General features: G+C 43.8%; 5 non-coding genes across 5 annotated transcripts; 1 reads left to right on the plus strand and 4 right to left on the minus strand.

Annotated features, from left to right (window-relative positions):
- Window positions 1-27,393: 27,393 nt before the first annotated feature.
- On the minus strand, window positions 27,394-27,465 carry trnae-cuc (transfer RNA glutamic acid (anticodon CUC)). Its single transcript has one exon. It is a non-coding gene; the product is annotated as a tRNA-Glu (tRNA).
- Window positions 27,466-36,687: 9,222 nt separating this feature from the next.
- Window positions 36,688-36,760, minus strand: trnal-uaa (transfer RNA leucine (anticodon UAA)). Its single transcript has one exon. It is a non-coding gene; the product is annotated as a tRNA-Leu (tRNA).
- Window positions 36,761-41,381: 4,621 nt separating this feature from the next.
- Window positions 41,382-41,464, plus strand: trnal-cag (transfer RNA leucine (anticodon CAG)). Its single transcript has one exon. It is a non-coding gene; the product is annotated as a tRNA-Leu (tRNA).
- A 2,142-nt stretch (window positions 41,465-43,606) lies between these two features.
- Window positions 43,607-43,679, minus strand: trnav-aac (transfer RNA valine (anticodon AAC)). The gene has a single exon. It is a non-coding gene; the product is annotated as a tRNA-Val (tRNA).
- Window positions 43,680-55,973: 12,294 nt separating this feature from the next.
- Window positions 55,974-56,046, minus strand: trnam-cau (transfer RNA methionine (anticodon CAU)). Its single transcript has one exon. It is a non-coding gene; the product is annotated as a tRNA-Met (tRNA).
- Window positions 56,047-72,089: the final 16,043 nt, after the last annotated feature.

Genomic DNA, 72,089 nt, shown 5'->3' on the forward strand with positions numbered 1-72,089 from the left:
TGCTGTGGCTCCTGATTCTGGTTCCACAGTGTACGGGTATGTTAGTGGGGTCTTCAGGTTAATGAACACACCCTGGGTAAAGATCAGTTACAAATCACCGTCATAAACACGACCTTCAGCCCGATCAGTACAATCCCTCCCCGCCCTGTTCTCTGATGTGGGGCTCGGTCTGAATCAGACACGGTCTCATTCAAATTGAAATGGTCTGATAAATTACTGATATTTTAACCAAAGTCATTAATTCTTTGTGTGTAAAAAAATACCAAACCCCACCCCACCCCCCAGCTCTTCCATCTGCGGTTCAGAAGGCCACGCGGTGAAACTGTGTTCTGTAGCCGGATTCAGTTCCATGTCCTCAATTCTATTTCAATACTCACCATAAAATCCTGTTTATTATCGAACCATAAAAGGACACAGATAGCAAGGGGCAAAGCTCGCTGTTAGTTTATTGGGATCAAACACCAGAGGGAAGGACACAGTGAACTCTCTGAGATGAAACGTTAAGTGTTTGGAATTATCTCCCCTTTCGATAATTGACTGTTTCATTGTCCCGATTCTAACTCTGTATAAATGTAACACATTCCGATCCCGGCTCTATTAATCTCAGTATTGGGTCTATTATAATGTTAATCTGATCCTATTGCCCTGAATTTGTACCATTCCTGTCACATGACTGGTTACAGTTTATCTTCCAATCATGTCCATTTGTTAACAACAGAACAATGATTATAATCTCCAGCAGAAAGTCTCCAGTTAATGAGTAACAGTCTCGGCCTTGATCAGGATATTCACACCCTTCAGTATCAGGCTCCAGGTTTCACTCACTGGAACTGAATCAACAAATGTGTGCGGGAAACAAGTGACTTTTCAGTTCATCGGCCTGTTAATCTTTATTGAGGGTGATGGAATTTCACCCTTTCATTTAATATTTGTTACAAAAGTTTAGCAGCGGATTCAATTTATTGTGAGGCTGAGAAACTCTGAACATTAAATTCATTTCCAAATTAGCTTTTGTATTTAATAGAAATATTAAAAGTCCATGCTACCCATTGCGTCTCCTCCATGTCTGATTCCCCTTCCTGCTTCTCTGTCCTCCCACTCCATTTACGGCTCCCCCTGCTTCGTGTGTGAAATCCCTGCCTTTTACCTGTCTACTTCCCCCCACCGATTCTGTACCTGACCGCTAATATTTGCTACACCCCCTCCACCGGTTCCATATCTGTTTCTCCCCTTGTTTCCATTCCCTCAGCTCTATGTCTGATTCAGTTCTAACTTGCCTTCCCCAGATGCACTTTCCATCCCACCTGCTCCGTGACTGAATGTCCCCCTGCACCTGCAACCGCCTCCAGTTCGACGGCCTTCCCCCACTCCTAACTCTCCCCTAACCCTATATTCCATCCCCACCTGCTGCAATCCTAATTCTCCCCTTGACCTTCCTTTCCTCCTGTTCGGTGCCTGACCTTCCTCACATCATTTCGCCCTCCTGCTCTGCATTTGATTCTCCCCCTCCTTTCCATTCCACCTGCCCCATGCCTGATTACCTTTCCTGCTTCCTTGCCCATCCAGCTGATTTCCCACCCACCACAAAGGATGCATCAAAGCTATTCTAAATACTCCAGCGTCACACTAAGTACAGGCAGAATCCAAAATTAACTGCACAGCCCATCCCGTTTTATTTTGACTCAATGCAGTTACAGACTCGGGAAATAATCCCTACAATAATGAATCAACATCACGCTAATGTTTCTCTTCAATATTCTTTTCTGTTTGGTCACACATCTCCATGTAAAAGATTCCACTTCTGGTATTTTGCCTATTTTCTAGTCTCACTGGGTTAAGGCCTCATTCTAAGGTCCAATTATGCTGTTTTTCTCGTTCGCTTCTATTTCCCCATTGAATGGACAGTTCACATCTGGATTTTTTAGTGATGCGTTATGTTCCAGGGCAGCAAGTCATCGATTGTCATGAAACATAGGAACAGGAGTAAACCAATCCGACCCTGGAGCCGGCTGCACTATATTTTGACACCTTTATTTATCACAAAATCAAACGGAACCAGAATCAAATCCAAACGTTATTCTCAGTGTCGATGACGCACTCGAGCCCCTGCGGCGCCCACCGGTGGCGGAAAGCCTCAAGTGCATCCCTGCTCCAATATTGAGTGAGATGATGGCTGGTGTGTATCTCAACTCCATTCACCCGCCTGAACTCCACATCCATTGAAACACTGACCGAACTAAAATCTACCGATCTCAGTATTGAAAGCTCTAATTGTTCGACCTTCCGAAGACTCCGGCGGAAGAGAATTCCAGATTTCTACGACCCTTTGTGTGAAAAAGTGATTCCTGATTTCCCTTCTAAATGGTCTAACTTTAATTTAAGGTTATGTCCCCTCGTTCTTGGTTCCACATCAGAGGAAATAGTTTCTCTGCAACTACGCTATCGAACCCTTTTAACATTTTAAACATCCCGATCAGATCATTTCTCAATCTTCCAGTCTCAAGGGAATAGAGGACAATTTGATGCAACCTATCAATCTGAGGACATATCATTTATCCCCACTGTCTCCCATCTCCCTAACCTCTCAATCTGAGAATATACCATTTTCCCCACTGACTCCCAACTCCCTAACCTGTCAATCTGAGTACATACCATTTATCCCCACGGTCTCCCATCTCCCTAACCTCTCAATCTGAGGATATACCATTTATCCCCACAGTCTCCCATCTCCCTAACCTATCAATCTGAGGACATACCATTTTCCCCTCTGATTCCCAACTCCCCAACCTGTCAATCTGAGTACATACCATTTTCCCCACTGATTCCCAACTCCCCAACCTGTCAATCTGAGGACATACCATTTTCCCCACTGATTCCCAACTCCCCAACCTGTCAATCTGAGTACATACCATTTTCCCCACTGATTCCCAACTCCCCAACCTGTCAATCTGAGGACATACCATTTTCCCCACTGATTCCCAACTCCCTAACCTGTCAATCTGAGAACATACCATTTATTCCCACTGTCTCCCAACTCCCTTACCTCTCAATCTGAGAATATACCATTTATCCCCACTGTCTCCCAACTCCCTAACCTGTCAATCTGAGAACATACCATTTATTCCCACTGTCTCCTAACTCCCTAACCTCTCAATCTGAGTACATACCATTTATCCCCACTGTCTCCCAACTCCCTAACCTCTCAATCTGAGGACATACCATTTATCCCCACTGTCTCCCAACTCCATAACCTCTCAATCTGAGAACATACCATTTATCCCCACTGTCTCCCAACTCCCTAACCTGTCAATCTGAGAACATACCATTTATTCCCACTGTATCCCAACTCCCTAACCTCTCAATCTGAGTACATACCATTTATCCCCACTGTCTCCCAACTCCCTAACCTCTCAATCTGAGTACATACCATTTATCCCCACCGTCTCCCAACTCCCTAACCTCTCAATCTGAGAACATACCATTTATCCCCACTGTCTCCCAACTCCCTAAACTGTCAACCTGGGTACATACCATTTCTTCACACTGTTTCCCAACTCCCTAACCTGTCAATCTGATTACAGACCATTTAACCCCACTGACTCCCAACACCCTAACAATTTCTAACACAAGTCGAAAGACTGCGTCCAATTCCAAGCCCTCTCGTTTTTGCCAATTATCTTTTGTGTGGAACCTTATCGAATGCCTCCTGGAAGTCCACATAGATAAAATCTATAGACACTCTTTTTCTACCTTATTAGTGATATCCCCAAAAAATTCAACTGAATCAGTCAGACATGAGATCGCTTTAACAGAGCCATGCGATCGCTCTCTGATCAGCTCATATTTGCTCAAGTGCTCAGTCACACTCTCATTAATCACCAATTCTGGTAACATCCCCGCAAACCGACGTTAAACTGACAGGCCTACAGTTACGTGGTTTCTCTATCTCACCCTAAATAATGCAATGACAACAGCAATTTTGCGGCACAGTCTAGCGGCACAATTCCCGAATCAAGAGAGCTTTGTAAGATTATGACTGACACTTCTGCAATTTCAACACCTCCTTTTTTTAATACCCTGGGCTGGATACCATTCGCCTTTATATTACTTGCAAGTCTTGTTTCCAGATTCCCTTTTTGCATCTCTTAATATTTTCTTCGTGTCCCTTTGTTGTTTCCTATATTTCTCCCAGTCCTCTGGATTGCCGCTTTACTTGGCATGTGTGCAAGTCACTTCCTTCTACCCCTCCCCTTCCCCCCGCCCTTTCCCTGACTCAGTACTTGCTTAAAAACCGTTAAATCTTTAGTTCTTCCAGTTATGATGAAAGCTACTTCAACCTGAAGCATTAAATCTTCCCTTCTACCCACAGATGCTGCCTGACCTGCTGAGTATTTCCAGCATTTTTCAGATTTGCAGCATTCGCATTATTTCATCAATAATCTGTTCAGATCCGCTCAGTTCGGATGGTGCCTCAAATCACCGGACCCTGACTTGTTCACAGATACAAGAGTTGAATACGAGAGAAGAAATGACAATAACTCGCCTGGACAGCAAGGCAGTGTTTGTCTGGGTTTGTCACGAAGGAGCCCCAGCATCCTGAGGTCAATGCGGGTCAAAGGGTAAACATTGGATTTCGGTGATGGTTCGGGGCTGTGATTTACATTCAAAAGTCTCAACCTCTAACCGTGTCGTAAACGAAAATTATCTTTGAAAATTATTTACAACAGCATGATTTTAGTGCGTGAGTTTACATTTGGAAATTTTATTCTGTTATTTGCGCTTCTTCCAGTAAGTTAACTTTTGTAAAAAAAAAATCGTTTCTTACCTGATCCAATATGGATACAACTTTTCAATCTCATTGAACTAATACACAAATAAACTGCGATGGGTCAGTTCTGCTGCATTAAAACACTGTAATTGTGCTCAGTATATTCGGGGTCCTTACCTTGTGCTGCGGCTCCTGATTCTGTTTCCACAGTTTCGGGCTATGATAGGGTTGTGGGGTCTGCAGGTTAAAGAACACACCCTGGGTAAAGATCAGTTCCATACCACAGTCATAAACACGACCTTCAGCCTGATCAGTGCAATCCCTCCCCGCCCTGTTCTCCGGTGTGGGTCTCGGTCTGAATCACAAACAGTCTCATTCGGATTGAATAGTTCTGATAAATTACTGATCTTTTAGCCAAAGTCATTAATTCTTTGTGTGGTAACAATGATTAAATTGTCCCCCAGCTCTTCCATCTGTGGTTCAGGAGACCCCACAGAGAAACTGTGTTCTGTCGCCGGATTCAATTCTGTGTCCTAAATTCGATTTTATTGCTCATCATCAAACTTATTTATTATCGGAAAATAAAAGTGCAGAGACAGCAAGGGCAAAGCTCGCTGTTAGTTTATTGGCGTTAAAAACCAAAGGGAAGGACACAGTGAAGTCTCTGAGTTGAAACGTTAAGTGTTTGGAATTATCTTGCCTTTCGATTAGTAGCTGTTTCTTTATCCCTAGCCTAATTCTGTGCAAATGAATTGCATTCGGATCCCGGCTTTATTAATCTCAGTATCAGGCCCTTTATAATGCCAATCTGATCCTTATTGCTCTGAATTTGTACAATTGCCCTCACAGGTTATTTTCCTATTAATAACAGAGCAATGATTACACAGGCAGAAAGGAAATGGGTGACCGCCAGACAGAGGAAAAGGACTAGGCATGGAGAGCAGGAGTCCCGTGGGGCCATCTCCCTCTCGAACAGATATTCTGCTTTGGATACTTTTGGGGGAGATGGCTTACCAGGGGAAAGCAGCAAGAGCCAAGTTCGTGGCACCAGGGGTGTCTCTGCTGCACAGGAGGGGAGGAAAGAAGTGGCAGGGCGATATTGATAGAGCATTCAGTTGTAAGGGGAACAGATAAGCGTGTCTGTGGCGGCAAACGCGACGCCAGGATGGTATGTTGCCTCCCTGGTTCTAGGGTCAAGGATGTCACGAAGCGGGGCTGCAGGGCATTCTGGAGGGGGAGGTTGAACAGCCAGTAGTCGTGGTCCATATCGGTACCAACGACATAGGTAAAAAGGGATGAGGTCCTGCAAGGTGAATTTAAGGAGTTCGGAGATAAATTAAAAAGCAGGACCTCAAAGGTATTGATCTCAGGATTACTACCAGTGCCACGTGAAAGTGAGTATAGCAACAGGAAAATAGACCGAATGAATGCGGGATGGTGTAGAAGGGAGGGTTTTAGATTCCTGGGACATTGGGACCGGTTCTGGGGGAGGTGGGCCCTGTACAAGCGGGAGAGGTTACACCCGAGCAGGACCGGGACCAATGTCCTCGCGGATGGTTTTGCTCGTGCTATTGGAGAAGGTTTAAACTGGAGTGGCAGGGGGATGGGAACCTGAAGGGGAGTCAGAAAGGAGTAAAGTTGAGAGCAGCAAGAGAGGGGAAGACCCAGGGGAAATTTACAATACAAATAGTACAAACAGTTGTTCAAGAACAAGTGAAAGGGAAAAGCAGAGAGCAGCAGAAAGAAAGTGTGCTTTAGGCATCACAGATAAAGTGAAAACTCGAAGGCGCAAAACGATTAACCCAGCATCAAAGCTGAAGGTCAGGCTAGGGTGTGTGGCCCAACTAAGAGTTCTAAATACAAATTCACGGAGTATAAGGAATAAATTAAATGAACTACAGGTTCAGATTCAAATTGGAGGGTATGACATGATAGCTATTACTGAGACATGGCTGCAGATTGGTCAGGATTGGGAACTAAATATACTGGATTATAAGGTATACAGGAGAGATATGGAAAATGGAAGAGGGCGAGGAGTAGCCTCAGTGATAAGAGATGCAATCACTTTAATGATAAAGGAGGATATAACGAGAGGTAAGCAGCCAACAGAGACCTTATGGGTTGAATTGAGAAATAAGAAAGGATCTAAGACCATAGTGGGAGTTTTGTATAGGACCCCTGGAAGCAGCTCTGAAGTGCTAGATTGGATAAATGCAGAGATTAGACAAGCGTGTAAGAAAGGCATAGTGGTCTTAATGGGGGTCTTTAACCTTCACATAGATTGGGAAAAGCAGACTAGCAACTGTCAGAAAGATAGTGAATTTCTTGAGTGTGTCCGGGATAGTTTTCTACAGCAGTAAGTCCCAGAGGCAACAAGGGGGCAAGCCATACTCGATTAGTAATGAGTAATGAACCAGAATTAGTTTTTTTTAATTTTTATTCGTTCACAGGATGTGGGCGTCGCTGGCAAGGCCGGCATTTATTGCCCATCCCTAACTGCTTAACTGTGCGTGGACATCTATCCAATAGCGATCATAACATGACCGAGTTCAAGGTAGTGTTTGAAAGGGATAATAGCCAAGATTCTGGACTTGGGTAAGGCCGACTTCGATGGGATGAGACAGAGACTGTCCACAGTAAACTGGGCAAATCTGTTGATGGGTAAAACGAGCGATGATCAGTGCGAAATGTTTTAAGGAACATTTAACGTGATACAGAATCGGTTTATACCCCTGAGGGGCAACAACTCTACTTGCCAAAAAAACCCAGCAATGGACAACTAAGGAGGTAACGGACAGTATAAGACATAAGGATTTTTATAGTTACATTAGGAAAAAGAGGGAGTTCTGCAGCAGTGTTGGCCCCTTAAAAACTGAAAGTGGGGATATTGTCATTGACAATGGGGAAATGGCAGACGTGTTGAAAAATTACCTTGCGTCAGTATTTACAGTAGAAAAAGAGGATAGCATGCCGGAAATCCCAAGAAAACTAATATTGAATCGGGGACAGGGACTAAATAAAATCAACATAAGTAAAGCAACAGTAATAAAGAAAATAATAGCACTAAAGTGTGAGAAATCCCCAGGACCAGATGGTTTCCATCGCAGGGTTTTAAAGGAAGTAGGTGAGCACATTGCAGATGACCTAACTATAAACTTTCAAAGTTCTCTAGATTCAGGAACTGTCCCACTAGATTGGAAAATTGCACATGTCCCTCTACTTTTTAAGAAAGGAGAGAGAGGGAAACCAGGGAATTATAGACCAGTCAGCCCAACATCTGTTGTGGGGAAAATGCTGGAGTCTATAATTAAGGATAGGGTGACTGAACACCTCGAGAATTTTCAGTTAATCAGAGAGAGCCAGCATGAATTTCTGAAAGGTAGGTCGTGCCTGACAAACCTGATTGATTTTTTTGAAAAGGTGACTAAAGTATTGGACAGGGGAATGTCAATGGATGTTATTTATTGGACTTCCAGAAGATATTTGATAAAGTCCCACACAATAGACTGTTAGCTAAGATCATAGAATCATAGAATCATAGAAGTTACAACATGGAAACAGGCCCTTCTGCCCAACATGTCCATGTCGCCCAGTTTATACCACTAAGCTAGTCCCAATTGCCTGCACTTGGCCCATATCCCTCTATACCCATCTTACCCATGTAACTGTCCAAATGCTTTTTAAAAGACAAAATTGTACCCGCCTCTACTACTGCCTCTGGCAGCTCGTTCCAGATATTCACCACCCTTTGAGTGAAAAAATTGCCCCTCTGGACCCTTTTGTATCTCTCCCCTCTCACCTTAAATCTATGCCCCCTCGTTATAGACTCCCCTACCTTTGGGAAAAGATTTTGACTATCTACCTTATCTATGCCCCTCATTATTTTATAGACTTCGATAAGATCACCCCTTAACCTCCTGCTCTCCAGGGAAAAAAGTCCCAGTCTGTCTAACCTCTCCCTGTAAGTCAAACCATCAAGTCCCGGTAGCATCCTAGTAAATCTTTTCTGCACTCTTTCTACTTTAATAATATCCTTTCTATAATAGGGTGACCAGAACTGTACACAGTACTCCAAGTGTGGCCTCACCAATGCCCTGTACAACTTCAACAAGACATCCCAACTCCTGCATTCAATGTTCTGACCAATGAAACCAAGCATGCTGAATGCCTTCTTCACTACCCTATCCACCTGTGACTCCACTTTCAAGGAGCTATGAATCTGTACTCCCAGATCTCTTTGTTCTATAACTCTCCCCAACGCCCTACCATTAACGGAATAGGTCCTGGCCCGATTCGATCCACCAAAATGCATCACCTCACATTTATCTAAATTAAACTCCATCTGCCATTCATCGGCCCACTGGCCCAATTTATCAAGATCCCGTTGCAATCCTAGATAACCTTCTTCACTGTCCACAATGCCACCAATCTTGGTGTCATCTGCAAACTTACTAACCATGCCTCCTAAATTCTCATCCAAATCATTAATATAAATAACAAATAACAGCGGACCCAGCACCGATCCCTGAGGCACACCGCTGGACACAGGCATCCAGTTTGAAAAACAACCCTCCACAACCACCCTCTGTCTTCTGTCGTCAAGCCAATTTTGTATCCAATTGGCTACCTCACCTTGGATCCCATGAGATTTAAGATGGAATCGAGGGAAAAGTACAGACTTGTTAGGAAGTTTGCTGAGCGAAAGGCGACAGAGAGTAGGGATAATGGGTAGGTACTCATATTGGCGGGGTTTGACTAGTGGAGTCCCGCAGGTATCTGTCTTGAGGCCTCAATTATTCACAATATTTATTAACGACTTAGATGAAGGCATAGAAAGTCTCATATCTAAGTTTGCCGATGACACAAAGATTGGTGGCATTGTAAGCAGTGTAGATGAAAACATAAAATTACAAAGCGATATTGATAGATTCGGTGAATGGGCAAAACTGTGGCAAATGGAATTCAATGTAGACAAATGTGAGGTCATCAACTTTGGATCAAAAAAGGATCGAACAGGATACTTACTAAATGGTAAAAAGTTAAAAACAGTGGATGCCCAAAGGGACTTCGGGTTACAGGTACATCGATCATTGAAGTGTCATGAACAGGTGCAGAAAATAATCAATAAGGCTAATGGAATGCTGGCCTTTATATCAAGAGGACTAGAGTACAAGGGGGCAGAAGTTATGCTGCAGCTATACAAAACCCTGGTTAGACCGTACCTGCAGTACTGTGAGCTGTTCTGGGCACCGCACCTTCGGAAGGACATATTGCCCTTGGAGGGAGTGCAGCATAGGTTTACTCGAATGATACCCGGACTTCAAGGGTTAAGTTACGAGGAGAGATTACACAAATTGGGGTTGTATTCTCTAGAGTTTAGAAGGTTAAGGAATCATCTGATCGAACTTTATTCGATATTAAGGGGAATAGGTAGGGTGAATAGAGAGAGACTATTTCCGCCGGTTGGGATTCTGGGAGTTGGGGGCACAGTCTAAAAATTAGAGCCAGACCTTTCAGGAGTGAGATTAGAAAACATTTCTACACACAAAGTGTGGTTGAAGTTTGGAACTCTCTTCTGCAAACGGCAATTGTTACGAGCTCAAATGCTAAATTTAAATGTGAGATAGATAGCTTTTTGTTGTCAAAGGTATTAAGGGAAATGGGCCAAAGGCACGCATTTGGAGCTAAATCACAAATCAGCCATGATCTTTAACGAATGGCGTAAAGGTACGAGAGGCTGAATTGCCTTCTCCTGTTCCTATGTTCCTAAGAACATTTGGACTCTGAAGGAATCAAGGGATATGTTGATAGGCCCGGAAAGTGGAGTGGAGGTCGAACATCAGCCATGATCTGATTGAATTGTGGAGCCGGCTCGAGGGCCCGTATGGCCTACTCCTGCTCCTTATTCTTTATGTTCTTATGACCATCCGACAGCATGGTGCTCCCTCAGCATTGACCATTCGACCGCACAGTGCTCCCTCAGTACTGACCATCGGACAGCACAGTGCTCCCTCAATACTGACCATCTAACAGCCCTGTGCACCCTTAGTATTCACCATCCGACAGCACAGTGCTCCCTCAGGACTGACCATCCGACAGAACAGTGCTCCCTCAGTACTGACCATCTAACAGCCCTGTGCACCCTCAGTATTCACCATCCGACAGCACAGTGCTCCCTCAGTACTGACCATCTAACAGCCCTGTGCACCCTCAGTATTCACCATCCGACAGCACAGTGCTCCCTCAGGACTGACCATCCGACAGAACAGTGCTCCCTCAGTACTGCACTGCAGTGTCAGCTTGAATTATGTGTTTACGTCTCTGGAGTGGCATTTGAACTCAGAACCTTCTGACTCAGAGGTGAGAGTGCTACCACTGAGCCACGGCTGGCACCTGAAATGGAGAGAGGGAGATGGAGGGGCTTACGGAGACCACACTGGACCGTGGATGTGGCTGAAGGCACGGCTGTCAAAGGAAGGACAAATGAACTGTGGATGCACAAGTTGCCAGAAGTGGAGGACCGGAATGGTGAGCGACTCACCAATCAAAAAGCCAGGGGTGTGATGGAGTCCGTCGCTTGGACTTCCCAATTTTTAACTGAAGGATATTGCGTCTCATCTAAAACAGAATGTTGGTCTGACAAACTCAAGGACATTGGAGTCATAGTATCATGGAAGGTTACTGCACAGAAGGAGGTCATTCGGCCCATCGAGCACGTGCCGGCTCTATGCAAGAACAGTCCAGCCCGTACCACTCCTCTGCCCTTTCCTCATTGTCCTTCATTTTTTTTCCTTTCGAGTGCTTATCCAGTTCCGTTTTGAAGGCCATTATTGAATCTGCCTCCACCACCATCTCTGACAGTGCATTCCAGACACTAACCACTCGCTGTGTAAAAACGTTTTTCCTCATGTCACCTTTAGTTCTTTTGCCAATCTCCTTGAATTGAAGTCCTCTGATTCTTGACCCTTCCGCCAATGGGAACAGTTTCTCTCTATCTGCTCTGTCCAGACTCTTCATGACTTTGAACAACTCTATCAAATCTCCTCTCAACCTTCACTGTTCCAAGGAGAATAACCCAGCTTCTCCAGTCTATCCACGTAACTGAAGTGCCTCATCCCGGGAATCATTCTGGTAAATCTCTTCTGCACGTTCTCGAAGGCATTCACATTTTTCCAAAAGTGCGTGTCCCAGAACTGGACACAATACTCCAATTGTGGCCGAACCAATGTTTTATGAAGGTTCATCATGACATCCTTGCTTTTGTGCTCCATGCCTCTATTTATAAAGCCCAGGATCCCGTATGATTTTTTAACTGCTTACTCAACGTACCCTGTCACCTTCAACGATTTGTGTACATATAACCCCAGAACTCTCTGTTCCTGCACGAAGGGTCAAGTGAGGCGGTGGTTTTGTCAGCGTCCATCTGAAAGCTGGTCCGTGTGTGTGTGGATTATGTAATGAAAGGGCCGCATGTAGATGAGGACGAGGAGGGAGCCAAGGATTGAACCTTTAGACACAGCAGAGATAATGGTGATTGGGTGGGAAGAGAAGCTTCTTCTGGCTATGATCAGATAGGTGAGTGGAACCAAGCGAGGGTCGGCCCACCAAAAGTGGCCAGTAACCCATTGAAGAGGAAATGATGGGTGGGTTTGCTGTAGGTGTGCAAATGGGTTGGGCAGGGCCATGGAGGGATTTAAACCGAAGGATGAGAATTTTAAATTTAAGGTATATGTATCTGGGAGCCAGTGAGGGTCAGTGAGGCCGAGCAGGACCTGGTGCTGGTTGGACACGGACAACACAGTTTTGGACGAGCTCGCGTTTATGGAAGATGGAGGTTGGTTGTCCAGCCAGGAGTGCATTGGAGGAATGGAGTCTGGAGGGGACAGAGGCATTGATGAGGGTTTCAATGGCAATGTGCTGAGCAAGGAATGGAGGCGGGTGAGGGAATAACGGGGCCTTTGTGATGGAGGTCAAATCGGGTCATGAGCTCAGCTCGGTGTTACACGGGACCAATTTTACTGGAGCCGTTAACCAATATAGAATGAACGGGTAAACATCTGCAGTAAAATAGCGGAGAGAGGAATGTCAATGGGACACGTTCAGTGTCCGTCCCCGAATATCACCCAGGCATTTCGAGGCTGCAATCTTCAACCTGCCCTTTAACTGTCCCCGTGTCAGAGACTCACAATTCATATTTTAACTGGGAAACTGCAGGAACAGAGTGAAACGGGTCTGCTTGTGTCCCTGGATTCAGTCAACACTGCGGAGAATCGGTAACATTTATAAATGAATCACCAGGAGTGAACATGGTCAATACAATTATATAAAAACTGTAAATGGAGCTGTTCATTATTATTGGATCAGTCCTGTATGAGAACAGATTTAAACTTTATTCCTAAGAGAGGTGTGATCAAGATAATCACATGGACTTTGAGATCTTTTTGTTTTATTCACCACATTATTTACATCGGAGTCAAAGCTGCTGATATAATGTGTTTGTTAAACTGACTGTAACGAATAGCAATGGTCAGGAGTATAACCGTGTCAGTGGAGACTTATCCCCTGTATAAATCAGGGCTTGTTGGAATGGATCAGCTCAGAGTGCCTGCCGGAGCTGTGGTTTCCAGGCCAACAGAAGTCGCTGCTTCTCACTGAAATGGGATCTCCAGTAATAATTCAGATACAACGCATGTATTATCCTGTTCTTGCAGCCGTTGGAGTTCCAGGTAAGCCATTATCCCAGCTGTTAATGGTTTAAATCAGTGTTAAGTTTAATGCTATACTTGGCAAATTACTTTTTTCTCCCTACATCTATCACACAGTGACCTGTTCTGTTCTATTGGTTGAATGATGGAATATGTTAAGTCTCTGCTCTTTCGGTCTTGTAGGAGCTGCATTATATCCGGAATGAAGTTTGTATATCCAACCCTGGCATTGTTACTGGATTATTCCCTGTATTAATATATTGTTGACGAATGCTATCTCCTTAACTTCTGAACGCTCGAACTTGTAGGAGTTATATTATATCTGTTGTGATCTTTGTACATACAAACCTGGCATTATTACTGGATTATTCCCTGTACTGAATGTATTGGAATCAGAAGCTGTCAGGACTAAGAGCTGGTATCAGACCACCAGGAGCTGTTAATATATCTATCGAGTGGAACGTTTCTGGAATATGTTTTCATCAATGTGTTTTCAGTGATTGATAATGAGACAGCTCACGGTCTCAGTGTTTATGAGGAGGCAGTGCAGTGTCCTCCCTCCCCAATAACATGCTTCATTTTAACTGGGATTTCAATGTATTTATTGGTGATGACTGTTATGAAATATTATTTCATTATGTGTGTATCTGACGCCGCTTCAGATATCTGGCAACTGAACTGAGTTTGCTATTGACTCTTTCACATCTCCTTCTCTGCTTCACTGTGGATGAATTCACGGACTGTCACTGGACTTCATTGTAAAATGAAAAGTTTTGATGTTATGTTGTCTCAGTTCACACTCTATCTGTTGGAATCAGGAGCCCTTCTGTGTATCTGCAGATTATAAGTGTGATTTTGTGATTTTGTTAATTGACAATCCCGCCATCCATCACTTTACTTTATAATTACAGGAGAATGAATCTCAATTATTGTGAGATCTGCCTGGGAGAGGCATTTGATTCTGTTTATTCCATGATTTGTAGATGAAGTGAACAGTGCAGGTGAACAGGTGGAGACTTGAATGATCTGTAGAAACATTAAACTATTCCACAAAGGCTTCACTATTTGACAAACTGACACTGAGAATAGGATCGGTGGAACACGGGGCTGGTGAGCAGAATGCAGGCAGAGGATGATCGGATTTAATCGGATATGAAAATGGACTTGAGAAAGGGAGCGAATGAGAGGGAAAGCGAGATGCTGTGGTGTGAATAATTCATCAGAATGAACTGCTGAAATTTCCAGTACAATTAAACATAGAAAATTTGACTTATGGTATGGTCAGTTTGGGTGAGTTTTTATTGTGGGACTCGCTCCTCATGTTTATATCCCTGTCAGGCCCTCAGTCTGTTTTGGTGAATGTTCCTTGTTTTCCAACGTAACACTAAACATAATGAAAATTTACTTCAAGAATAGAATCAGAATTTTGTTGATCGTAATGAATTATTCATATACTGTATTTTTAAAGCTAGGCTGAATTCAATAAACAACGAGATTGATTTAATTAATACAGATCAATTTAATTTTAATTGAATGCACAAAGTAAATTTATTGAACAGATTTTATACACAACACAGGTTCCCTGACACCAATAACCACAGAAATGAACAGTTGAATGTATTAGTTGTATTCTGTTAGTGGGACCTATAGATTAGATTTCCTCGAACATTCTGCTGCAGTCTCTCCCTGTGAATCCCAGCCTCTCCTCCCACTGCATTGAATCCTCTGTCTCCCCATCCGTTTCTTCAGTTTGTCCACTTTCCCAAATCTTCTGTTCCTGACTCCCCTCCAGCTCCTACAGGTCCTTTTAAGTGTCTCCCTCCCAATCTCACTCACTGGCTCGCTCTCCAGCTGACTTTCCCGTTGAGTGCCAGCCCCTGTCGGCTCTCTGAGCCCAGACCAACAAAGAGGCTCCACGTCCCCCTGTCCCCTCACCTTCCTGACCCTTTGCTCTCTTTCCCTCGCCATCTGGAGCCCAAATCTGGCTTTAACCCGCTGGATTCCCGGTGTGTAAAACCCCTTCTCCCTTCCCCACCGGCACTGAGCTCTCACTCAGCCCTTCCAGTGGATCCGGTGCTCACTTTATTCACTTTCTGTATCCATCTCCCAATTCATTATTGATCAATGTGTTTAAAAACATCTCTCTGCCCGAAAGCACTGCCCAGGTCAAACAATCACTTTCCACCCTTCGATGCAGTAACAAAGCTGGAAATTTCACCTCAGATCCTCTCAAACTGCTGCTTTGGCTCCAGGTCTGATCAGTAAATTCTCTGCTTCCTTTTCTCTCTCTTCCAGTTAACTTGGTGGCGATTGTGATCCTGTCCGAGGAAAGTGCGGTCTCTCCAAATGTATCAGTCGCTACCTGCAGGGAATGGCAGTGGCCGATCTCCTGGTCGTTATAGCGGATCCGATATTGAGAGAGATTCCTTTGATGTATCTCCCAATGTCATTCCTGAACATTACTCCCGTGTGTAGTTTTATTATATTCTGGAGTTTTGCAACTGCGAATGTTTCTGTCTGGCTCACAGTCGCTTTCACCTTTGATCGATTTGTTGTGAGAAGCTGAAAACTAAATATTGCACCCAGAGAACAGCGGCTGTGGTTCTGGGAACAGTGAGTGTGCTGGGCTGTTTGGTGAGTGTCCCCTGGTTCTTTACAAATGAACCTGGCTACACAATTGATAATTTCCCTGGTTTTGTGGGACCAAATTGATCTTCCGTGCATCCACCTCATTTTAACCCCTTGTGTCCCGTTCTGTCTGATTTTGCTGCTCAATGTTCTGACGGTCAGGCGTATTTTAATGTCCAGTCGAGTCCGCAGGGGACTCCGGGGCCGCAGCAATGGAGAGAATCAGAGTGATCCAGAGATGGAGAACCGAAAGAAATCCATCATTTTGCTCTTCAGTATTTCGGGCAGTTTTATACTGTTGTGGCTGACACAGGTTGTATTTTACATTTATGTGCGAATTGCAGACATCCGGTATTTTTACTTCTATTCTGACCCTGTTTATCTCACAGAACACACAGCAAAGATGCTGCAGCTTCTCAGTTCCTGCACAAACACGTGTATTTATGTCCTAACCCAGACTAAATTCAGAGAGGAGCTTAAGAACGCGGTGAAATACCCATTCAATCGAATTGTTAAATTCGTGAAATTATAGAAAGAGCTGAAGGGTTTCAAGCACTAGAACTAAATCCCATTTCATACTCCATCCCCTACATTTCCCGGGGGATGGAAATAACATTTTATATTTTTGCAGCACAGAATCCTGAAATGATCTTAAATCTGATTCTGATATATTTTATTGACAATATTTCCTATTGAGGCAGGATTTACTGTGCAGACGACACGTGAATTGTTGATCGAAATGGCGGCACTAAAGAGCTCCGCATGACTTCAACCAATTGGCCACCGGGCAAATTTTGAAAAGCTGGTAATAAAAGTAGTTGCTGTGGGCCTGATCAGAATGGATGCAGTCCTCATCAATGGAAAAGGAGAGAGCGAGGGAGGTTGAGGGAGAGAGAAAGAGAGATGATGATAGAGAGTTAGAGAAAGAGGGAGAAAGAGACAGAGATAGGGGGAGAGGAACAGAGGGAGTGGGAGCGGGAGAGCGAGACAGGGGAGGGAGAGAGAGAGAGAGCGAGCGGGATAAAGAAACAGAGAGAAGGGGAAAAAGAGAAAGATATTTAGACTGATGGGGAGAGTACACATGGACAAAAGAAATATATAATGATTAAAAAAGCGCAGAAAATTTCAGACAGATTCACGTGAAAGCGAGGGTGTGTATGTGTGTGTGTGTGTGTGAGAGAGAGAGAGACAAAGAGGGAGAAAGACAGAGCTACTCGGAGAAGGAGAGAAATAAAGACAGTTTGTAAGAAAGGAGAGAAAAACAAAGAGAGAAAGAAAGAGTGAAATAAATCATTTTCTATATATAATGAGCGAGAAGACATGGATGGAACGACAGAGAGACACTGACAAAAAGTTACAAACGATGGAAGTAAAAGTGGAAAGAACAAGATAGAAAAACACACAGAAAATAAATAGAGACAAACGACATAAACAGAGAACAGATAAAATGAAAGACGGACAAACACATAAAGAGATAGGAGGATAGAGAGAGGAGTGAGAATAGAACACAGAAAGCATTAAATAACCAAACAAACTGTGAAATCAGCCTGGAGTGTGTGAGAGTGCTGACCAGCAGAACAGCAGCAGATGAAGCAGGCCAGACAGTTCATGTTTGTTCTGTGGTAACACTCTTGTGGATTTAATTTTGACATTTATAAGGGTGATGCCTGGAGGCTGCACAATAAAGTCACTCAGCCTTGTGTACCTGACCCTGACCATTACTTACTGCAGGAGTTTCCCAGCTGCTCTGTGTAGTAAACATTCATCTGATAAACGAAAGCCTGAGGAAAAGGACTGTTAAAAGATGGAAGGGTTGTTAAAATGATTGATAATGACACATTGTAAAAGATCACACAGCAGAGGATAGATCACCATAGCAACAAGAACGATTCCAGGAGGGCTAGAGGTGGTTTGAAAATCTGCCGAATTAACTTGGTTACGTTGTGGGCACTGAGAGAAAACAAGTGAAGTGTCAATCAATCGTGGGTTGTATTTGTAGGAACCTTTTGTTGATAAGCCATCGTCCCAGAGATGTGATTCTCTGTTGAAAAGGTCTTTAAAAGCTGGGCAGAAGTTGAGTGGGGAGAGACACAGATCCACCACTCGGGCTCCAACCTCACCTTTCGCTTCCTGTCAGCACCACCTCACCTCGAATTTTCCTGACTGCTCGCTACCTCCCAGCTTGAATCCTCGATGCTGGTTTACCGATTGCCTGTGAATCAAATGACCTGGATACACGAGAAAGCCATGCTACACGACAACATTGTCCATCAAAATACCTGGAGACTTGCCCCAAGTTTGAGCCAACCACGAGGATATAAATTTCGTTACGGACTTAGTCTAAGATCGACATTGGATTTCCAAACGGTTACGTATTTTGGGAATTCAGAATGTGCTGTTTTATTGTTGTTAAAGCAATTTTAATCGGGCATAAACCCAAGATGTTGTTTAAATTCGAATCTCAATTTTTCTAGTTTATTAATATTAATAAATTATTGTTTTCTTCATAAAGCCATGGTTTGTGCCTGAAGTTTCTTTAGGATAAAGAGCCCGTTATTTTAATATAAAACTAAACCTTGTGGAGATAAACAGTCATTGCCCCAAATTAAAGTGTAAAATCACTTTGTACCTTTGTGCTCCTCCATCTGTACCATGTGTAACTTTCCCAGTGAGCTGCTGGATTCTGTAATAAATCACAATGTACTCTTACCCCTTCTGCTGTGTCACTAAAGTGATATGTTACTGTTACAAATACTGTTATTGTTTCAGGTTAAAGAAAAGTATGAATAATGGAGAAATTAACCAAATCCCAGATCAGAACGATATTCAGATTGAGTCCAATTTTACTCTGATTTATTTAGTAGAAGCTACAATTGCAAACTCTATTCAAAATGGCTCATTGGACCTTTCCTCCGAATGTCTGGTCTCTCCTTCTCTGTAAGAATTAAGTCCAAATAACGAAATATTAATCCATTTTTTTTCAGAAGTTCACATTTTGGTCTTTATTTCCCTCACTGCACCGCTGTCTTTGTGTTAAACACCAGCTAGTGCCAGTCTCACACAGTTTGTATCTTTAACTATAGTGCAACAATGATTTAACAGGAACACCAAATGAACCCTCTCCTTGTCTCTCACCGTAACAAGCTGCTCCTCAGTGAGATGGATGCCTTATTAACGGCCATTATGTTTCAGGATCAGGACGGCCATTTTGTTTAAGCTTCATTGCGGTCAATTTGTTCCTGATCACCATATTGCCCCCATTAAGTTCGCCACCTTGCGCCTCAGTTAAATGGCAGCCTTGCCCCTCAGTAAGATGTCCAGCTTGCCCCTCAGTAAGATGGCTGCCTCACTGGTGTCCATTTTGTTTCTGTTTCATGGCATTGAAGTTGTTGTTCATAGATTCATGATCTCATGGTGACTATGGCACAAGAGGAGGCCATTCGGCCCACTGTGCGTGTGCCGACTCTTCAAAAGGGCTGTCGAATGTGTCCAATTTCCCCCTCTGCTCTTTCCCCACATGCTTTATGGAGGCTTTATAATAGTAGTTGTATAATCGAAATACATGTGTATGTATAGATGCAAATTGATGTTGTAATAGTTGCTGTAATATATAAATAAAAGTTGTTGTTGTCGATAAAGATTGTCTCTCAATCTTTTACTCTTTAGATTCTTCTCCTTTATAAACTGGGCTTTGTTTCTGTGTCAATGAATGTTGCTGAGAGATTGTCCCTGTAACTGAGTGAGGGATCATGCTGTTTATTAGGTTTCTAAAAAAACTTTTTTGCTTTCGCTGTTTTAAACGTCATGAATTTGTTGGAACTCTTTGGCTAATTGGAAAAATCAACAAACTGTAAGTTGCCCACAAACTGCAGGCTTTTTGTCCACTGCTAATTAAAGTAAGAGAAAAGAGCAAAGGGAAAGTTCATTCACCTTTGTAAACTACAACAAAACGGGTGAAGCAGCAAAAAATGCCCAGGCTTTTTTCGGCTGCTCCAGGAACAGAAGATCAAATGAGCACAGGGGTAATTTGGACCCTGCAGCAAACACTAACCAGGACAGACAGACAGACCAGCACCTTTCAGGGGACGGTTGGGGGATGGTGATTGAGGAAGTGAGGGAATGAGTGCCAAAGCATGAGAGAACACGCAGCAAACTTGTATTAGAGAGAGAGAAGCAACTTGTGCTCTTCAGTCTGCCCTGAGTGTCTTTCTCTCTCTGTCTCTCTCCCAGCATTTCTCTCTTTTCTTCAGATTCTCTGCTTTTTAACTGGGGGGTTTGTTTGTCAGTGGTGTTTGCGAAGAGATTGCCTGCCTGTGTAATGGAATGAGTGAATGACTGTGTGTGAATATGTGTGAGTGAGTGAGTGTGGGGGAGCTCTGGGCTCTTGCTGTGCCTTTTTAATCACTTGCTTTGTTTACAATCAATTCCTTTTCACAATCTCTCTCTCCAGAGGAATTTGTTTGTGGAAATGCTGTAACATAAAGATGTGGAATGAGAATGTTTTGGAGGAGGAGGATTCCTTGTACAAGAAGCTTTCTCTCCACAGGGGACTGACCGAGGGCTTCACCAGAGGCTGCACGCAATGGGGCTCACGTGAATTTTGTCTGGATCACTATGGGATCAATGGGTCACGGTGGGATCACTAGGAACACTGTGGGATCACGGGCTGCTGGTGGATCACTGGGACACTGTAGGCTCACTGGGACATTGTGGGATCACTGGGACACTGTGGGATTAGTGGGACAATGTGTGATCATTGGGTTGCAGTGGGATCACTGGGACACTGCAGGTTCACTGGGACATTGTGGGATCATTGTGTTACTGTGGGATCACTGGGACACTGCAGGTTCACTGGGACATTGTGGGATCACTGGGGACACTGTGGGACCAGTGGGACAATGTGTGATCATTGGGTTACTGTGAGATCACTGGGACACTGTGGGATCACTGGGACATTGTGGGATCATTGTGTTACTGTGGGATCACTGGGACACTGCAGGTTCACTGGGACATTGTGGGATCACTGGGGACACTGTGGGATCACTGGGACACGGTGGGATCATTGGGTTACTGTGAGATCACTGGGACACTGCATGTTCACTGGGACATTGTGGGATCACTGGGGACACTGTGGAACCAGTGGGAAACTGTGGGATCATTGGGTTACTGTGGGATCACTGGGACACTGGCGGCCATTTTGCTTAAGATGGCCGCCTTGCTGGCCGCCATTAAGTTTCAGCTTCATGGTATTAAAGGAGAAATTTCTTTACTCGTTCTATTTAATATATAAATATTATAACACGTGTTATTTTATACACACAAGTTGTTGAATACAAAGAAAGTCTCTCAAATTTTTACACCAATGCAGTTTGGATACTGGGACCTCTGGGTGTACCGTGAAATCACTGGGTGCGCTTTAAGAACACTGGGTGCACTGTGGGATCATTGGGATCATTTTGAGAGCACTGGGACACTCTGGGATTACTGGGGCACTTTGGATCACTGGGTCACTTTGGATCACTGGGTGCACTGTCGGATCAGAGGGTCCCTCTGCGATCAATGTGTGATCACTGGGTACACTGTGGATCACTGGGACACTGTGCATGACTGGGGAACTATCACTGGGTGCAATGTGGGATCACTCGGTGCACTGTGGATCACTGGGACACTGTGGATCAATATCACTCGGTGCACTGTGGGATATTAATTGACACGGTTGGGCCGAAAGGCACTGTTTACCTGCTGTAAATTCGGTGTAGGAAATAAATAATTGTTTTGTTGTTGTTGTTGTTGTTGTTGTTAAGCGGGGAGTCCCAGAGACACTTCTTTACCCAGTTGGGCCGAATGGCTTCTTTCTGTGCCGTGCTATATTCTATGCAATGTGTATATATATAGAAATATACATATATATATGTCTAAAGATAAATATATTTTACATATAAGAATACGTTGCTGCAAAATAGAAATAGCAGTTTGGCCGAATGGCCTCTGTGATATACTGTGCTGTACTGTACATTCAATGTAAAATACATATAACTATATAATTATATTACATATTATGTTATACTGCATTTTCAAGAATTTGTTGTTGTTGTCAAATAAGGAATTCAAAGGAAAATCTTTACCCAGATGGGCCGAATGGTCTGTTTCTGTGACGTGCTGCATTCTATGTAATATTTATTGAAAGATATATTATATTGTATTATACATACAAGAAGTAGTTGTTGTAAACGAGAAATAGCAGTCGGGCCGAATGGCCTCTGTACTGTGCTGTACTCAGCATTCGATTTTAAATATATATAAATATATTGTTAGATTATAGATTGTATTATATTTTCTACTCCAGAAGTTGTTGTCAAAGAAGAAATTCGGGAAAACTTCATTATCCAGATGGGCTGAATGGCCTGTTTCTGTGCCGTGCTGTATTCTATGTAAAATATATATAAAGATATGTACGGGGTTAAATTCGATAACCCCCGAATCCGGGCACGGGGGTCGATTAACCCCCACGTAATTAACCTGCACCCGGTCATTGAGATGCCGACAATCCGTGAGATTGGTGCTGTCTGGTGATTTACCTGATTCCTGCGAGCTGTCAGGACTGGCTGCGCTGTTGAGCGGCATCTCACCAGCAGGAGGGGGCGGGGGGGCTATATTGTGTGAGTGCTTCGCACCTCTGAAAGGCAGCTTGCACCTCTTTAAGGCAGCCTTCACCTCTTAAAGGCAGCCTTCACCTCTTGAAGGCAGGTTGCCCCTCTGAAAAGCAGCCTTCACCTCACAAAGTCAAACATTTGATTCAGATACAAACCTCCGGGGTCATTTCTTCTCGTACAGTTTTGATTGACAGCTTCTTTTGAATTAAACAGACCATTGCTTAAAATGACTGGCTCCCAGTCACTGTTTTGAAGGCATTTATCAGCCTGTCCTTTTCAAACTGGTGAGTCTGTTTGGAATCTCTGAGAATGTTAATCAAGTCGACAGTTTCCATCGTTTGTGAGAAAAAGACAACAAAGAACCAGGATGTTCGAAAGTTCGGTCACTGTTTCGTATAGCATTTGTGAATTATTTATTATTTTCTTTTCCAATAAGGATCTGGTTGAGCTTTACAGTAAAACTGTTGTCTTATTGCTACTGTTCTGTTTGTTCTCTTACTGTTTCACCAAATTGTTTTGCAGTTAAAGTCTAAAACAATGTCTAGTGAAGTGTGACTCTGTCACCCTCTGAAGAGCAGGCACGATTAGGCACTGGATAGAACGAGTGGGCTGAGATAATCTGAAGGGGTTTCACTGTTCATTACCTGGAGCCCTTCCAATGTTACATTGATATCAGGACAAGTGGAAACACTGAGACATTGGGAGTGAAGCCTCACCTAACAGAGGAGCTGCTTTTTCAAGCTGAGAAATACAGCTGGTTTTAAATCAGCAAAATTTAATGAAAGTCGGCAAAAAAGGCAAATATCTCTGAACTGTCGCCACTATCTGAAACACACAGACATTTTACTGATCGGGGAATAATGATCTTGTTCAAAAAATACAAATTACAAATCAATACTCATCTTTTTATAAATAACGACCTGATATAAATCATTGTCCAACCAAACAAAAGCACCAAACATTCCCAGGACATTGAGAGATTACGTGAGTGGGCAAAACTGTAGCAAATGGAGTTCAATGTGGGGAAATGTGAGGTCATCCACTTCGGATCTAAGAAAGATAGATCAGAGAATTTTCTAAATGGTGAGGAGCTCGGAACTGTGGAGGAGCAGAGAGATTTAGGGGTCCAAGTACAGAAATCATTAAAAGCTAGTGGACAGTTACAAAAATAATTAAAAAGGCTAATAGAATGTCCGCCTTTATTTCAAGAGGGCTGGAATATAAAGGGGTGGAAGTTATGTTCCAGCTGTACAGAGCTCTGGTTAGAGCCCATCTGGAGGACTGCATTCAGTTCTGGGCACTGCGCCTCAGGAAGGATATATTGGCCTTGGAAGGGCTGCAGCGCAGATTCACCAGAATGATATCGGGGTTAAAAGGGTTAAATTATGAGGACAGGTTGAATGGACAAGGCTTGTATTCCCCTGAATATAGAAGATTAAGGCGTGATTGAATTGAGTTGTTTAAGATGATGAAAGGAGTTGATAGGGTAGATAGAGAGAAATTACTTCCTCTGTTGGGGGAGTCTAGAACAAAGGGGCATGACCTTAAAATTAGAGCCAGGCCGTCCAGGGGTGATGTCAGGAAGCACTTCTTCACACAATGGGTCGTGGAAATCTGGAACTCTCTCCCACAAAAGTCTGTTGAGGCTGGGGGTCGATCCGAAATTTCAAAACGGAGATTGATAGACTTTTGTTAGGCAAGGGTATTAAGGATTCTGGAACCAAGGCGGGCAGATGGAGTTCAGATACAAATCAGCCATGATCTAATTGAATGGCGGAACAGGTTGAGGAGCTGAAATGTCTACTCCTGTGCCTATGTAACAGGCTCGTGTGGCTGAATGGACTCCTCTTGTTTGTATGTAACATGCGCAAGGGGCTGAATGGCATCCAGATCCTGTATAACAGTCTCGAAGGGATGAATGGCCTCCTCCTGTTCCAGTGCAACAAGCTCGAGGGGCTTAATGACCAAGTCCTATTCCAGTGTAATAGGCTCGAGGTGCTGAATGGCCTTCAGTTCCCGTATAACACGCTCGAGGGGCTGAATGGCCTGCTGCTGTTCCTATGTAAAAGTCTTGCGGGGCTGATTGGCTATCAGATCTGGTGTAGAGGGCTCGAGGGGCTGAATGGCCTCCTCCTGTTGCTATCTGACAGGCTTGAAGGGTTGATTGGCGTCTAGTTCCTGTATAACAGGGTCGAAGGGCTGAATGGCCTTCAGTTCCCAGATAACAGGCTCGAGGGGCTCAATGGCCTCCTCCTCTTGCTATTTGACAGGCTTGAGGGGTTGCTTGGCCTCAAGTTCCTGTATAACAGGCTCGAAGGGCTGAATGGCCTCCTCCTGAATCAATGTAACAGGCTTGAGGGGATGATCGGCCACCAGTAACGATGTAACGGGCTTGAGGGGCTGAATTGCCTCCTCCTTTTCCTGTGTAACAGCCTTCAGAGGCTGAATGGCCGTCGGTTCCCATATAAGAGGCTTGAGGAGCTCAATGGCCTCCTTCTGTTCCTGTCGAACAGCCGTGAAGGACTTGCCGCCATTTTGTCCAAGATGGCCGCCGTACTTACAGCCATTTTGTACAAGATGTCCAGCGAACTTGCCACCATTTTGTCTAAAATTTAGAGCCGGACCTTTCAGGAGCAAGATTAGAAAACATTTCTACACACAAAGGGTGGTAGAAGTTTGGAACTCGATTCCGCAAACGACAATTGATACGAGCTCAATTGCAAAATTTAAATCTGAGATAGATAGCTTTTTGGCAATCAAAGGTATTAAGGGATATGGGCCAAAGGCGGGTATATGGAGTTAGATCACAGATCAGCCATGATCTTATCAAATGGCGGAGCAGGCACGAGGGGCTGAATGGCCTACTCCTGTTCCTATGTTCCTATGATATTATTCATATCGAATTCCGACCGGCATTTGATAAGGTTCCACACAAGAGACTGTTGGCAAAAATGAAAGCGCATGGAACTTGAGGCAATGTATTGGCATGGGTAGAGAATTGGTTCGGAGATAGGAGACAGAGAGTAGGGACAATGGGCACATACTCCAATTGGCAGGATGCGACTAGTGGTGTCCCCCAGGGATCTGTAACTGGGGTCTCAGCTTGTCACCATATTTATCAATGACTTCGATGAAGGAACAGAGTCTTATATCCAAGTTTGCTGATGACACTAAGTTAGGTGGTACAGTAAGTAATGTGGATGAAAGTGGAAAGTTGCAAAGGGACATTGATAGTTAAGTGAGTGGGCAAAACTATGGCAGATGGAGTTCAATGTTGGGTAATCCACTTTGGACCGATGATCAGGGTATTTTCCAAATGGTAAGAAGCTCGGAACTGTTTAGAAGCAAAGAGAATTAACGGTTCTTTTGCATAAATCAGTAAAAGCTAACGGACGGGTCCAAAAATAATTTAAAAGGCTAACGCAGTGTTAGCCTTTATCTCAGGGGGCTGGAATATAAAGAAGTGGAAGTTATGTTCCAGTTATATAAAGCTCTGGTTAGACTGCGTCTGGAGTAACTGCGTTCAGTTTTGGACACTGCACCTCAGGAAGGATAGATTGGCCTTGGAGGGGGTGCAGAGCAGATTCACCAGAATGTTACCGGGGCTGAAAAGGTAAAATAATGAGGACAGGCTGCATCGACTGTGCTCGTATTCCCTCGAGTATGGAAGATTGAGGGGCAGTCTGAGCGAGGTGTTTAACATGTTCAAATTATTCGATAGAATAGAGAGAGAGAATCAATTTCCTCTGGGGAATCAAGAACGAGGGGGACATCACCTTAAAATTAGAACCATGCCATTCAGGTTCGAAATCAGGAAGCACTTTTTTACACAAAGGGCAGTTGAAGTCTGGAACTCTGTCCCCCAAAAGGCTGTGAATGCTGGGGGTCAACTGAAGCTTTCAAGACTGAGATCGATCGATTTTTGTTGGGTCAGGGTATCGAGGGATAGGGAGCAAAGACGGGTAAATGGATTTGAGGTACAGATCATCTCTGATCCAATTGAAGGGCGGAACAGGTTCAAGGGGCTGAATGGCCTCCTCCTGTTCCCAATGGAAATGTTGAGAATATGTTTTGTTGAGGCTGTGACGTCTGGGTCAACCCCTGTCCAAACAAGGCAGGTCACATTTGGGAGTTTAATAACTTTGAAATGAACATTTTCCTTTTGTGACTTGTGCAACTTCGATCAATTGAATAGTTATGAAAGAGAATCAATGCAGTCAATCCAACTTATGGCTAATAAGCTAAGCAGAGGTTTCTGTGGTGTAGCGGTTATCACGTTTGCTTTGCACGTGAGAAGTCCCCGATTCAATCCCAAGCAGAAACATTATGTTCGGGCAAATTTATTTTTTCTCTGTGAAATAGCCGGTCCTGTTAAATTTAACACAAATTCGTGGTCTCACGAGCATTGAACATTTTAAACCGAGCCCTTAAAAATACAGTGTGTAAAATGAGAAGGGATAAAAAGTTCATCGCACAAAAGAAATTATTAAAGTTTTCCAACTTCCCTCAGTCGCCTTTCATTCTGCAAAATAACGTTATCGGTTAATTAATGGAATTGAAAAAAATGTTTGTTTTTTTTTTCTTCCCACAGTCTTTGAGTGAGTTCATGCGACGAATATAACAAGTGTTCAAAAGTTGCTTCCCTGACCGGGAATCGAACCCGGGCCACGGCGGTGAGAGCGCCGAATCCTAACCACTAGACCACCAGGGAGCTCTGTTGATTGTCTTATCAGATGTAACATGGATTTCCCTTTGTCTGTGATTCAGCTTTTATTTCTTTTTAGCTCCTGATTGCGGATATTCCCGTGATTAAATAGGTAAAAAGCTCAGGAAAACCCGAGGAGGTGGCATCCCGCTCAACGAGCCTTTCCAGCAGCATTTATCTTACAAAGGACTGGAGTGAGTGAAACTTTCTCCGGGGGGGTCTCAATGTGGAAAGGGTGGCGAGTGAAAAAGCCATTTACCAGTCAGGATCGCCGAGCGGTCGAAGGCGCTCTATTTCGTGCCACACAGGCGGCTTTTTTTGTCTTCATTCATGGGATGTGGGTGTCAATGGCAAGGTCAGCATTTATTGCCCATCCGTAATTGCTCTTGAGAAGGTGCTGGTGAGCCGCCTTCGTGAACTGCACCTTTCATTGACTGTGTCATTGACGTTTTCTGGATAGAGAGAAACTCTTTCCGCTGGTTGGGGATTCAAGGACTCGGGGGCGCAGACTCTTTTGGAGGCGTGGGTTCGAAACCCACTTCTGACAACAGTGATTTTGACTCCTATTTTATTTGTTGCTTGAGCTGCAGTTTATTTTTCGGCCGAGTTGATTTGCTTTTCCCGCAATAACCAACCCGGTCTCCGTCCACGGCACGTTTTGACGCCCACCGGCTCGTCCCTGAACCGAGCTTTAAACGAAAATATGCTGGAAACACAAGGCGATAATTCAACAACTATGGAGAGAACAGACGCTTGGGGAAATGTACCACAGGAACAGGAGTAGGTCATTCAGCACCTCGAGCCTGCTCCTCCATTTGATAAGATCATGGCTGATCTGTGATCTCACTCCATATACCTGCCTTTGGCCCATATCCCTTAATACCTATGGTTGCCAAAAAGCTGTCTATTTCAGATTTAAAATTAACAATTAAGCAAGCATCAATTGCCCTTTGCAGTAGAGAGTTCTAAACTTCTACCACCCTTTGTGTGTAGATGTATTTTCTTATCGCACTCCTGAAAGATCTGGCTCTAATTTTTGGACTGTGCCCCCTCGTCCTTGAATCCCCAACCAGCAGAAAGAGTTTCTCTCTATCCAGAAAACGTCAATGATACAGTCAATGAAAGGTGCAGTTCACGAAGGCGGCCCACCAGCACCTTCTCAAGAGCAATTAGGGATGGGCAATAAATGCTGACCTTGCCATTGACACCCACATCCCATGAATGAAGACAAAAAAAGTCGCCTGCATGGCCGAGTAATTTCCTGCTGCTAAACGACGGGAAGAATGAAACCATCGGCTTCAGTCCTTTGAACGAACTGTATAAACTTGCCGTCGAGCTCAATCCCCACTTGGTCCTCTGCCCCGAATATCCACTGAATCAGAGAATCCTCCATAACATCGAATCACAGCATGGAAACATCATAGAAGGAGGCCATTCGGCCCATCGTGCCTGTGACAACTCTTTGAAAGAGCTATCCAATTAGACACGCTCCCCTTCCATTTCCCCATAGCCCTGCAAAATTTTCCCCTTCAAGTATTCATCCAGTTCCCCTTTGAATGTTATTATTGAATCTGTTTCCACCACCCTTTCAGGCAGTGCATTCCAGATCATGACAACTCGCTGCGTAAAAACATTCTCCTCATCTCACCTCTGTTGCCAATTACCTTAAATCTGTGCCCTCTGGTTACCATCCTTTGTGGAACTGGAAATAGTTTCTCCTTATTTATTCTATCAAAACCGTTCATGATTTTAAACACCTCTGTTAAATCTCCCCTTAACCGTCTCTGCTCTAAGGAGAACAACCCCAGATTCTCCCGTCTTTCCACCTCACTGAAGTCCCTCATCCCTGGCACCATTCTAGTAAATCACCTCTGCACCCTCTCCAAAGCCTTGACACCCTTCCTAAAGTGTGGTGGGCAGAAATGTGTGGTGGCCAGCTGGGGCCTAACCAGTGATTTATAAAGGTTTAGCATAAGTTTCTTGCTTTTGTACTCTATGCCTCTATTAATAAAGTCAACGATTCCGAATACTTTTTTTTTACAATCTATTCAACTTGTCCTGCTACCTTCAAAGATTTGTGTACCTATATCCTCAGGTCTCTCTGTTCCTGCACCCCCTTTAAAATTGCACCATTTAGTGTAAAGAGCTGACACATGCACGATGGGCCGAATGGCCTCCTGTGATTCTATGATAATATGTTTTTGATTACACCTCCATGAAGCGCTTTGGGATATCCCTCAGAAGTGGGAGTCAGCAGTTCACTTTCTCCCTTAACACTTCCGTCTGACCTCGGCTGTTTAAATCGATGTTTTCTTGGTGCACTTGTTACCATGTTGGCCTCACACACGAAAAACTCCCGGTTTAATCCCGGGCCAGAAACAATTTGCTGGAATTTGCTCCTCACAAACTTCCAGGAGCGAGCTTTCTCTCGTGTAAATTGGGCTGCAATCCTTTCACATTCAACAACGGCTGCACCAGATTCCTGGTCTCATCACTACTGAACACTTTCAGCGAGAGAGGGCGGGAGCGAGGCGGAGGAAGAGAGAAGGACAGCGAGAGAGGGCGGGCGCGAGGCGGAGTAAGAGAGACGGACAGCGAGAGAGGACGAGACTCTTAAAATAAAGTGCGTAAAATGAGAAGGGATGAAAGTCAGAACAGTTAGCGTAGTTTCGACAGTCACTCGGCAAACTTGTTGGCATTTCGTTCAGTGTGAAACAGAAAGTTGTGGGTTTATTAATGGTAATTTAAAAAATCATCTGAGACTTGAATTATTTTGTGTAATCAAGTGAACTGTTTTGTAAAAGCAAATTTTGTGATTGGGAATCGAACCCGAATCATTGCGATGAGAGTGCCAAATCCTAACCACAAGACCACTGTTTTAATAGTAGGACCATATCTTTGCCACAGTTATAAATATATTGGGCTGCAGCCGTGTTCGATTAAAAATATATTTCTGATTTGTTAGATGCAAATGCATTTCATGACTGCTGCTTACAAATGTATTTACATGTATCTGTATTTTTATTCATTTATTGGGGTGTATATAATGTCAATGTATTTTCTGGATATTTATTTCTCTATGTCTTATTTTTTATTACACACAAATACATAACACAGATACACAGAGATATAATGATAACCACTACACAGTTACACCCAAATGTATTTATAAGTGTCACAGATGCAATCATATATATTTATAACAAGATATATCATATTGTAAAAATAATCAAAATAAATTTATAAATGGCATACATGATATAAACACTCACTTTATAAAGAAGCATGACACCCATTTATACACATCCATAGTTTAAATTTTCACACCGTCCTTTTATCAGTCCTCAACAATGTCCACACAACGAAAGTCTCAGCATTTCTTCAGATGCTGCCCGTCCAGTTCCTTTCCTGTGATGTGATGATTCTGGGTGCCGGGTGTGTGTAATTAGATTTGCTGCAGTCATGCTGCCGCGGACAGGTGAAGGCTGCTTCTGAGGCTGCCTGACACCCGGTGGGAGTGGGCGGGGATTTGGTAATCTGAAATAAATGAAACGGTGTATGAGAAACTTTCATAAAGGTCAACATCCAGGTCCCTCCCATTCGACCTCCAGGCGCAATCGCAGCGCGTCTGATTCAAGGTTGCGTGTTCAAATCACGTCGGGGTCACACTTGTTCTTAGCGCTGGTAGGAGTCTGAATAATTCCGCAATTCATATTGCATTCCCTTTTTCACAATAAACAGAACACTGCTCTGAATTCTGCCTCACTAGTGGAAGGATGATAGGGGAGCTGAGGAGAATTTTTTTCACCCAGAGGTTGGTGGGGGCCTGGGACTCACTGCCTGAAAGGGTGGTAGAGGCAGAATCCCTCGTTACATTTAATAAATATTTGGCTATGCACTTGATGTGGCGTAACCGACAAGGCTACGGACCACCCGCTGGAAAGTGGGATTGGACTGGATGGCTCATTTTCGGCTGGTGCGAACGTGATGGGCCGAATGACCTCCTTCTATGCCATAAATTTGCTGTGATTCTACAAAATTAGCAATTGTTTGTTGTAAGACCAAATTCCCGAAACGGAGATCAAACCCAGACCACGACAGTGAGAGCGCTGAATCCGGACCACCAGGGAAGGCAGGCGAGGATTTTAAATATATCTGACAGCGTTTGTGTCAGGTAAAACTAATATTTCTGGTTAAGTGACTCTGTTAGTTGCAAATGTATTATCTGATTCTGTATTATTTATTGTTGTGTACATATTGTAAAGCTACTTTTCGCGCTGATAAGAGTCTGTATAATTCCGCAATTAATGCTTTATTTGCATTTTCACAATAACAAGTCTGTCTCACTGGTTCCCCAGTGTCAGGGAGGGAAGTGTCTGATGCCCTCTTTTATTTTAAGTTAGAAAACGAAGACAAACACTCGTATTCGTTCAAAATCAAACTGCAGGTGGACACGCACACAGAGATAAACACAGCCAATGATCTGGACGTGATGTTGGGATTGCTGCACATGGACACACAGGGGCGAGTTTACTGCAATGATAGACAAGAGTGGCAGCTTTTTCGGGCCCGACTAGCTCAGTTTGCACAGCATGAGACTTTTAATCTCAGCGTCGTGGGTTCAAGCTCTACGTTAAGCGCAACCTCTTTTAAACTTTTTATGTTGCTTTCAGGGACGAACTCCAGCTCTGACTCCCCCCCGTCCCGCCCCTGAACTCCCGTGCAGTTTCACCGCGCACATTTTCGCCGCTCTCTCTGTCTCACCCGGGACCTCTGAGTCTGCTGTACCGTGATCGCCAACTCACCCAGTTTGGAAATTTAAACCACAGCAGGTGCCTCGCAAAGGGCAAGAGAAGTCGGGAAGGCTGCAACCTCTGACAAAATCTCATTCCCATTAGAGGCTTGTGTATCTGAACCCCGAACACTTTCTGCACATTTTAAAAGTTTTGACATTCACTGTACAGGACGCGGCACCTAGAGTCTCGTCTCTTATTCTCACAGTGATGCGTCGGGCCGTTTTCACTCGTAAAACAGCTATTGTGATATTGTGATATTGTCTTAGGCTCCCTCACCAGCAGATAGGGTTTGTCTATCTCCCTTTCAAAATCCTAAAAAGCCTTCTATATTCCAGGGGATACAAGGATGTAACCGCTCCTCATAATTTAATCCTTCGAGCCCTGCTAACATTCTGGTAAATCTGGGCTGCGCTCCTTCCAAGGCCAATCTATCCTTTTAGAGTAAAAGTGAACAAAACTTGAAATGAGCGTCACTGAGGATCAGTTTTCTCTCACTCAAAGTTATCTGTTTAGTGAAGTAAAAGATGCAGCTTTTCAAGAATAAGGGAGCAGCCACTGTCGCACTTGTTGGCAGGAGGAAAAAACTCCTCCCTGGATGTTTATGGAGAGCAAGTTTCAACATAATGTTCACACTCGGGAACCTTTTGCGTGTAAAGCAAACGCGATAACCGCGACACTACGGAAACCACTAGTGTCTCGTTAAAAACAATGGTGAACTGACTTAGTCTCCTGTCTCTGTTCTGACTTGGAATGCGTTGCTTCTCATCCCAGCAACACTTAATATGTTACAACACAGAAGGAGATCATTCGGCCCATCTTGCCTGTGCTAGCTCTTTGAAAGAGCTATCCAAGTCGTCTCACCACCCATAAGCTCTTTCCTCATAAGTCCTGCATTTTTTTTCCTTTTCAAGTATTTATCCAATGCCCTTTCGAAAGTTACTCTTGAATCTGCGTCGACCGGCCTTTCAGGCATCGCATTCCAGGTCATAACAACTCGCTGCGTAAATTATGTTCCCTCATGTCGCCACTGACTCTTTTGCCAATTACCTTAAATCTGTGTCCTCTGGTTACCAACCCGTCTGCCACTGAAAACAGTTTCTCCTTATTTGCTCAATCAAAACCATTCATAATTTTGAACACCTCCATCAAATCTCCTCTTAACCTTCTCTACTCTTAGGGGATAATCCCAGCTTCTCCATTCTCGCCATATAACTGAAGTCCCTCATCTCTGTTACCATTCTAGTAAATCTCCTCTGCACCCTCTCCAAGGCCTTGACATCTTTCCTAAAGTGCGGTGCTCGGAATTGAACACAATACTCCAGCTGCAGCCGAACCAGTGTTTTATAAACGTTTAGCATAACTTTGTAGCTTTTGTACTCTATGCCTCTATTAATAAAGTCCATTTCACCAGGCTGGCTATGTCCTCCTGAAGTCTGATACTATCCACCACATTGTTTACTACATTCCCGAGTATCGTGTCATCTGCAAACTTTGAAATTATACCATGTATACCCAAGTCCAGGTCATTAATGTATGTATCAAAAATGTAAACTTTTTGCAGTGTGACTTGTGCGATTTTAAGCCTAGTTTATAAAACATCTGCTCATAATTTAACGCATCGCACCCTGGTAACAATCTGGTGAATCTGTGCTGCACTCCTTCCAAGGACAATATATCCTTTCAGATTCAAAGGGTATAAACTTGAAATAAGCGTCACCGTGGATCAGTTTTCGCTCACTCAAAGTTATCTGTTGAGTGAAATAAAAGAAAACGCTTTTAAAGAATAAGGACGCAGCCACTATCGCCCCTTTTGACAAGCCTATTTTGTGGCATTTTATCAAACGCCTTTCGAAAGGCCATATACACAACATCAACCACATTGCCCTCATCAGCCCTCTCTGTTAACTCATCACAAAACTCAATCACGATTTGCCTTGAACAAATCCACAGTGGCTTTCTATTATCAATCCACACTTGTCCAAATGACTGTTAATTTTGTCCCAGATTATGATTTCTAAAAGCTTCCCATCACCATGGTTAAACTGACTGGCCTCTAATTGCTGGGTTTATCCTTACACCCTTTTTTGAACAACGGTGTAACATCTGCAATTCTCCAGTTCTCTGGCACCAAACCGTGTATCTAAGGAGGATTGAAAAATTATGGCCAGGACCTCTGCAATTTACACCCTTACTTCCCTCAGCAACCTAGGATGCATCCCATTCAGACCAGGTGACTTATCTACTTTAAATACAGCCAGCCTTTCTAGTATCTCCTCTTCATCAATTTTCACACCATCCAGTATCTCAACTACCTCCCCTTTTATTGTGATTTAGGCAGCATTTTCTTCCTCGGTAAAGACAGATGCAAAAAACTCATTTAGTACCTCAGCCATGCCCTATGCCTTTATGCGTGAATCTCCTTTTTGGTCCCAAATCGGTCTTACCCCTCCTCTTACTACCCGTTTACTATTTATATGCCTATAGAAGGCATTTAATGACTTGATGAATGGATCGAGTGTAATGTATCCAAGTTTGCTGATGATACAAATCAAGGTGGGAAGGTAAGCTGTGAGGAGGACACAAAGAGTCTGCAAAGGGATATAGACAGGTTAAGTGTGTGGGCAAGAAGGTGGCAGATGGAGTATAATGTGGGGAAATGTCAGGTTATTCACTTTGCCAGGAAGAACAGAAAAAAAGAATATTTTTTAAATGGTGAGAAACTATTAAATATTGATGTCCAGAGAAACTTGGGTGTCCTGGACACCTGAACTCCAGGTTGTGCTAACCTAGTATAAGCATATAAAACCTGATGACAGAGAAAGGCTAAATAAACACTACGACATGAAACAATCTTTAGTGGTTTCTGACAGTCAGCAAAGTGGGATGGTTTACCACCATGAGTTAAGATCAGTGGTGCTTACGTTCAGAACAATGCAGCCGAATCGTATAAAGATAGGACATGCTCCCTTCTCAAATGTTACAGCTCTCAATCGGGGACAATCAGAAGTCGATTGCCACCGGCAGTCCGCAAAGGTCAGGTCTGATATACCTGGATTCGCAGACAGGTCACGTTGTGTTGATTGCTTGTCATTAATGTAATATGCAGACAGTTGTATTATAACTATAATACTGTTGAATGTAATGTTGAAGACAGCTGTAGTGCAAATCTGTTGTAAGGCAATCTATTAAACTTGCTATTTTGTAACCACTCGGGCTAAAATCAAGCGGAAGTTATTGTTGATGGATTAACAACCCATAGTTGCGAGAGTAATGGGAGAAATCCGCTCACAAACATTCACTTTATATGTAAACATCATCCCCATAGTTTATATTTTCACACGTTCTTTTCTGCAGTTCGAATCGAAGTCTAAACACCGAAAGTCTAAGTGTTTTTCAAAGGTTTCCCCTCCTGTTATGTATCTTGAGCAGTTTCCCACATCCGTTTCCTGTGATGTGATGATTCTGGGTGCAGGATGAATGCAATTGGATTTGCTGCAGTCCGCTGACAGCAGGCGATGGAAGCGAGCGCCATGCTGTCGCTGACAGGTGACGGCGACTTCTGATGCTGCCTGACATCCGGTGGGAGTGGGCGGGGATTTGAAAACCAACCCATTCCACCAAAACAGGAGAAATAAAGCGGTGCTTGACAAACATTGATCGAAACAAACACCCGATGTGACATCCAGGCCTCGTGGCGCAACGGTAGCACGTCGAACTCCATATCATGAAAGTTCCGTGTTCAAATCACGTCGGGGTCACAGTTTATTTCTCTTCGAGCTGGTTTGTATAATTCTGCAATTAAAGTTTTCTTTGCGTCTTCACAATGAACAGAACCTTGCTCGAAAGTCTGCCTCTGGTTCCCCAGTGTCAGGGAGGGAAGCACAGGATGCCCTCATTTATTTAATGTAACAAACAGAAAACAAACACACGTCTTCGGTTCAAAAACCACCCTGCAGGTGGACCCAGAGTGAGATAAACACACGGCAGAGATGCAGACAGTATCCGGAAACATCGGGAAAGAGACAAGAAAAATAGCTTGAGCGCTTTGTTATCAGAAAATTGTCTGAACCTCCATGGTCAATGAAAGGGCTTTTGTTGGTCGGTTTCCCATTGAACCGGAGAATTCGGGAGAACTTGGTAGATGATTGGTTCGGTTCCCTTGTCCCCCCACCAGCGGAAAAGGTTTGTCGATCCCACCCGACGAACTCCTTTCAAAAGCCACTCTGTCCAAAGCCAATATATCCTTCCAGATTAAAAGGGAATAAAACTTGAAAAGAGCATCACTGTGGATCAGTTTTCTCTCACTCAAAAATATATGTTTAATGAAGTAAAAGATGCAGCTTACAAAGAAGAAGGGAACAGCCACTGTCTCCCTTTATGGCAGAAGAAGAAAATCGATCTGGATGTTTCTGGAGACCAAGTTCCAACATAATGTTCCCGCCCAGGATCGAACCGGGGACTTTTCACGTTTAAAGCAAACGTGATAACCGCTACACTACGGAAACTGATGGTATTTTATTCAACACAACGGGCAACTGAATGGTGTCCTCTCTCTGCTCGTACTTGGAATGTCTTGTTTCAAGTGCAGCAAGGGACAGAGACAGTGGCTGCTCTCCCTTTTCTTTAAAAACTCTCAGGGTAGTGGGTTTGAGCCCCACGTTGGGCGAGTACCATTTTAAACTTTTATGCTGCTTCCACCGGTGAGCCCCAGCTCTGACACTTCCCCCACCCCCATCTCCGTCTCACCGCACACGATGGGGCCGCGCCCGGGCAGAATCTCTCCAATTCGGTTTCCGCCCCTGTCGCAGCATGAAATGGTCCTTATCAAATTCACAAATGATACCCTTTGTGACTACCACCATAATAAACTATCGCTCCTCATCCTTCTCAAATACAATATCTCACTGTGCTGTTGTGCTGTTAGACAAGTTTGGTAGAGCGCTCGCTCAGATTGCGAGAAGTAGTGGGATCGATGCCCGCATTCTCCACTCACTTTTTTACCTTGGGGAATTGTCCCGAAACGAAAATGGTGTCAGTTCTCAGCAAATCCAGAAGCCACGTCAATCCTCAGCTTCGATAAAGAGAGGTCAAGGAGCAGCAAATCTTTTGGTGTGCTGCAGCGAGCAAAAGTTTTTGATTTTGGTGTTTAGCAAAGATGGAAAGATGAAGTGAGACATGGAAAAAAGCTTCACAGGTCCTGATATCTTTTCTATGGATTGAACTCAGGATTTACAAAGTTAATAAAACGAATGCACTCCCTGCTGTATGAAAAGCGCATGAACGGTGGAGACTGCCAGGCAGCATTACCAATAAGGTAAGTTTGCAAGCTATCTATAGTCATAAAGTAATGGACAGTTGGCAAAAACAATCCAGTCAGGTAGGAGTTGTCCAGACAATCTTCTGATTTGTCATTAGACACGAAATCCACTGCTGCACTGGTCCAGGGTGTGCAGAGAGAGTTGCAGCTCACATTGCCACAGCGCTGCGGTGTGAGCAGGAAATGAGTCAGTCTCGGTCATGCACACGTGACTCCACGAGTCCGGGAGTGTCAAAAGGAGCACAGTGAATATTGTCCAAAGAGAGCAATCTTGGCTGCTTCCGTTCGATCCTTCAGCTGGTACAGCGGAGGACTGCAATACAATTAACAGATAAAAGTCATCCTTAGGTTTCTGGTTGGAACTAGCGAACGTGCTTTTGGAGTAAGCAGAAATTAGCTCAAGGCCGTTTTCTTTACTTTACAGACAGCCAAAAGCTTAACATGTTGGCGCTGAGGCACAGGAGACCTTCTTTCCTTTCTGAAACCTGAAAGCTTTTTGTGTCTGCCCGAAAACGGCTGTTTTGCTCCAGCACTTTCCTCTGCTCACCAGCAGGACGTACCTTTGAGTAACAACACGTCAAACCGCACTGACTTTCAGGCAAATAAGCCTTCCATCAGTCAGTCAGACAGACAGACAGACAGAGCTCTCGCTGTTTCCTCCAACTCGGGCGGCTGTTCTTGTCCGATGACCTCGTCTGCGTTCCGCAGGCTCGGGCTCTTCTCAGCATCATTCACGATTCCTGTGCCTTCCCGTTCTGCTGTTGCTCAATTGCGAACACTCCATACCGCGGATTGGAGCATTGAATGCATTCAGGGAGGGGGCAATTCGTGGCACTGCCTGGAGACGAGTGTTCAGCGATTATTGTGAAGGGCAATTGGCCCTGTTCCGCAGGGGAATTAGCTCAAATGGTAGAGCGCTCGCTTAGCATGCGAGAAGTAGCGGGATCGATGCCCGAATTTTCCACTCACTTTTTTACCTTGGGGAATTGTCCCGAAACAAAAATGGTTTCAGTTTTCAGCAAATCCATAACCCACGTGAATCCTGAGCTTCGATAAATCGAGGTCAAGGGGCAGTAAATCTTTTGGTGTGCTGCAGTCAGCAAAAGTTTTTGATTTTGGTGTTTCGCAAAGATGGAAAGATAAAGTGAGACATGGAAAAAAGCTTCACGGGTCCTGGTATCTTTTCTTTGGATTGAACTCAGGATTTACAAAGTGAATAAAACGAATGCATTTCCTGTTCTGTTAAGAGTGCACGAACGGTGGAGACTTCCAGGCAGCACTTCCAATTAGGGCAATTTGCAAGCTATTAAAAGTCATAAAGTAATGGACAGTTTGCAAAAACAATCCAGTCAGGTTGGAGTTGACCAGACAATCTTCTGATTTGTCATAAGACACGGTATCCACTGCTGCATTCGCCTCTCGGGTGTGCAGAGAAAGTAACAGCTCACACTCCCACAACGATGCGCTATGAGCAGGAACCGAGTCAGTCTCGGTCATGCACACGTGACTCCACGAGTCCGGGAGTGTCAAAAGGCGCACAATGAACATTTACCAAAGAGAGCAATCTTTGCTGCTTCGCTTCGATCGTTCAGCTGGTACAGCGGAGGACTGTAATACAATTAACAGATAAAAGTCATCCTTAGGATTCTGGTTGGAACGAGCGAACGTGCTTTTGGAGTAAGCAGAAATTAGCTCAAAGCCGTTTTCTTTACTTTACAGACAGCCTACAGCTTAACATGTTGGCGCTGAGGCAGGAGACCTCCGTTCCTTTCTTCAACCTGAAAGCTTTGTGCATCTGCCCGAAAACGTCTGTTTTGCTCGAGCACTTGCCTCTGCTCACCAGCAGGGCAAGTGCACCTTTGAGTCACAACACGTCAAACCGCACTGACTTTATTACGAACAGAAGACAAACACACGTCTTCGTTCAAAAACCACCCTGCAGGTGGACACGGAGTGAGATAAACACAGGGCAGAGATGCAGACAGTATCAGGAAACATCGGGAAGTAGACAAGAGAAATAGATTGAGCGCTTTGTTATCAGAAAAATGTCTGAACCTCCACGGTCAATGAAAGGGCTTTTGTTGGTCGGTTTCCCATTGAACCGGATAATTCGGGAGAACTTGGTAGATGGTTGGTTCGGTTCCCTTGACCCCACCAGCGGAAAAGGTTTGTCGATCCCACCCGACAACTCGTTTCAAAAGCCACTCTGTCCAAAGCAAATGTATCCTTCCAGATTAAAAGGGAATAAAACTTGAAAAGAGCGTCACTGTGGATCAGTTTTCTCTCACTCAAAGTAAACTGTTCAATTAAGTAAAAGATGCACTTTCCAAAGAATCAGGGAACAGCCACTGTCTCCCTTTTTGGCAGGAGAAGAAAATCGATGTGAATGTTTCTGGAGACCAAGTTCCAACATAATGTTCCTGCCCGGAATCGAACTGGGTGCTTTTTGCGTACAAAGCAGACGTAATAACCGCTACACTACGGAAATGGATAATATTTCACTAAACAATGGGCAACTGAATGGTGTCCTCTCTCTGCTCGCAGTTGGAATGTGTTGTTTCAAGTGCAGCAAGAGATGCAGACAGTGTCTGTTCCCCCTTTGCTTTAAAAACTCTCAGGGTGGTGGGTTTGAGCCCACGTTGGGCGAGTACCGTTTTAAACTTTTCTGCTGCTTCCACCGGTGAGCCCCAGCTCTGACACTTCCCCCACCCCCCTCTGTCTCACCGCGCACGATGGGGCCGCGCCCGGGCTGAATCTCTCCAATTAGGTTTCCGCCCCTGTCGCAGCATGAAATGGTCCTTATCAAAGTCACAAATGATACCGGATGTGCCTCCCACCATGATAAACTATCCCTCCTCATCCTTCTCAAATACAATATCTCACCGTGCTGTTATGCTGTTAGACTAGTTTCCTCTCTCTGCTCTTATTTGGAATGTGTTGCTTTTCCGTCTGACAACACTTAGTATAATCGTATTATGTTAGGCCACAAAATGAGATCATTCGGTCCATCGTGCCAGTGCCGGGTCAAACACACGTACTCGTTCAAAATTCGTTCAGAGATAGTTTGAGTGCTTTGTTATCTGAAAATTGCCCGAACCCCTACAGTCCACGGCTTTCCTCCTCGCTATTAACCACACGGCCTATTTTTGTGTCACTCGCAAATTTCTTAATCATGCCCCCTTCGTTAAAGTCCAAATCGTTAATGTATACCACAAAAAGCAAAGGACCAAGTATCGAGCCCTACGGCACCCGACTGGAAACAGCCTTCCAGCCACAAAGCACCCGTCGATCATTACCCTTTGCTTCCTGTCACTGTGCCAATTTTGGATCCAACAACCCACATTCCCTTGGATCCCATGGGCTTTTACTTTTTTGGCCAATCTGCCATGTGGGAATTTTTCAAAAGCCTTTCTAAAATCCATGCAGACTACATCAATTGCGGGACCCTCATCGATCCTTCTTGTCACCTCCTCGAAAAATTCAATCGGGTTAGTCAGACACGACCTCCCCTGAACAAATCCATGCTGTCTGTCCGAGATTCGTCCCTGGCTTTCGAAGTGACAGTTTATCCTGTCCCTCAGAATTAATTACAATAATTTGAAATGGAATCTTTCTCCTGATTGCTACAATAACAGATACGGCGGTTAGGTGCACTTCGGTCCGGCTCGCTCAGTCGGTGGAACATGCGACTTTTAATATCAGGGTCGTGGGTTCGAGCCCCACGTTGGGTGAGCACCATTTTAAATATTTATGCTGCTTTCACTGTCCAACAGTGCAGAAATGATGCAGAATGAAAAGGGCAATCGGCAGTCAGGATGGCCGAGCGGTCTAAGGCGCTGGGTTCAGGACGCAGTCTCTTCTGGAGGCGTGGGTTCAAATCCCACTTCTGACATTTCTTATTTTTACCATTACGTGGAAATATTTTATTTGTGGATTGGGCTGCAGCTGATTTTTCCACCAAGTTGATTTGGTCCTCCCACAAAAGCAACTGGCTTTGTCATGGAGATGTGACTTGAGAAGTTTCGAACGGTGAAATGGTTGACATATTATTAACCTGGACAAAGAAAAAGAACAGCAGTGGGAAACATTTAAAACGGTGATCAATAGAGTCCAGGAGAAATTTCTCCCACTAAAAAGCAAGAACAAACTATCCAGAAATGACACACCAGGGATGAATAAAGAAATAAGGGCAAAATTGAAACTAAAGAAAAAGGCACACACTGGACAATAAAGGAGAGAGGGGAATGTGAAAAGAATGGGAAAGAAGTCTAAAGAACTATTAGAAAGGCAAAAAGGAATATCAAAAAAGCAAAGTATTCTGGACACATCAACAGCCAAAGCAAATTTCGGATAGGAATCGGGCCATTAAGGGATACACACGACAAACTCACAGGCAATGACAGCGAAGTGGCAGAAATATTAAATAATCACTTTGCTTCAGTATTTATCAGGGAGACTAGTATTGTGGGCATGACTGGACAGCTCTGAAAGTGCTGTCCAGTTAGTCCTACTCGCCTGCTGTTTCCCCATAGCCCTGAAAATGTTTCCATCCAAGCGTTTATCCAATTCCCTTTTGAAAACTGTGAGTTAAGAAAAACAATATTGAAAGGGGTGCTGGGGCCTCTGCAGCGTCGATGTGGAGTGTGTGATGATTGAAGTTATCAAGATGGTTGCTTTACACATGGTATGTTGTGAAATCATCCTGAAATATCTTCAATATCGAATACAAATTGAATTGCAAACCTGACGGAAAAACATTGGAAAACAAGTCACGAGTGAACGCAAATCATCTGGGGCCCGTTTTCAGCCTCATGGCACTTTAAGTAAAGTGAAATAACTTTGCATTGAAAAGATTTGGAACTTGCATCTGTGCCTTTATCTGTTCCATTTCTTAAAGTTGCTGGCGTCTGATGATGTGCAATCCTCTGCTCCCTCTATTGAACAAGAAAGGAGGTGTTTGACGTTGACGGGACCTGTTGGTTATGAGCTTATCCTGCACATTGAGTGGATTCGCGTTCTGTGAACGTCAACTTTAGCCCAGCGGTGAACTTCGCAGCAAACAAGTGCGACACCGTCTCACCGCGGGCACTGACTGACATGTTGATTGTTATTTCTTTCAGACTTAAATAAATAGTAACCCTGATTTTAAATTTGCACTCAGTGATTTTTAGGTAGTCGCCTTTCAACGTTTCAAAGGCGACTCCTAATTTATGATAGTCCGGCCATTTCACCAGCCTTGTTGAAAACAAAACATGTCTCTGCTTTTCGCGTCTTTTTTCGAAAGGCAAAAAATATATTTCCCGTGACCTCTGCAGGATGGACAAGTACGTTTCAGAAAGCTGAAGCAAGTTCACCGAGCTTAAATCGTCTGACCACGTTAAAGGCGCTATACACAGATATATATATGCATATATATATATATATATATATATATATGCATATATATATATATATATATATATATATGCCTGTTTCTGTGGTTGTCTTTTCTCTGTGTGTGTCCATCTGCAGGTCGATTTTGAATCAATACCAGTTTTCGTGTCAGTTTGTTGCATGAAATAAATGAGGGTATCAGGCGCTCCCCTCCCTGCCACTGGGTAGGTACTGAGTCAGGGTTTAAACCAAACATCTGTTTTATTTGTGAAAAAGCAATTAAAATCTTAATTCGGGAATTATCCAGTCTCATGTGAGCGGTGAAAGAAACAGTGACGCCGCTCCCTTTTGATCTGGAGTCTGATTTTTGCGCCATGCACCCTGATGACAGGATCTTGGATGTTATTATACATATGAATGTTTCTCAAACACCGTTTCGTTTATTGGTTGAATAGATCGGGCTTATCAAATCTCCGCCAGATCCCACCGGGTGTGAGACAGGATTGGAAGCAGCCTTCACCCCCAATGTCACGCTGGCATTTATCTCCTGCTCTCAGCGGACTGCATGAACAGGGCTGGGAGATATGGACTTTGTTCACATCATTCAGCAATGTGAATCGTTAAATATTTAATCATTTTTAATGGGGACAAGGTTACAAAATGTTTCCGCCCGGTTTCGAACCGGGGACTTTTCGCGTGTTAGGCGAACGTGATGACCACTACACTACGGAAACCTGATGTCTGTGTACCTGTGTTAGGGATATAACCCATCAGCCAAACTAATTTCCGTATTACTGTCCAGGAGCTCATTTCACAGAGATACATTTACTGCGCTGTATTTCGGAAGGCTGCAGAGAAGGATCGGTGACGATGGTCAGGCAGGGAATCCCAGAGCATCGCGCCCACACAAACATTTCACTGTTTTTTTTCATGAGCCTGATATCCGATCGCAGTGTAAATTATGGCGAATCAAGCATGCTCAGATGACATTGTTCACAGAGTGTTTTCTTGCAGCCAAATCACACATTAGAAAACTTGAAATGAGATTAAGAGATCGGAGCCATTTAAAGTGCTCCCAGTTGCTCCAGATCAGGAATTAAAACCTGGCACCGGCTTCAGGGCGATCAGAATGAGGCGATAAATCCTAAATTGGGAAAAAAGGTGCAATTTTCGTCCCTGGGTGGCCGACCGTTGCGCCACAAGGTCTACTCGGGGCAGAGATTTTTTTATGTACGTGTACGTATTATATACTTAAATATATATGTTTGATGCAGTGTTCCCTAGTCGTTGGGAATAGCTCATTGCACAAAACTAATTCAAGTCTGTGAGATACTTAATGTTTTTTTTAATCGCCATTAATACGTTCTGTTGCACACTGAAGGAAATGTTAACTTGTTTGCCAAGTGACAATTAAAACGTTTATAAATCTTTGTGCTTTGCATGTCATGAACTTTTCTCCCTTCCCATTTTACATATTGTATTTTGGGAGTCTGCTTAAAAATGTTTAATGCTTATTATACCAGGAATCTGGCGCAGCCGCTGTTACATTTAAAAAGGTTTGTAGCCCCTTTCACGCTTGAAGAAACTCGACCCTGGAGGTTTATGGGGAGCAAGTCCCAACAAAATGCTTCCCTCCGAGATCAAATCGGGGACTTTCTGCGTGTAACTGGTGAACATGATAACCGCTACACTACGGAAACGACAAACGTTTCGGTCTCAGGGCTGAAGGAAGTGTCTCGGGAAAACATGAGCTGCTAACTCTCTTTACACTGACTCTTTTGACGAACATTTCATCGATCGAAACTATACAAGTCACAGCGAAAAAATGTCAAAGTCATTAAAATCCCGAATTAGCCTCAAATGAGGATATAACTTTCGTTATGGGCTTAGTCTAAGATAGACATTTGGTTTCCAAACGGTTAGACATTTTTAGAATTCAGAATGTGTTGTTGTATTGCTGTTAAAGCAATTCTAAATCGGGCATAAACCCAAGATGTTGTTCAAATTCTAATGTCAATTTTTCTTGTGTATTAATAATAACTGATTGTTTTCTTTATGAAGTCGTGGTCTGTGCTTGAAGTTTCTTGAGGAAAAAGAGACCATTAAGTTAATTATAAAATTAAACCTCGTGGAGATAAAACGTCATTGCCCCAAATTAAAGTGTAAAATCACTTTGTACCTTTCTGCTCCTCCATCTGTACCATGTGTAACTTTCCCAGTGAGCTGCTGGATTCTGTGATAAATCACACTGTACTCTTACCCCTTTTGCTGTGTTACTGTGTGACAGGGTCCCGCAGCACTCTTCTGCTTTGTTACAGTTACAAATACTGTTATTGTTTCAGATTAAATAATAATGGAGAAATAAACACCATCCCAGATCAGAACTACAGTCACATTGAGTCCAATTTTACTCTGATTTATTTAATAGAAGCTAGAATTGCATTCTATACACAAAATGGCTAATTTGACCTTTCGTCCGATTGTCTATTCTCTCCTGCGCCGTGAACATTACATCAAAAAAAAAACAAACGTTAATCCTTTTTTTTCAGCAGAAGTTCACGTTTTGGTGTTTAATTCCTTCACTGCACCGCTGTCTTTGTGTTAAACATCAACTACTGCCAATCTCACTCAGTTTGTATCTTTAACTATAATGCAACTGTAATTTAACAGGAACAGCAAATAAACCCTCTCCGTCTAAACAGCGCGGAGCGAGCGAGACCAGAGCTTACTCTGAGAGCGAGACTCTGAGACCAGCGGCAGAGTTCGGGGTGACGTCACCAGTCAGAAAGTGACGCGGCACAGGGGAGGCAGCTGATTGGTGAGTAGGTTCAGGTGAGTATTTCTACCATTTTACTGTAAGTAAAGTAATAAGAAAGGGAAGATCTGCAGGTTTTATAGCAGATAGTGGTTTTTTTTAGTGAACCTAGGTCCCTAGTATAGTTAACATTTTCTAATTTCAACGTAATTTAAAAGGGGTAACTAAGCTAAGGCAAGTCATGGCAGCAGACCTCGCACCCGTGATATGCTCCTCCTGCAAGATGTGGGAAGTCATGGACACTACCAGTGTCCCTGCTGACCATGTGTGCGGGAAGTGTGTCCACCTGCAGCTACTGACCGATCGTATCTCGGAGCTGGAGCTGCGGGTGGACTCACTGTGGAGCATCCGCGATGCAGAGAAACTCGTGGATAGCACGTTTAGCGAGTTGGTCACACCGCAGGTAAAGGGTATACAGGCAGGAAGTGAATGGGTGACCACCAGGAAGAGTAAGAGATGCAGGCAGGTAGTGCAGGGGTCCCCTGTGGCCATCCCCCTCTCAAACAGATATGCCACTTTGGATGCTGTTGGGGGGGATGACTTATCAGGGGAAGGCAGCAGCAGCCAACTTCCTGGCACCACGGGTAGCTCTGCTGCACAGGCTGGGAGGAAAAAGAGTGGCAGAGCTATAGTGATAGGGGACTCAATTGTAAGGGGAATAGACAGGCGTTTCTGCGGCCGCAACCGAGACTCCAGGATGGTATGTTGCCTCCCTGGTGCAAGGATCAAGGATGTCTCGGAGCGGCTACAGAACATTTTGGAGGGGAAGGGCGAACAGCCAGCTGTCGTGGTGCACATAGGCACCAACGATATAGGTAAAAAAGGGGATGAGGTCCCAAAAGCAGAATATAGGGAGTTAGGAGGTAAATTAAAAAATAGGACCTCAAAGGTAGTAATCTCAGGATTGCTGCCAGTTCCACGTGCTAGTCAGAGTAGAAATAGGAGGATATTTCAAATGAATACGTGGCTAGAGGAATGGTGCAAGGGGGAGGGATTCAAATTCCTGGGACACTGGAAACGGTTCTGGGGGAGGTGGGACCAGTACAAACCGGATGGTCTGCACCTGGGCAGGGCCGGGACCGCTGTCCTAGGAGGAGTGTTTGCTAGTGCTGTTGGGGAGGGTTTAAACTAAAGTGGCAGGGGGTTGGGAACCTGAGCAGGGAGAGAGAGGAAAGCGTAACAGGAAGGGACAGAAGGTATGGAGTAAAAGGTAAAGTGTTAAAAAAGGAAAAAGCAGGAACTAAGCGTCACAAAACAGATTTGAAAGTTCTTTATCTGAATGCACGTAGCATTCGTAATAAAATGGACGAGTTAACGGCACAAATAACTACGTATGGGTATGATCTTGTGGCCATTACAGAAACATGGCTGCAGGGTGACAACGACTGGGAATTAAATATGCCAGGGTATTTAACAATCAGGAAGGACAGGCAGGAAGGAAGGGGAGGTGGGGTGGCTATGTTAATAAAGGAAGGAATCACTGTAATACAGAGAAATGATATTGGGTCAAAGCATCAAGATAATGAAACAGTTTGGGTGGAGATAAGGAATAATAAGGGAAAAAAAAACATTAGTGGGCGTAGTATATAGGCCTCCTAATAGTTGCAACTCTGCTGGAAGAAGTATGAATCAGGAGATAGTCGGGGCATGTAATGAGGGAACAGCCATAATTATGGGGGATTTTAATTATCATATTAACTGGACAAATCAAATTGGGCAGAGCAGCCTTGAGGACGAGTTCATTGAGTGCATCAGGGATGGATTTCTTGAGCAGTATGTAACTGATCCTACAAGGGGGCAGGCAACCTTGGACCTGGTCCTGTGTAATGAGTCAGGATTAATTAATAATGTCCTAGTTAAGGATCCCCTTGGAACGAGCGACCACAACATGGTTGAATTCCATATCCAATTAGAGGGTGAGAAGGTTGATTCTCAAACAAGCGTACTGAGCTTGAATAAAGGAGACTATGATGGTATGAGAGCGGAATTGATTAAAGTGGACTGGGAAAATAGATTAAAGGGTAAGACGGTACATGAGCAGTGGTGTTCATTTAGGGAGTTATTTTACAACTTTCAAAATAAATATATTCCACTGAGGAAAAAAGGGTGTAAAAGAAATGACAGCCATCCGTGGCTAAGTAAAGAAATCAAGGATAGTATCCGACTAAAAACAAGGATATATAAGGTAGCCAAACTTAGTGGGAGGATAGAAGATTGGGAATTCTTCAAAAGACAGCAAAAAGTAACTGAAGGATTGATTAAGAAAGGGAAGTTAGATTATGAAAAGAAATTAGCAAAAAATATAAAAACAGATAGCAAGAGTTTCTATAGTTATATAAAAAGAAAAAGGGTGGCTAAGGCAAACATAGGTCCCTTAGAGGATGAGACCAGGAAATTAATGGTGGGAAACATGGAGATGGCAAAAATGCTGAACAAATATTTTGTTTCAGTCTTTACAGTAGAGGACACTAAGAATATCCCAACACTGGACAAACAGGGGACTCTCGGGGGGGGGGGGGGGGAGGAGCTAAATACGATTAAAATCACTCAGGAGATGGTACTCAGTAAAATAATGGGACTCAAGGCGGATAAATCCCCTGGACCTGATGGCTTCCATCCTAGGGTCTTGAGGGAAGTGGCAGTAGGGATTGTGGATGCTTTGGTGATAGTTTTCCAAAATTCCCTGGACTCAGGAGAGGTCCCGGCAGATTGGAAAACTGCTAATGTAACACCGTTATTTAAAAAGGGTAGTAGGCAGAAGGCTGGAAATTATAGGCCAGTTAGCTTAACATCTGTGGTGGGTAAAATTTTGGAGTCTATTATTAAGGAGACAGTAACGGAACATTTAGATAAGCAAAATTTAATAGGACAAAGTCAGCATGGCTTTATGAAGGGGAAGTCATGTCTGACAAATTTGCTTGAGTTCTTCGAGGATATAACGTATAGGGTGGATAAAGGGGAACCAGTGGACATAGTGTATTTAGACTTCCAGAAGGCATTCGACAAGGTGCCACATAAAAGATTATTACTTAAGATAAAAAATCACGGGATTGGGGGTAATATTCTGGCATGGGTGGAGGATTGGTTATCGAACAGGAAGCAGAGAGTTGGGATAAATGGTTCATTTTCGGACTGGCAACCAGTAACCAGTGGTGTTCCACAGGGGTCGGTGCTGGGTCCCCAACTCTTTACAATCTATATTAACGATTTGGAGGAGGGGACCGAGTGCAACATATCAAAATTTGCAGATGATACAAAGATGGGAGGGAAAGTGGAGAGTGAGGAGGACATAAAAAAACCTGCAAGGGGATATAGACAGGCTGGGTGAGTGGGCGGAGATTTGGCAGATGCAATATAATATTGGAAAATGTGAGGTTATGCACTTTGGCAGGAAAAATCAGAGAGCAAGTTATTTTCTTAATGGTGAGAGACTGGAAAGTACTGCAGTACAAAGGGATCTGGGGGTCCTAGTGCAAGAAAATCAAAAAGTTGGTATGCAGGTGCAGCAGGTGATCAAGAAAGCCAACGGAATGTTGGTTTTTATTGCTAGGGGGATAGAATATAAAAACAAGGAGGTATTGCTGCAGTTATATAAGGTATTGGTGAGACCGCACCTGGAATACTGCATACAGTTTTGGTCTCCATACTTAAGAAAAGACATACTTGCTCTCGAGGCAGTACAAAGAAGATTCACTCGGTTAATCCCGGGGATGAGGGGGCGGACATATGAGGAGAGGTTGAGTAGATTGGGACTCTACTCATTGGAGTTCAGAAGAATGAGAGGCGATCTTATTGAAACATATAAGATTGTGAAGGGTCTTGATCGGGTGGATGCAGTAAGGATGTTCCCAAAGATGGGTGAAACTAGAACTAGGGGGCATAATCTTAGAATAAGGGGCTGCTCTTTCAAAACTGAGATGAGGAGAAACTTCTTCACTCAGAGGGTGGTAGGTCTGTGGAATTTGCTGCCCCAGGAAGCTGTGGAAGCTACATCATTAGATAAATTTAAAACAGAAATAGACAGTTTCCTAGAAGTAAAGGGAATTAGGGGTTATGGGGAGCGGGCAGGAAATTGGACATGAAGCTGAGTTCGGATCGGTCAATGCCCTGTGGGTGGCGGAGAGGGCCCAGGGGCTATGTGGCCGGGTCCTGCTCCGACTTCTTGTGTTCTTTAGATTTGTGGTTGGGATCAGATCAGCCATGATCTTATTGAATGGCGGAGCAGGCTCGAGGGGCCGATTGGCCTACTCCTGCTCCAATTTCTTATGTTCTTATGTTCTTATGTCTCTCTCATCATAACAAGCTCCACCTTGGCCCTCAGTAAGATGGCTGCCTTCCTGGTGGTCATTTTGCTTCAGGATCAGGTCGGCAATTTTGTTTAAGTTTCATGAAGGCCAATCTGTTTGACATTGCTCCCTTTCCCGCCGGTAAGTTGTTTGCCTTGCTCCTCAGTAAGTTGGCTGCCTTGCCCCTCAGTAAGATGGCCGCCTTGCACCTCAGTAAGATGTCCAGTTTGTCCCTCAGTAAGATTGTTGCCATACTGGCTGCCATTCTTTTTCAGGTTTATGACGTTGAAGTTGTTTTGTGCATAGTTTCATATTTTAATAGTAGGTACGGCACAAGAGAAGGCCATTCTGCCCACTGAACCTGTGCTAGCTCTTTGAAAGGGCTATCCAATTAGTCCCTTTATTAATCCACACTTGTCCAAGTGGCTATTAATTTTGTCCCGGATTATTTGTTTCTAAAAGCTTCCCCACCACCGAGGTTAAACTGACTGGCCTGTAGTTAATTATTTTATCCTGACACCTTTTTTTTGAACAAGGGTGTAACATTTGCAGTTCTCCAGTCGACTGGCACCACCTCCGTTTATGGCCATTAACTCAGCAATTTCCATCCTTACTTCCCTCAGCAACCAAGGATGCATCCCATCTGGACCGGGTGACTTATCTACTTTAAGCACAGCCAGCCGTTTTAGTACCTCCTCTTTATCATTTTTTAGCCCATCCAGTATCTCAACTACCTCCCATTTTACTGTGACTTTGGCAGCATCTTCTTCCTTGATAAAGACAGATGCAAAAGTGCTCATTTAGTGCGTCAGCCATGCCCTCTGCCGCCATGCGTAAACCTACTTTTTGTTCTCTAATCGGCCACATCCTCTTCTTACTACCCGTTTACTATTATCTGCCTGTAGAAAACTTTTGGATTCCCCTTTTGTGTTAGCCGCCAGTCTACTCTCATATTCTCTTTGCCCCTCTTACTTCATTTTTCACTTCTCCTCTGAGGTTTCCATATTTACCCTGGTTCTCACTTGTATTATCTGTCATAAGCCCACTTTCTCTACTTCATCTTACTCTCTATCTCTTTCGTCATCCAGGGAACGCTGCCTTTCGTTGCCCTACGTTTCCCCCTCGTGGGAATGTACCTAGACTGTACCCGTACCATCTCCCCTTTAAAGGCCACCCATTCCTCGAATACAATTTGCCTGCCAATCTCTGATTCCAATTTATCCGTTCTCAACCCACTGAAATTGTCACTCTTGCAATGAAGTATTTTTACTGTAGATTGCTCCTTTCCTTGTCCATCACGAATCGAAACCTCATGATATTATAATTGCTGTTCCCTAAATGATCCCCCCTGATACTTGCTCCACTTGACCCACCTCATTCCCCAGAACAGCAGAACGGGAAACCTCAGTAATCAGGAATGCTGCTGAGAAGAGGAAAATCACTGCTCACTGAGTTTCTATGCTGATGGAGCAGATGCAGGACGTCCCGTCCAGCTGGACCATCGCCTCCATCTGTCCCAGGTGAAGAAGTTCCCGAGGAGGAACCACTTTGACCACAAAGACCTCAGACAGTGGTCAGCACGGAACGTTCCGGGGATCCGGCAGGGAAAGGAGAGGCAGGCTCCGAACAGGCAGTTCCTCGACCAGATAGTCGATGCCATTTGGCAGAACATCCATCGCTGGAACTGATGAACAGCCACCAGGTTGTAGCCTGGATGGTAGTGAGAAAGGCCTTCCAGTGCAGTCCTTCCAACACTGATAGAATCTCAGCACCACCGTGAGCTGCCCTCGAGGCTGCGGCGGGCAGGAGACCGTCGTCCGTCTCCTGATGGACTTACCCTTCAATCAGAATGTTTGGAGAGAGAATCGTTGGTATCGGTCCCGTTCATCCCCAACACCGCGGTAACACAGGACGTTGTGATCTATGGACTGTTCCCCAGGACACACACCGAGACAGATATCAACTGCTGCTGGAAGACCACCAACTCGGTGAAGTAGGCCCTTTGGCCTGTCTGAAACCTCTTGACCTTTCAGCTGAGGGAGCAGCCCACGACCGAGTGTTGCCAACTGGCACATTCCGAAGTCCAGGAGTACGTGCTGCGTGACGCAGTGAAGTGAAGTGCGGCCTACGCAAAAGCTCTATGGGGAAAGGGAACCGGGTAAGGCCATCCCACGTGATATTGGTCACCATATATTATAAAATATGTACTTTGTTTGAATTGCGATATTGGGATCATACTATGCACGTTCTGCTTTGTGTTGTTTTGAATTGCATTGATTTGAAATTGCGATATTTATTTTGAACTCTGTGGATTATTAAATTTTATGAAACAAAATATATTTTGTAATAAAAAAAAACGTGTACATGAACCATCTAGAAAGCAAACTTGCAAACTTCTGGCCTTGAGTCAAACACGTTACCCATTGCTCCACTGGCTCAGGGTGTGGAGAGAAAGTAACAGCTCACACTTCCACAGCGCTGCGGTATGAGCAGGTACCGAATCAGTGGCCACGCGACTCCACGAGTCCGGGAGTGTCAAAAGACGCATGGTGAACAATCACCAAAGAGAAAAACCTTCACTGCTTCCCTTCGATCGCTCATCTGGTGGAGCGGAAGATGCTTAATTGAACTAGAACACAAAGCAAATTCATCCTTCGATCAGTGTTTGAATTCCGGCTTGAAGGAGCGAGTGCTCTTTTGGAGCAATTAGCTCAAGGCCGCTCTTTTAACTTTCCAGCCGACAGCTCAACATGTTGACAACTCTTATCCTTTCTCAAAACTTAAAGCTTTCTGTGTCTGCCCGAACGGCTGTTTCACTCGAACATTTCACTCTGTTCACCAGCAGGGAGCGCCTTTGAGCAGCAACTTTTTAAAAATTTCAAAGTATACTTCATTTCATAAAATTTAAGGGTACATACAGTTCAGTGTAAAAGTCGCAATTTCAGTTCAAAACAATACAAAATAGATCGCACACACTATGATCATGCTATTTCAAAAGAAAACGCACGACATATCTAATTTCAAATTCTGTGCAATACAAGGTGGTGTGGACTCAGTAAATATCTTATATTACATTCTGTACAATAAAAGGTGGGGTGGACTCAGTCCATATCTTATATTACATTCTGCACAATACAAGGTGGGTGGACTCAGTCCATATTTTATATTACATCCTGTACAATACAAGGTGGGGTGGACTCAGTACATATCTTATATTACATTCTGTACAATACAAGGTGGGTGGACTCAGACCATATCTTATATTACATCCTGTACAATACAAGGTGGGTGGACTCAGACCATATCTTATATTACATTCTGTACAACACACAGTGGGTTGGACTCAGTCCATATCTTATATTACATTCTGTACAATACACAGTGGGGTGGACTCAGTACATATCTTATATTACATTCTGTACAATACAAGGTGGGTGGACTCAGTCCATATCTTATATTACATCCTGTACAATACAAGGTGGGGTGGACTCAGTACATATCTTATATTACATTCTGTACATTACAAGGTGGGGTGGTCTCAGTACATATCTTATATTACATCCTGTACAATACAAGGTGGGGTGGACTCAGTACATATCTTATATTACATTCTGTACAATACAAGGTGTGGTGGACTCAGTATGTCGGTCTTTGAAGACGTCACCGAGCCCTCTTTCTCCTTCAGGCTGTTGATCACAGAAGTCTCTCTGACCAGTTTTATGCAGTAATGTCTGTTTTGTAACAAAAACCAGTTCGCAGAAACCTTCGAGTCCAGCGGGAAACGAACATAGAACGGGTGTTATTTGTAAACAGAAACGTTATCCATGACTCCACTGGCCGAGGTTGTAAAACTGTAGTAACAGCTCACACTCCCACAGCTCTGAAGAATGAGCAGGTACCGAGACAGTCTCGGTCATGCCCACCCGATTCCACGTGTCCAGGACAGTCAAAAGGCACACGGTGAACAATCCCCAAAGACCTTTGCTGCTTCCCTTCGATCGCTCAGGTAGAGTGGAGAACTGTTGTACAATTAACAGATCAAAGTCATCCTCAGGTTGCTTGTTCGAAGTAGCGAACGTGCTTTTGGAGTAATTAGCTCCAGGCCGTTCTCTTAAATTTACAGGCAGCCGACAGCTTAACACGTTGGCGCTGAGGCACAGGAGACTTCTTTTCATTTCTCATAACTTAAAGCTTTCTGTGTCTGCCCAAACACGGCTGTTTTGCTCGAGCATTTGCCTCTGCTCACCAGCAGTGAGTGCCTTTGAGCAACAACACTTCAAACCGCTTTCAGGCAAAAAAAGTCTTCTATCAGTCAGACAGACAGAGAGACATACTGGGTTCTCGCTGCTCCCTCAAGCTCGGCACGGTTGTTCCTATCCTCGTCTGCTTTCCGCAGGCTCGGGCTCTTCTCAGCATCATTCACGATTACTGTGGCTTCCCGTTCTGCTGTCGCTCACTTGTTGATACTCGATAACTCCGATTAGAGCAAAATATTGATTGAATTCAGGGAGGGGCCAACCCAAGGCAAGATTTATCTGCTGGTAGTGGAGCTGCTTGGAAGCGAGTGCGAAGCAGCTACTGTGATGGGCAATTTACAAGAAACAACCTCAAATGTGGAATAAAGGGGGCAGTAGCAACATGGATACAGAATTGGCTCAGGTCCAGGAAACAGAGAGTAGTGGTGAATGGTTGTTTTTCGGACTGTAAGGAGGTGTACAGTGGTGTTCCCCAGGGACCAGTTCTGGGACCACTGCTTTTCTTGATATACATTAATGACTTGGACTTGGGTGTATAGGGCACAATTTCCAAATTTGCATATGACTCAAAAATGGAAGTGTAGTGAACAGTGAGGTGGATAGTGATCGACTTCAAGAGGATATAGACAGGCTGGTGGCATGGGCGTATACGTGGCAAATGAAAGTTAACGCAGAAAAATGCGAAATCATGCATTTCGGTAGGAAGAACGAGGAGAGGCAATATAAACTACAGGGCACAATTCTAAAAGGGGCACAGGAACAGAGAGATCTGGGGGTATATGTGCACAAATCGTTCAAGGTGGCAGGGCAGGTTGGGAAAGCGGTTAAAAAGCATACGTGATCCAGGGCTTTTTAAATAGACTACAAAAGTATGGAAGTCATGATGAACCTTTATAAAACAATGTTTCGGCCAAAACTGTAGTATTGTGTCCACTTCTGGCCACTGCATTTTAGGAAAGATGTGAAGGTCTCCGAGAGGGTGCTGAAGAGATTTACTGGATTGATTCCATGGATGAGGGGCTCCAGTAACGTGGAGAGGCTGGAGAAGCTGGAGTTGTTCTCCTTGGAACAGAGACTGTTGCGAGGAGACTTGATGGAGGTATTCAAAATCATGAAGGGTCTAGACAGAGTAGATAGAGAGAAACTGTTCCCATTGGTGGAAGGGTCAAGGACCAGAGGAAATAGAAATAAAGTTGATTGGCAAAAGAATTAAAGGTAACATGAGGAAAAACATTTTTACACAGCGAGCAGTTAGGATCTGGAATGCACTGCCCGAGGGCATGATTCAATCGTGGAAAAGAAATCATTTTCAGGTCGACGGGAATGGGGCGGGGGAGTGGGACTAGCTGGGTTGCTCGTGCATAGAGCCGGTGCGGACTCGATAGGCCGAATGGCCTCATTCCGTGCTGTAACCTTTCTATGATTCTCGCTGAGCATGTGAGAGATAGCAGGATAGATTGTTGCATTCTCCATACACCTTTTGACTTGGGTCAATTGTCCAGAAAAAAAGTGGCGTCAGTTTTCAGCGAGCCCATGGCCCATGTACTTCTTAAGCTTCACTGCGTGCGATGGCACACAGAGGTCAAGGGGCAGCAAACCTTTTGGTGTGCTGCAGGAAGCAAAAATTCTTGATTTTGGTCTTGAGCAAAGATGGAAAAAAAAGCTTAATTATGCCTTCTCTGAGGATTGAACTCAGGACCTTCAGATTATGAGACTGACGCGCTGCCTGCTGCGCTAAGAAGGCACTTGAAACATAACTGTCCAGGCAGCACTACCAAGTCGGACAGTTTGCAAGGTGTAAAGTCATGAACTAATTGGCAGTTTGCAAAAACCATCCATCCAGGTGGAAATCGAACCAACAATCTCCTGAATTCTGGTCAGACACGTTATTCATTTCTCCACTGGCCCAGGGTGCAGCAAGTAATTAGGAGCTCACACTCCCACAGCGCTGCGGTATGAGCAGGTATCGAGTCAGTCTCGGTCATTTCCACACGACTCCACGAGTCCGGGAGTGTCAAAAGGCGCACGGTGAAAAATCACTAAAGAGAGGGACCTTTGCTGCTTCCCTTCCGTTGCTCAGCTGGTAGTGCAGAAAACTTGTAGAGATTGAAACTTGAAAGGCAAATCGCTGGTTTAATTCTGGCTCAAAGTATATTGCCACCAATCCCATGTGTTTTAATTTTGCACACTTATATGTGGGACTTTATCAAAAGCCTTCTGAAAATCCAAATAAAACACATCCACTGGTTCTCCCTTATCTATTCTGCCAGTTACATCCTCAAAAAACTCCAGTAGATTTGTCAAACATGATTTCCCTTTCATAAATCCATGTTGACTTTGTCTAATCCCGTTGATATTTTCTGAGTGTCCTGTTATCACATCCTTTATAATAGACTCTCATATTTTCCCTACTACTGATGTTAGGCTAACCGGTCCGTAGTTCCCTGTTTTCTCTCTCCTTCCTTTTTTAAATAGTGGGTTTATATTTGCCACCCTCCAATCTGTAGGAACTGTTCCATAATCTATCGAATTTTGGAAGATGACGACTAATGCATTCATTATTTCCATGACTACCTCTTTCAGTGCTCTGGGATGCAGATTATCAGGCCCTGGGGTTTTATCGGCTTTCAGTCCTATTGATTTCTCCAGCACTATTCGTTTACGAATACTGATTTCCTTTAATTCCTCTTTCTCACTAGTCCCTAGCATTTCTGGGAAGTTGTTTGTGTCCTCTTCTGTTAAGACAGAACCAAAGTATTTGTTTAATTGTTCTGCCATTTACTTGTTCCCCATTATAAATCCTCCCGTTTCTGACTGTAATTGACCTACTTTTGTCTTCACTAATCTTTTTCTTTTCACATACTTGTAGAAGCTTTTACAGTCCACTTTTATGTTCCTTGCATGTTTACTCTCATACTCTATTTTACCCTCTTAATCAATCGCTTGGTGCTTTTTTGTTGACTTCTAAACTGCTCCCAATCTTCAGGCTTGCTACTTTTTCTGGCACTTTATATGACTCCTCTTTGGATCTAATACTATCCTTAATAACTTGTGTTAGCCATGGTTGGGCCACTTACCCATTTGTGTTTTTATGCCAAAAACTGTTGCAATTAATGCATTCGTTCCTAAAATGATAGCCATTGCCTATCCACCGTCATGCCTTTTAATGAAGTTTCCCAATCTATCATAGCCAACTCACTCCTCATACCTTCGTAGTTTCCTTTGTTTAGATTTAGGACCCTAGTTTCGGATTGGACTACTTCACTTTCCATCTTAATGACGAATTCTATCATGTTATGGTCACTCTTCCCAAGAGGACCCCGCACAACAAGATTATTAATTAACCCCTTCTCATTGCACAATACCCAATCAAGGATAGAATGTTCCCCAGTTGGCTCTTCATCGCACTGGTCTAAAATATCATCTCGTGCACACTCCAGGAATTCATCCTCCACAGTATTATTGGTAGTTGGGTTTGGCCAGTCGATATGTAGATTAAAGGCACCCATGATTACATTCATCTCTAATTTCCTGTTTGATGCCGACCCCTACATTACCACTACTGTTTAGAGGCCTATAGACAACTCCCACCAGTGTTTTCAGCCCCTTGGTGCTTCTTAACTCCATCCAGGCTAAATCTACAGCGGCCATCTTGAAGAAAATGGCCGCATGTACGGCGGCCATCATGGACAAAGTAGCGGCATGTCCGAAGGACATCTTGGACAAAACGGCGGCAAGTACGGCGGCCGTCTTGGTCAAAAAGGCAGTAAGTACGGCGGCCATATTGGACAAAATGTCGGCTAGCACGGCGGCCATCTTGGACAAAATGGCGGCAAGTATGGCGGCCACTTTGGACAAAACGGCTGAAAGTGAGGCGGCCATCTTGGACAAAATGGTCGCAAGTACGGCGGCCATATTGGACAAAATGGCGGTAAGCACGACGGCGATCTTAGATAAAATGGAGGTGATTACGGCAGCCACGTTGGACGTAATAGCGGCAAGTACCTCAAGGTTGTTCGACAGGAAGAGGAGGAGGCCATTCAGCCCCTCGAGCCTGTTTCACAGATAAAAGTGGTCATTCATCGGAACATAGGAACAGGATAGGCCATTCAGCCTCTCGTGCCTGATCCGCCATTTGATAAGATCATGGCTGATCTGTGATCTAACTCCATATACCTGCCTTTGGCCCATATCCCTTAATACCTTTGGTTGCCAAAAAGCTATCGATCTCACATTTAAATTTAGCAATTGAGCTAGTATCAATTGCCGTTTGCAGAAGAGAGTTCCAAACTTCTACCACCCTTTGTGTGTAGAAATGTTTTCTAATCTTACTCCTGAAAGGTCTGGCTCTAATTTTTATATTGTGCCCCCTACTCCAAGAATCCCCAACCAGCGGAAATAGTTCCCCTTAATATCTTATAAACTTCGATCAGATCACCCCTTAACCTTCAAAACTCGAGAGAATACAACCCCAATTTGTGTAATCTCTCCTTGTAACTTAATGCTTGAAGCCCGGGTATCATTCTAGTAAACCTACGCTGCAGTCCCTCCAAGGCCAATATGTCCTTCCGAAGGTGCGGTGCCCAGAACTGCTCACAATTCTCCAGGTGCGGTCTAACCAGGGTTTTGTATTGCTGCAGCACAACATCTGCCCCCTTGTTCTCTGGTCCTCTGGATATAAAGGCCAGCATTCCATTTGCCTTCTTGATTATTTTATACACCTGTTCATGACACGTCAATGATCTGTGTACCTGAACCGGAAGTCCATTTGGACATCCACTGTTTTTAACTTTTTACCATTTAGAAAGTACCCTGTTCTATCCTTTTTTGATCCAAAGTGGATGACCTCACATTTGTCTACACTGAATTCCATTTGCCACAGTTTTGCCCATTCACCTAATCTATCAATATCGCTTTGTAATTTTATGTTTTCATCTACACTGCTTACAATGTCACCAAGCTTTGTGTCATTGGCAAACTTAGATATGATACTTTCTGTGCCGTCATCTAAGTCGTTAATAAATATTGTAAATAATTGAGGCCCCAAGACAGATCCCTGCGGGACTCCACAAGTCACATCCTGCCAATGTGAGCACCTACCCATAATCCCTACTCTCTGTCGCTTTTCGTTCAGCCAACTTCCGAACCAAGTCCGTACTTTTCCCTGGATTCCATGGGCTTCTATGTTAGCTAACAGTCTCTTATTTGTGACCTTATCAAATGCCTTCTGGAAGTCCATATAAATAATATCCATTGACATTCCCCTGTCCACAACTTTAGTCACCTCTTCAAAAAATTCATTCAGATTTGTCAGGCACGATCTACCTTTCACAAATTCATGCTGGCTCTCTCTGATTAACTGAAAATTCTCGAGGTGTTCAGTCACCCTATCCTTAATTATAGACTCCAGCATTTTCCCCACAACAGATCTTAGGCTAACTGGTTGATAATTCCCAGGTTTCCCTCTCTCTTCTTCCTTAAAAAGCGGAGTGATATGTGCAATTTTCCAATCTAGAGGGACAGTTCCTGATTCGAGAGAATATTCAGCCCCTCAAGGCTGTTACACATGAAAAGGAGGAGGCCATTCAGCCCTTTATCCAGGAACTGGAGGCGAATCAACCTCTCGAGCCTGTCGGATAGCAACAGGAGGAGGCCATTCAGCCCCTCGATACTGTTATACGGGAACTGAAGGCCATTCAGCATCATGGTCCTATTACATTGTGTCCCTCGAGCCTGTTTCACATGAACTGGACGCCATTCAGCTACTCGAGCCTGTTAAGTGGGAAGAGGAGGCCATTCAGCCCCTCGAGCATGTTATACAGGAACTGAAGGCCAATCAGCCCCTCAAGCCTGTTACATAGCAACAGGCGGAGGCCATTCAGCCCCTCGAGCCTGTTATACAGGAATTGGACGCCATTCAGCCCCTCGAGCATGTTACGTAGGAACAGTAGGAGGCCAATCAGTCCCTCGATTCTGTTACATGGGAACAGGTGGAGGCCATTCAGCCCCTCGAGAAAGTTACATAGGAACAGGAATACACCATTCAGCTCCTTGAGCCTGTTCCGCCATTTAATTAGATCTGTATCTTAACTTCATTCAACCGCCTTGGTTCCTAAATCCGTAATAGTTTTGCCTAACAAAAATCGAGCGATCTCTGTTTCGAAATTTCGTATTGACCCCCCGCCTCAACAGACTTTTGTGGGAGAGAGTTCCAGATTCCCACTACCCTTTGTGTGAATAAATGATTCCTGACATCAACCCTGCACGGCCGAGCTCTATTTTTACCATTGTTGTCGATTCCCCACCAGAGGAAATCGTTTTTTTCTCTATCTACCCTATTAGTTCCTTTAATCATCCTAAACACCTCAATTAGATCATCCCATAATCTTCTATAGTCAGGGGGATACAAGCCTTGTCCATGCAACCTGTCCTCATCATTTAACCCTTTTAGCTCCGGTATAATTCTGGTGAATCTGCGCTGCAGCCCTTCCAAGCCCAATATATCCTTCCTGAGGTGCAGTGCCCAGAACTGAATGCAGTCCTCCAGATGGGCTCTAACCAGAGCTCCGTACAGCTGGAACATAACTCCCACCCCTTTATATTCCAGCCCTCGAGAAATAAAGGCCGACATTCTTTTAGCCTTTTTAATTATTTCTGTAACTGTCCACTAGATTTTAATAATTTCTGTACTTGGACCCTAAATCTCTCTGCTCCTCCACAGTTCCCAGCTCCTCACCATTTAGAAAACTCTCTGATCTATCTTTCTTAGATCCGAAGTGGATAACCTCACATTTCCCCTCATTGAACTCCATTTGCCACAGTTTTACCCACTCATTTAATCTCTCAATATCCTGGGAATGTTTGGTGCCTTTGTTTGGTTGGAGAATGATTTATATCAGTTCGTTATTTAAAAAAAATTAGGATTGATTTGTAATTTGTATGGTTTGAACAAGATCATTGTTCCCCGATCAGTAAAATGTCCGTGTTTTTCAGACAGTGGCGAAAGTTCAGAGATAGTTGCCTTTTTGCCGACTTTCATGAAGTGAAATTTTGCTGATTTAAAATCAGCTGTATTTCTAAGCTTGAAAACGCAGCTCCTCTGTTAGGTGAGGCTTCACTCCCAATATATCAGCGTTTCCGCTTGTCCTGATATCAATGTAACATTTGAAGGGCTCCAGGTAATGAACAGTGAAACCCCTTCAGATTATCTCAGTCCACTCGTTCTATCCAGTGCCTAATAGTGCCTGCTCTTCAGAGGGTGACAGATTCACATTACACGAGACCTTGTTTTAGACTTGAACTGCCAAACAAATTGATGAAACAATAAGAGAACAAACAAATAGTAGCAACAAGACAACAGTTTTACTGTAAAGCTCAACGAGATCCTTACTGGAAAAGAAAATAATAAATAATTCACAAATACTGTACGAAACTGTGAGCGATCTTTCGAACATCCTGGTTTCTTTGTTGTCATTTTTTCACTAACTATGGAAGCTGTCGACTTGATTAACATTCTCAGAGATTCCAAACAGACTCACCAGTTTGAAAAAGACAGGCTGATAAATGGTTTCAAAACAGTGACTGGGAGCCAGTCATTTTAAGCAATTGTCTGTTTAATTCAAAAGAAGCTTCCAATCAGAACTGGAGGAGAAGAAATGACCCCGGAGGTTTGTATCTGAATCAAATGTTTGACTTTGTGAGGTCAGGCTGACTTTAAGAGGTGCAACCTGCCTGAAAGAGGTGCAGCCTGCCTTTCAGAGGTGCTGGCCACTTACGCAATATCGTGGCCCCCTGCTGGTGAGAAGCCGCTCAACAGCGCAGCCAGGCCTGACTGCTCGCAGGAATCAGGGAAATCACCAGGCAGCACCAAACTCACGGACTGTCTGCATCTCAATGACCGGGTGCAGGTTAATGACGTGGGGGTTAATCGACCCCCGCGCCCGGATTCTGGGGGTTATCGAATTTAACCCCGTACTTATCTTGATATATATTTTACATAGAATATAGCACGGCACAGAAACAGGCCATTCAGCCCATGTGGGTAAAGAAGTTCGCCTGAATTTCTTATTTGACAACAACTTCTGGAATAGAAAATATAATACAATATATAATCAAATATTATATGTATGTACATTTAACATCGAATGTACAGTACAGCACAGTACCGTGTCCATTCGGCCTGACTACTATTTCTGTTTTACAACACCACATCTTTATATAAAATACAATACAATATATCTTTATAGAAATATTACATAGAATTCAGCACGTCACCGAAACAGGCCATTCGGCCCACCTGGGTAATTAAATATCCCACAGTGTTCACACAGTGACCAAGTGATCCCACAGTGCAACCAGTGATGGTGCCCCATTGATCCACAGTGTCCCAGTGATCTAAAGTGCACCCAGTGATCCCACAGTGATTGCAGAGTGACCCATTGATACCACAGTGCATTCGTGATATTGCCTCAGTCATGCACAGTGTCCCAATGATCCACAGTGCACCCAGTGATCCCACAGTGCACGCAGCGTGACCCAGTGATTCCACGGTGCCCCCAGTGTCCCCACCGTGCACCCAGTGATTCCACGGTGCACCCAGAGGTACCAGTATCCAAACCGCATTTGTGTAAACGTTGGAGAGACTTTCATTACATACAACAACTTGTGCTTATGAAATAACGTGTTTTATCTATATGTATATTACATATCACATAGAATGGGTAATTAAATTCCTCCTGTAACACCATGAAGCTGAAATGAAATGGCGGCCATTGAGGCGGTCAACTTAAACAAAGTGGTCGCCAGTGTCCTAGTGCTCCCACATTAACCCAATGATTCCACAGTGTCCCGGTGATCCCAAAATACCCCAGTGAACCTGAAGTGTCCCAGTGATCCCACAACAACCTGTGATCCCACAGTGCTCCCATTGATCCCACAGTGACCCAGACAAAACTCACGTGAGTCCCATTGGGTGCAACCTGTGTCAAAGACCTCGGTCAGTGCCCTGTGGAGAGAAAGCCTGTAGTTTGTGGTCAACTTACAGTTTGTGGCTTTTTCCAATCAGCCAAAGCGTTCAAACAAATTCATGACATTCAAAAGAGTCAAAGCAAAACGCTTTTTAAAAAACCGAACGCACGGCAAGATCCCTCATCAATTACAGGGACAATCTCTCAGCAACATTCAATTACTCAGAAACAAAGCCCAGTTTATAAAGGAGAAGAATCTAAGTCGTAAAAGATTGAGAGACAATCTTAATCGATAACAACTTGTATTTATTTCTTACAGCAACTACTACAACATCAATTTCAATTATTACATATATATGTATTTGCATAATACAACTACTATTACAAAGCCTCCATAAAGGATGTGGGGAAAGAGCAAAGGGGGAAATGGGACGAATTCGACAGCCCTTTCAACGAGCTGGCACAGGCACAGTGGGGCGAAAGGCCTCCTCTTTTGCCATAGTTACCATGAAACCTTAAATCTATGAACAACAACTTCAATGTCATGAACCTGAAACACAATGGACACCAGTAAGGCAGTCATCTTACTGAGGAGCAAGCTGGACATCTTACTGAGGGGCAAGGCGGCCATTTAACTGCGGGGCAAGGCGGCCAAATTACTGGGGGACAAGATGGTCATATTGAACAAATTGGCCGCCATGAAGCTTAAACAAATTGGGCGCCTTGATCCTGAAACCTAATGGCCACCAATAAGGCAGCCATCTTACTGAGGGGCAAGATGAAGCTAGCTGTGTTGTGAGACCCGGAGAGGGTTCATTTGCTGTTCCTGTTAAATCACTGTTGAACTATAGTTAAAGATACAAACGGAGTGAGACTGGCACCAGCTGGTGTTTAACACAAAGACAGCGGAGCAGTGAGGAAATCAAGGACCAAAATGTGAACATCTGCAAAAAAGTGGATTAACATTTGGTTATTTGGACGTAATGCGTCTGGAGAAGGAGAATCCAGACATTCGGAGGAAAAGTCAAATGAGTCATTTTGTGTCGTGTTTGCAATTCTAGCTTCTATTAAATAAATCAGAGTAAAATTGGACTCAATCTGAATGCAGTTCTGATCTAGGATTTGGTTCATTTCTCCATTATTCATATTTTTCTTTAATCTGAAACAACAACAGGACTTGTAACAGTAACATAACAGGAGAGTGCTGCGGGACTCTGCCCAGTTTAGTAAGACAGCAGAAGGGGTAAGAGTACATTATGATTTATTACAGAATCCCAGCAGCTCACTGGGAAAGTTACACATGGTACAGATGGAGGAATAAAAATGTGCAAAGTGATTTTACACTTTAATTTGGGGCAGTGCCTTTTTATCTCCAAAAGGTTAAAATCTATATTTAAATAATGGGCTTTTTCTCCTCAAGAAACTTCAGGCACAAACCATGGCTTTATGAACAAAACAATCATTTATTATTCTTAATGCACTAGAAAATTTTACATTTGAATTTAATCAACATCTTGGGATTATACCCGATTTAGAATTCCTTTAACACCAATGAAACTACACATTCTGAATTCCCAAAATGCATAACCGTTTGGAAATCCAATATCTATCTTCCACTAAGCTGATAACGAAAGTTATATCCTTATGGTTGACACAAGCTTGCCTGGAAGATTCCAGGCGTTTTGATGGATCCTGTTGTAGTGTCGCCTGCCTTACTCTGGCATCCAAGTCATCTGCTTCACAGGCAACCTGTAAACCAGCATCGAGGCATCAAGCTGGGAGGTAGCGAGCAGTCATGAAGATTCCAGGTGAGGTGGTGCTGCCAGGAAGCGAAATGTGAGTTTGGAACAGCAGTGGTGGATCTGTGTCTCTCCCCACTCATCTTCTGCCCAGCTTCTTTGTAACATAGAACCACACCTCTGGGGCGTTAGCTTATCAAAAATAGTTTCCTACAAATACAACCCATGATTGATTGACACTTCACTTGTTTTCTGTCAGTGTCCACAACGTAACCAAGTCAAGCCGACAGGACTTCAAACCATCTCCAGCCCTCCTGGAATCGTTATTATTGCTATGGTGATCTATCCTCTGCTGTGTGGTCTTTCACAACGTGTCATTAACAGTCCTTCTAACAGCCCTTCCTCCTTTTAATCGTCCTTTTCCTTCAGACATGCTGAAGCCGATTTAATCTCAGGCTTTCGTTTATCAGATGATTTTTTTTACTACACAGGACAGCTGGGAAACTCCTGCAGTCAGTAACGGTCAGGGTCAGGTACACAAGGCTGGGTGACTTTGTTGTGCAGCCTCCCGGCATCACCTCTCTCTTTGTTTCTCTCTGTGGATCTACTTTTCCCTTTTCCTTCTTTCTATCTGTCTCTTCCTCCTTCCCTTTCCATCTGTCTTTATATCATTCTGTTTGCTTCTCACTCTCTCCAGCACTGCTTCTGTCTACTTCTTTCTCTCTGTTTCGATTTGAATTCTCGAACTCTTCTTTGCATCTGTTTCTGTATTTCATTCCATCTCTCTCAGTCTCTGTTTTAATATTTGTATTTCTCCCCCTCTCTCCTGTTTTCCATTTTCTCCCTGCTTTCTGTTCCTCTTTTTCTCTTTCTCTTTGTCGTTTTATGTCTGACACTCTCTTGCTCTGAATCTTGCTCAGTCTCTAGTTATTTTGAATTGATTTCTTCTGTCTATTAACCTCTCCTCTCCTTTGTAATTATTTGGCAGTGTCTCTCTCTCATTATATATAGAGAAAGAAAGTATAAATATATATATATATATATACTTTCTTTCTCTCTTTATTTTTCTCTCTTGTCTTAATAACTTACTCTTTATTTCTCTCCGTCTCTGAATAACTCTGTCTCTGCCTCTCTTTATTTCTGCACTTTTCTAATTGGTACATTTATGTTGTCCTTGTGTTCTCTCTCTGTCTGTCCTTCTCTCTGTCTCTCGTCTCTCTCCCTCTGCCTCTCTATCTATCTGTTTATTTCCCTTTCTCTGCCCTCTCTGTCTCTCATTCTCTCTGTGTCTCTCTCTCCCTGCCTCTCTCTTTGTCTTTCTCCTGGTCTCTCTCTCTGTCTCTCTCTCGGTCAATCTATGTGCCACTCTCTCTGTCTCTCTCTCTCTGTCATTCTCTTTTCCTCGCTTCCCTCTCTCTATATCTCCCTCTCTGTCTCTCTGCCTCTCCTTCTTTCTCTCCCTCTCTCTCTCCCACCCTCTCTCGCCCTTTCCCTCTCTCTTCCCCTTTGTCTCTCTTTCTCTGTCTCTCTTTCTCTGTCTCTCTCCAAATCTCTCTTTGTCTCTGACTCTCCCTCTCTCATTCTCTCTGTCTCCCTCTTTCTGTCTCTGTCTCTCTCCAATTGCCTCTCCCTTTCTCTCCCTCTTTCTCGCTCCCTCACTCCTTCTTTCTCACTCTCTCTCTGTCTCCCGTTCTCCACCTCCCCTCTCTCTCTCTGTCCCTCTCTCTGTCTCCCCTCTCTCTCTCCCTCCCTCCCTTCCTCTCTCCCTCTCTCTCAACATTTATGTGAAGTACACACATCCTGATCAGGTCCACAGAAGTGTCTTTGATTTCCAGCTTTGCCCATTTTGTCTTGCGGTCAGTTATTTAAAGTCCAACTGAGCTCTTTAGTGCCGCCGTTTCGATCCACAATTCACGTGTGGTCTGCAAAGCAAATCCTGCCTCAATAGGTGAGATTATCAATAAAATATAATCTCAGAATCAGATTTAAGATCATTTCAGGGCTCTGTGCTGCTAATATAAAATGTACTTTCCATCCCCCGGGAAGTGTCGGCGATGGAGTATGAAATGGGATTTAGTTCTAGTGCTTGAAACCCTTCAGCTCTTTCTATGATTTCACTAATTTAACAATTAGATTGAGTGGGTATTTCACCGCGTTCTTCAGCTCCTCTCTGAATTTAGTCTGGGTCAGGACATAAATACACGTGTTTGTACAGCAACTGAGAAGCTGCAGCATCTTTGATGTTTGATCTGTGAGAAAAACAGGGTCAGAGTAGGAGTAATAAAACGCAATGTCTGCAATTCGCACATAAATGATAAATACAACATATGTCAGCCACAACAGTATAAAACTGCCCGATATACTGAAGAGTAAAATGATGGATTTCTTTCGGTTCTCCATCTCTGGGTCCTTGTGATTCTCTCCATTACTGCGGCCCCATAATCCGCTGCGGACTCGACTGGACATTATAATACACCTGACAGTCAGAACATTGAGCAGTAAGATCAGACAGAACGGGATAAAAGGTGTTAAAATTAGGTCAAACATGTCAAATGCGGCCCATGCGGGGGAAGAACGGAAGCTCAGTATAGTCTCACAACCCCAGGGAACATTATCAATTGTATATTCAGGTTGAAATGTAAAGTACCAGGGGATATTCACCAAACAGCCCAGCACACCCACTGTTCCCAGAACCACAGCCGCCGTTCTCTTGGTGCAATATTTAGTTTTCAGCTTCTCACAACAAATGGCCACAAATCGATCAAAGGTGAAAGCGACTGTGAGCCAAACAGAAACCACGAAGGCTGCACCACTCAAGAACATAATAGAACTACACACAGGAGTAAAGAGCAGGAATGGCCATGGGCGATACATTGCATTAATCCACACCAGTATCACACGAATGATAACGACCATGAGATCGGCCACTGCCATTCCCACCAGGTAGCGACTGATACATTTGGAGAGACCGCACTTTCCTCGGGACAGGATCACAATCGCCACCAAGTTAACTGTAAGAGAGAGAAAAGGAAGCAGAGAAATTACTGATCAGACCTGGAGTCAAAGCAGCAGTTTGAGAGGATCTGGGGTGAAATTTCCAGCTTTGTTCCTGCATCGAAGGGTGGAAAGTGATTCATTGACCTGGGCAGTGCTTTCGGGCAGAGAGCTGTTTTTAAACACAATGAGCAATAATGAATTGGGAGATGGATACAGAAAGTGAATAAAGTGGAAGGGCTGAGTGAGGGCGCAGTGCCGGTATGGAAGGTAGAATGGGTTTTAAACACCGCTAATCCAGCGGATTAATGCCGGATTTGGGCTCCAGACGGACGAGGAAAGAGAGCGGAAGGTCAGGAAGGTGAGGGGCCAGGGGGAGGTGCAGCTGGTTTGTTGCTCTGGGTTAAGAGAGCCGACAGGGGCTGGCACTAAACGGGAAAGGCAGCTGGAGACCGAGCTAGTGAGTGAGATTGGAGGGAGACAAGGAAAAGGATATGGAGGAACTGGAAGGGAGTCAGGAGCATCTGGTTTGGGAAAGTGGATAAACTGACGCTAGGGATGAGGAGACAGAGGATTCAATGCAGTGAGAGGAGAGGCTGGGATTCAGAGGGAGAGACTGCAGCAGAGTGTGAGAGGAAATCTAATCTATCGGTCCCACTAACACAATGCAACTAATATATTCAACTGTTCATTTCTGTGGTTACTGGTGTCAGGAAACCTGTGTGGGTATAAAATATGTTCAATAAATGTACTTTGTACATTCAATTAAAATTAAATTTATACATATTAATTAAATCTACCTCGTTGTTATTAAATTCAGCCGAGCTTTAACGTACAGTATCCGAATAATTCATTATGATCAAGACATTTCGAATTCTATTATTTAAGCAAATTCTAAATATGTTGAGTTGGAAGACAAGGAACATTCACAAAAACAGACTGAGGACCTGACAGGGATATAAACATGAGGAGCGAGTCCCACAATAAAAACTCACCCAATCTGACCACATCATAATAACACATTCAAATCACATTTTCTACATTTAATTTTACTGGAAGTTTTAGCAGTTCATTCTGATGCATTATTCACATTACAGCCTCTCGCTTTCCCTTTCGGTCGCTCTCTCTATCACTCACTCTAATCACTTTCTCAAGTCACATTTTCTGTGTTTAATTGTACTGGAAGTTTCAGCAGTTCATTCTGATGAATTATTCACACCACAGCCTCTCGCTTTCCCTCTCAGTCACACTCTCTTTCACTCATTCTACTCTCTTTCTCAAGTCCATTTTCATATCCGATTAAATCCTGTCACGCTGTGCCTGCATTCTGCTCACCAGCCCCGTGTCCTATTCTCAGTCAGTTTGTTAAATAGTCAAGCCTCTGTGGAATAGTTTAATGTTTCGACAGATCATCCAATTCTCCACCTGTTCACCTACACTGTTCACTTCATTTGCAAATCATGGAATGAACAGAATCGAATGCCTCTTCCAGACAGATCTCTCAATAATTGGGATTCCTTTTCCTGCAATTATGAAGTAAAGGGATAGATGGCGGGACTTTTCAATTAACAAGACGCCAACATCAGGCTTATCATCTGCAGATAGATAGAAGGGCTCCTGATTCCAGCAGACACAGTGCACACGACAAACATACGAATTAAGAGAAGGATTAAACCATTCGGCACCTCGAGCCTGCTCTGCCATTTGATAAGATCATGGCTGATCTGATTGAGACCTCAACCCTACTTTCCCGTTTACCCACTATAACCTTTGACTCCCTTGTTAATCAGGAATCGATCTAACTCAGCATTAAAAATATTCAATCGTCCTGCCTCCAGCGCTTTCTGGGGAAAGGAGTTCCACAGACTCACGACCCTCTTACAGAAAAAAATTCTCCTCACCTCTGTCTTAAATGGGAGACCCTTATTTTTAAACTGTGGTCCCTAGTTCTAGTCTCTCCCACAAGGGGTAACATCCTCTCAGCATCTAGCCCTTCTAGCCCCCTAAGAACCTTCAATGTTTCAATTTGACGAACTCTCATTCCACTAAACTCCAGTGGAAACAGGCCCAACTTGTCCAACCTTTCCTCAGAAGATCACCCCCTCATTCCAGGAATCAGTCGAATGAACCTTCTCTGACCCGCCTCAAAAGCAATTATGTCCTTTCTTAAATAAGGAAACCAAAACTGCACACAGTATTCTAGAAGTGGTCTGACCAATGCCCTGTACAACTGTAGCAAAACTCCTCTACTTTTATTTTCCATTCCCCTTGCAATAAATGACAACATTCCATTTGCCTTCCAAATCACTTGCTGTACCTGCATACTAACTTTTTGTGATTCATGTACTAGGACACCCAGATCTCTCTGTACCTCAGTGTTCTGCAGTCTCTCTCCATTTAAATAATATACTGCTCTTCTATTCCTCCTGCCAAAGTGGACAAGTTCACATTTTCCCACATTATACTCCATCTGCCAAATATTTTGCCCACTCACTTACCCTACCTATATCCCTTTGCAGACACCTTACTCCTCTTCACAACTTACTTTACTACCTTCATTTGTGTCATCAGCAAATTTCGCAACCATACATTAGGACCCTTCATCCAAGTCATTAATACAACATAATATCAAAACATTTAATTTTACAGTGAAGTCCAGTGACAGTCAGTGAATTCATCCACAGTGAAGCAGAGAAGGAGATGTGAAAGAGTCACCAGCAAACTCAGTTCAGTTGCCAGACATCTGAAGCGGCGTCAGACACATAGATAATGAAATGATATTTCATGACAATGATCATCAATAAATACATTGAAATCCCAGATAAACTGAAGCATGTTATTGGGGAGGGGGATACTGCGTTGCCTCCTTGTAAACACTGAGACTTTGAGCTGTCTCATTATTAAACACTGAAAGCACATTGATGAAAGTATATTCCAGGGCAGGTTAGTTCCAAAACAAGAAATTGTTATCATCTCCTGATGGTCTGATACCAGCTCTTAGCCCAGACACCTGATTCCAATACATTCAGTACAGAGAATAATCCAGTAACAATGTCAATGTTGGATATGCAAAGTTCATTACAGATATAATGCAGCTCCTACACGACCGAAAGAGCAGAGACTTAACACATTCCATCATTCAACCAATAGAACAGAACAGTGACTGTGTAAAACATACAGGGAGAAAAAACAATTTTCCAAATACAGCAGCAGAGTTAACACTGATTTACACCATTAACAGATGAGATAACGGCTTACCCGGAACTCCAATGGCTGCAAGAACTGGATAATAAATGCGTATTGTCTGAATCATTACTGGATATTCCATTTCTGTGTGAAGCACTGACTTCTGTTACCCTCGAAACCGCAGTTCTGGCAGGCACTCTGAGCTGATCCATTCCAACAAGCCCTGATTTATACAGGGGATAAGTCTCCACTGACACGGTTATACTCCTGACCATTGCTATTAGTAACAGTCAGTTTAACAAACATATTATATCAGCAGCTTTGACTCCGATGTAAATAATGTGGTGAATAAAACACAAACAGCTCAAAGTCCAGGTTATTAACTTAATCAGATCTCTCACAGGAATAAAGTTTCAATCTGTTCTCATACAGGACTGATCCAACAATAATGCGCGGGTCCATTTACAGTTTTTATATAATTGTATTGACCATGTTCACTCCTGGTGATTCATTTATAAATGTTACCGATTCTCCGCAATGTCGACTGAATCCAGGGACACAAGCAGACCCGTTTCACTCTGTTCCTGCAGTTTCCCAGTTAAAATATGAATTGTGAGTCTCTGACTCGAGGACAGTTAAAGGGCAGGTTGAGGATTGCAGCCTGGAAATGACTGTGGGTGATATTAGGGGACGGACACTGAACATGTTCCATTGACATTGGTCTCTCCTCTATTTTTACTGGAGATGTTTACCCGTTTATTCTACATTGGTTTACGGCTCCAGTAAAATTGGTCCCGTGTAACACTGAGCTCAGCTCATGACCCGATCCGACCTCCATCACAAAGGCCCCGTGATTCCCTCACCCGCCTTCATTCCTTCCTCAGCCCATTGCCATTGAAACC

The sequence above is a fragment of the Heptranchias perlo genome, unplaced genomic scaffold (genome assembly GCF_035084215.1).
Source record: "Heptranchias perlo isolate sHepPer1 unplaced genomic scaffold, sHepPer1.hap1 HAP1_SCAFFOLD_63, whole genome shotgun sequence".
NCBI lineage: Eukaryota > Metazoa > Chordata > Chondrichthyes > Hexanchiformes > Hexanchidae > Heptranchias > Heptranchias perlo.